The 72,089-nt window shown below is 49.0% G+C and overlaps 1 protein-coding gene across 1 annotated transcript; it reads right to left on the bottom strand.

Moving 5' to 3' along the window:
- Positions 1 to 35,653: 35,653 nt before the first annotated feature.
- GALR1 (galanin receptor 1) lies at positions 35,654 to 49,258 on the bottom strand. Its single transcript, XM_042911245.1, has 3 exons — positions 48,593 to 49,258; positions 43,357 to 43,422; positions 35,654 to 35,971 (listed from the first exon to the last, which is right to left on the bottom strand). The coding sequence occupies exons 1-3, from the start codon at positions 49,256 to 49,258 to the stop codon at positions 35,654 to 35,656; spliced, it is 1,050 nt and encodes a 349-aa protein (XP_042767179.1).
- Between the last annotated feature and the right edge of the window lie 22,831 nt (positions 49,259 to 72,089).

Raw genomic sequence — 72,089 nt, 5'->3', positions numbered from 1 at the left:
TGGATCCAAGTGTTGGAATTGGGGGCCTGGAGTCTTACTCGTCAGGGAGTCCCAAGGACCTAAGGCATTGTGGACGATAGGGGCACAAAGGACAAGCAGGGCAGACACTGTCTCAGCATCAGACAGGGCTGAACCCACCCCCCCCCCCAGGGAGCTCCCTGCACCCAGCCCCCCATGAGGTCTTTCACAACGTCCTGGAAATACGTTGGCAATGATTTTGGGTGGCCAGACCTGAGCAGAGGGGAACAGCTTGAGGGACATTCCCTTAGCACGTGGGCCGCCTCCTGGGCTGGGGGCTCCCCGTGAATTGAATCGCCAGCAAGGGCTGCTCCGAGCACTGAGGGAATTTTGCCACCAGGGACAGCGGTGGCCTGATGCTCCCGAGATGCGAAGATGGTGATGGCGAAATTGTTGAAGAGCCCACGCAAAAGTGAGTGACACCACAGGCAAACAGAGAGCCCAACACGTGCGGCACTGCGGGGTGGGGGGGTGGGGTCTGCCTTGCAGACGCAGGGGCCCAGGCCCAGACCGTTCCCCCAGGTGGACCCAACCAGCCCGTGAAGACCCAAAAGGACAAACAGGGACGTGTGTGCAGCCTGGGAACCGGGAACATCACTCCCATGGGCACCGTGTAGACAGTCGACGAGCCATGTTCCGTGCAGGCTGAGCCTCTGGGTGCTGACGCTGTGCCCCTCGGCCGAGCGGTGGCTGGATGCAGTCACAGGCCTGAGGGAGCCCCTGCCATGCTGTGCTCTGGACAGACTCAAGTCCGTCGTAGTGCACGGTCACACCCAGCTTGCCAGCCACGGCCAAACGGGGTTGTTTAACATTTTAAATGAAGAGTAGGTTGCCCCCGGAACCCGAAAAGGCTGAAAGGCACTGGGCCGTGTTAATGTGAGCGTTGGAGTCTCTAGGTAGTGCGGGCGGGGGGAGCAGCCCTGAGCAGACCAGGTGATAGCTGGCTTCTCTGGCAGTAGAACCCAAAGGGCAGTTAAACCCAAAGGAAATCCCATTTGGAGGGTAAGAGTCTGCGGTGTGCACAGTGAGGCCGGGGGCTCACTTCTTGTTCGTATACTTGGGCCATTGTCCGCACACACGAAAAACCGTGCAGGTAAGGACAAAAATCCTTTTCATTTATGTATAAATCATGGGAAGAAAAGCAACATAAAGTCAGATCCAAGATGCTGGTCAATCTTTCCAGATCCTCTGGGGAGAAGTCATGTTTGCTTTTATTATCCAGATGATTTATAGGTGCACGATACGTTCACCTGAGAGGTTTTCTCCTTCACTGTCCTCAAGCAACAAAGGATTTGGTGATGGTCTTTTGCTTCTCTATTGTGTGTGTGTGTGTGTGTGTGTGTGTGTGTGTGTGTGTGTTTTCCACAAAAACATATATAGCACGTTGTTGGAAAACCTATTCAATAGGGTTTGAAAAATTCATTTCTGCTTTTAAAAAATCATGTGAATGATTTTCAGATTCTCATTAAAATACACAAAGTCTTAATAATAAAATCCTTCACTGAAAATGTAACACATGATGACCTAAATATTGTGAAGGAGGCATTTTCCCCCAAAATGGTACAGTCTACAAAACTGGAGTTTTTTGTTTTGTTTTCGCCCGTGAATAACCAACATCTACTAAGATTTTATTGCAGAATGAACAGTAGACTTAGTGCTTTGAAGAGACATGAAAACGTATAAGCACTAAAATATTTAAGAGAGATGGATGGAGTCAAAGAAGAACACAACCTTCGGTGACTAGATTGTTCTTCCATTTCCTGGCAACAAAAGCAAATGGCGATTCGACACTGGTAACCAGGTAAGCGTCCTTTCGCAAATACAGTCTGGATAGCACGCTTTTTCGTGAATTTTGACTTTCACCTATTTGACATCCAACATATCGCTCGCCTGTCTATTGAAGACTGAAGTTTTAAACAAGGAATGAATGAAAACCATATCTCAGAGAAGACTTTTGTCTCCAGCCTTTTTATTTTGGATTCAGTCTTGAGCATTAAAGACACAGATGTTTGCCATCATAAAACAAAATTACCCGATTCCGTGAGTTGATTCTGTAGAACTTTTTGATCCCTAATTACAGAAGGAGACATTCTTTCTGTTCCATCAGGAATTTAAAATCCCACCTGGAGGGAATCAGATTCTGCTATTTCCTTGAGACTCTAAGTGTGAATCTGAATATGAGATTCTGAAATATTTACTTTCTGGCTGTCAGCTTTCATTAAAAGTATGAAAAGGCACCAATTTTGTTTTGCTTTCAACAGTAATATAAGTCTGTCAGATAAAATGCCAAAGCTTATTTCTTTTGTAGAAGCAACAGTTTTAAGGTTTTCACATCATGATAATTATTTTCTGGAGACACAGCGACCGCAGAAGAGATGCAGGGTTTGCCGCATGCGGGGGAATCTGTGGGCCTACTGTGTCCACACGGCGTGCTATGTCGCAGGTGCGTGTACCCAGCCCGCCTCACTGGATGTCACTGTCAGTCACCTGTGCAGGGTGGCAGACTCTATTCCATCTGGGGGCCGGTATGTCCACCGTGAGGTTGAATACCCCACCGTCCATTGTCCCAGGTTGTAGGGACTCATTGCATTACTTTATTCTTCCTCGAAGAGGAAATAGGAGGTAATGTAGCTTGAAATGAGAGTTTCCGCAAGCATTTGATGAATCGACATGCTAATTTTCACATCTCATAGCCTCAAAATCTCTGACTCATCAGACAATCGGTAACAAAGTTGAACCTGCTTTAGAAAAGTGATCCCAGTCTCCGCACCAAGCTTTAATCTCCAGAAATCTGACATGAGGAGTCACATGGAAAGAACACATCTGCAATATTCCCTGAGGCATTTACGTAAGACAGCAGCTGCCGTTGGAGCGCAAGATATCCACCCCTCGCCTCTTTCTGCCACTTGAACTTCATGGGACGCATCCTATGAGGGGCTGCTTGAGATCCTGTACGGACCAGAGTGCTGTCTTCTCGGCCCCGAGAGTCCCAGTATTCGATGGCAGGTGTCGGGCAGACTTTCCACTGCTGTGCTTCATCAATAATTCTGTGAGCTGTGTCAGCCGACACACCGCTTGCCTTCAAAAACCTGGAGTTACCAACAGCTGTGAATTTTAAAGTCCGTTCGCATCCAGGTTCCACTGAGACTCACAACCACCTTTAAAGATGAGGTTCACCTTGTTCACTTCCTCACGAACGAATGAGAAACGGAGCCTCTGAAGGCTCAGCGGTCCCAGGGTCAGAGCCAAATAACAACCCACATCTGACTCCAAATTCAAAATTCCTTCCACCGTTACCTCATCGAGAAGCTGGCATGCGAGTGTGTAATACAATTTAAGCAAATTGAATTGGTACCGGCCTATGGAAATGACCCAGGCAAAATATGAATCATGGGTAGATGCGAGCTCAGACACAGAATAATCACTGTTTAGAACGCAGGAGTGCCATGATTTAGCAATTGTTGCAACGTCTGTGTTTAGAAATGCGTGATATCCTCAAACTAATGTTTCCCTAGAATTTCTCAGAGCTTGCAATGGTCAGCTGAAAGCCTACTTTCTAAAGGTCAGCACTCTAGCGCCACATTTCACAAGAAAATTTCCCGAGGACATAATTCTCCAAAAGAGAGAGAGAAAGAAAGAAAGAAAGAAAGAAAGAAAGGGAGAAAGAAAGAAAGAAAGAAAGAAAGAAATATAACAAAAGAAGTTCCTGCAAATATGGTTGAAAAATGCCGAGTTACTCGACTTGCAATGAGGTTCTTAATGACAAGATGGTTCAGGGTTATTGATATTCTGATTGGTTAAGTAGGAAATATAACCAGCACTCTTTTCAAAATGTGTTGAACACAGGGCACTTCCTGGTGACACGTGCTAGGGTTTAGGGCCCACAGAACACACCTGAGGAGCAAGCATCCAGATGATGGATGACATTGATGTCCCGGGGACAAGGAGGGGCCCAGATGGAAGGATCCTTCCTGTAGACCGGAGCGGAATTTCCAGGGCGACGTCTAAGCTCCAAATCACAATGCGGACTGTTTGTTTTGTGGGCGTCTGAGGTGGGAATGTGCTTGTATGTGCTCTGCTGGGCTGTCCTGGGAACACACCCGGAAAGGATGGGCAGGGCAGGACTGGGCAGTCACAGACAGGGGCTCGGTGGATCCTGTGGCAGAGCCCCGTGAGTCCAGAGAGGGGTCATCGTGCGTGGGACACAGTTCCTCAGCTGTGAGCCGTGAGCAGCCCCACTTCTGACCCAGCCCTAAACAAAGAATTTTTGTGCACTCCTCTGTAGCTTCGCTTACAAAAGGAAAGAAATCTAGATAGGAGACAACGGGCTGCATTAATTATGGTAAATCCGCATAAAGGATCACTGCAGCATACATCCATTAATGACACAGAAATATGATCGAATGTTACCATTAACTGGAACAGCAGACGGTAAGACGATGATAACGTAATTAGGGATAGTTTTTAATTTTCCCGTGTAAGTGTTGCTACCTATATGTGTCTCACTTCCATGATTATGTGAAATCCATCCATACATTTTATTAAGTCAGCAGAAATAATCACAGGAGACGGTAGTATGATTTAATCCTCAGCACACAAAATAGAATGAACTCCATTTGAATAGCATATTTTCAACAGCTGAAATCTTTGAAAGTGACTCATTGACACCGAATGCTGTTTTGATGTAAGACGACGTACATTTCCAAATATAGTCTCAATGCTAAAAATATTCCCGGCAACAAAGAAAGCAATGTGGCATCTAATATGAATGTGACGATTTTCTTTAGACCTTGTCTCTCCAGAGGAATAAACGGAGCTCAGTGCAAAGCTTCAGACGCCAGTGGCCTTGCTGGGACCCACTTCCCAAAATGGCAGGACCAGTTTGTGTGGGGGCGGGAGGGGGTTCTGTGGTCACGTTGGTGGGAGAGGCTGTCACAGTGTCTCTGAGTCTCAACAGAGCGAGAACACACACGGTGGCCTCCAGGGGAGGCCGTACACGTCAGGTGCATGGAAAGTCTTCAGGCTTTGCTTGATTTTTAGTTTTGCTTTTGCTTCTAAACTTGAATGGTTTTTATGACGTAACTCTCACCATTGGTGCCCTGGCAGACGTGCTTTATCAAACTCAGCCCGAAACAAACAATTTAGTCTTCTAGAAGCGCAAAAGGATTTCTGGCAGCTCGACACCAATAAATGCCTTTCTGGGTGGGATGGGCCCGGAGGCCCCAGCCTCTGATAGTTCCATGGATGGGCCTGACGGGAAAGACAGAAAAGCACGGCCGGCAAACAGAGCTGTGGAAGCCTCCGTCCCGTGGCCCAGAGCCCGCGGAGCTTTGTGAGGAAGCCAGGCTGTCCCCTCCACTTGCCCCGGAGACGTCACGTTGACTCAGACAAACCCAGTGGTCCCCCGGTTGCTGCCCTACTGGTGGAGGCCGGGGCACGGACCGCTCCCTCACATCTGCACCGAGACCTTCCTCAGCGATGACCTGGCACTTTTTACGGAGAACAGTGGATGCCAGAGTCAGCAAACTTTTTCTGTAAAGAGCCAAACAGTACACAGTTTAGGTTTTGCGGGTCTTTGGGCTCCGTCACGCAACTCGGCTCGGCCTTGTGGCACCCAGGCACCGACAGACAATGCGCGTGGCCGTGTGCCACGAACACCTCGTGGCCCTGAGACTTGAATTTCACGTGATTTTCTCGCATCACAAAACACCCTTCTTCTGACTTTTCTCAACCGTTTGAAAATGCAAAAATCGTCCCCAGCCCGTGGGTTATACAAGCCAGGCAGAGGGCTCTTGGGCCACGGGCTGGGGTCTGCCAACCTCTGCTGTGTGCTTCTGATGCTGCTTGGAGGCGTCATCTGGTCTCTGATGATAACTTTCCTGCTATTAACTGTGTGTTATTAAGAATCCAAACTGGGGGCGCCTGGGTGGCTCAGTCGGTTAAGCGGCCGACTTCGGCTCAGGTCATGATCTCACAGTCCGTGAGTTTGAGCCCCGCGTCGGGCTCTGTGCTGACAGCTCAGAGCCTGGAGCCTGTTTCAGATTCTGTGTCTCCCTCTCTCTCTCTGACCCTCCCCCATTCATGCTTTGTCTCTCTCTGTCTCAAACATAAATAAACGTTAAAAAAAAAAAAAAAGAATCCAACCTGGAGCTCTACTGGTCACTTCTGAGATACTCTTCATGGCACCTTCCTTGTGTCTTTAATGGATCAGTCTGGACCACAAAGAACTGTTTTCACGAAAATCGTTCCACGTCACATCCCCCGCCTATCTCGAGCTCAGTGTCCATGAAGGAAAAGGGTCATTTTCCTCAATCTCGTGGTGCTCTGCAAGCCGCATCGTGGCAACTCTGGCGGGACATCCGTACGTAAAGTGATAGGAAAATTACAAGGCACAGCAACGTAAAATAAGAAAATATAAAATGCAGTCTTTTCTGGCAGTAGTGCTCCTTTGTGCTATTTTGCCAGCTTTACCGGCTAAGTGTTTTCGGCAGGAGATGGGAAGAGAGATCGTGTTCTCCCAGGTGCTGGGGTCCCAGCCAGGTTCCCTCTGAGATCGCGAGATTCCCACCCGCTGACCTCACGTGCACGCGGGACCTGAGATCATCGCCTGCCGTGAGCGGCAGGAATTCAGCTAAGGGCTGAATTCCATCGAGTCAGGCTGGTGCACACACTCATCCCATACTGATAAGAATCTGTGCAGTGCACGGGGGACAGGGGGACAGGGCAGTCCCAGGCTCGAGGTCCTTGTGGGAGAAAGAGAAAGCAGGGAGGTAATAAATACGAATCCTAATTCTTTGTTGAGCTTCTTCCTGTTTAGAGGACCACAGATTTGCACGCTGGTCCTGCTTCTGCTGGGAAAGCTGCAAGCTGAGCGCATCTGAGCATGTCCCACAGACACTGACTGCATGGGGGGAAGGGATTGTCAGTCGTGACACACGCAGCTAAAAACACCCAGGGAAAATTAAAACGCTCTAAAAAGCAACTGGAGACAAATTGATAGTTTACTCACAAATACCTTTGTATTTGTATCACCTGGGTTATTGCATTTTTGTCCACAAAATAAAGCTAATATGTGACAATGTGCAGAATTCTGAGAAATAGTAGACACAGAAAAGTAATGCCTACCCAAAGCAACAACGAAAACTTAATATGTAAAAAAAAAAAGTGGCAAAATATATTAGAATTTCACAATTATGCAAACTAACATATCCAAGGGGATCTGGCTGGGGTTTATTTGCATTTTAATTTTGTTTTTATTCATAAAGTAATCAGGTAAGTATATGCCTTATGGGTGCAAGGACAAAGTTCTTAAATGAATAAGGATATAATAAAAAAATACAGACACTCAACAGGGGCTGCTATCAAACTTTTAAACATCTAATAGTGCTGAGTGCTATGGGGAGGCAATTTAGAAGCCCAGTCATGGTTTGTTCTCTTGGTAGAAACCAGGTCCTTCAGGTAATGATTACATGTTAACAGAGAAACTTCCTAGGTTAAAATGCAATGTCAGAAAACGAATGACATAATAAAGCAAGATTTAGGGAACTTTTCTTCTGGGAATTTTAGTTTTATTCCACTAAAAGAGAAGCCACAGAGCCTTCCAATGGTAAGCTGGAGAGAATTTCGGGAACAGCCTCCTGGTTGGCCGAGTGAATCAAAGCCTGAGAGATGCTGTGGGCCCGTGTCACACAAGGAGCTGGCTGCGGGGACAGACAGGCCTGCCTTTTCCTCTAGCTCCCGGGGAAGAGTCCCCCGAGGAAGGGTGACTTCCTGAGATCCTCCCCGACCAGAGCGGGATCTCTGGACTCAGCTTGGCCACGTGCCCCCCCCCAGAACCCCATCACGTGGCAGTTTCGCTACTGCTCCTGCTGAGGCTGCAAACTCGACAACTTCTCACGGAGCCGTCCGTGCGTCCACGTTGGAGCAGGACGCTTTGATGAACGGATAGGACCCCGTGCGATGCAACTTAGAAAAGGAGCTGCCAGCCCAAGCTGCTCTGTGAAAGTAGTGGGGTTAAAACTAGATTTTAAAGGACGGCCCTACCGTAATTCTAGGCTTGTCACGCTCCACGACCCCACTGCCCACCAGGCAGGCTAACCGTGGAATCCACGTGACACACGCCCCGGCTGCCCGAAGCGAGCCGGGGACTGACAAGTAGGAACCTGCTCGCAGCCCGAGTCCCACCACACCGTGCATTCTACCTCTGATCATTCCAAGAATTCGACTCAAACTCAGAAAAGTCTCAGGGCGCCTGGTGGCTCAGGCGGTTGAGCGTCCGACTTCGGCCCGGGTCACGATCTCATGGTTCATGAGTTCGAGCCCCGCGTCGGGCTCTGTGCTGACGGCTCGGAGCCTGGAGCCTGCTTCCGATTCGGTGTCTGCCTCTCTCTCTGCCCTTCCTACACTCATGCTCTGTCTGTCTCTGTCTCTCAATAATAAATTAAATGTTAAAAATAAATAAATACATAAATACATAAATAAATAAACCCATCTGTATAGTCCCAGCGCCATCGCCTGGAGCCATACTACCCCAGAAAAATTGGACAAAACAAGTGACTGGTTGCTGAGACACACACGTGAGGGACGAGGCACAGAGAGAAGAGGGTCGAACGCCTCCTCCTCCCTCCTGTCCGCAGCCAGACTAACAGCCTCAGAAAGATGGACCGCTGGCTTAAATCGTGTTACTGCCCAAGAACACAGTGCTCTGTCAGAGACCAAACCCCAATATTGGTTCGAAAGCCCTGATGGCTAAAGTTGGAGGACAGTGATTTATCCCTCCAACCAATGTTTCCGTTTTTCTTGTTGTGGAGGCTCCACATGGCCCCTTGATGACAACGCCTTTATTTAGGGTGGAATATTTCAATGGCTCCTTTGGCAATATAGGATAAACAAAGAGCATGTTTCGAAATAAAGAGGGCTACAGTCATGAGGGACAACAACAGCGAGATGCCCCCAGACACCTACGAGAAGAGCCAAAATCAGGACCGTGGACAGCACCCGGAGGCGGGGGGCGGGGACGGGGGAGGGTGTGGGAGGAAGTCACAGCCAGGGGACACGCACAGTGGTGCAGGCGTTGAGGAGGACAGTTGGGTGGCTTCTCACAAAATTAAACAGTCTCTTCCTGTACGATCCAGCAATCCCGCTTTCTTGGTGTTTACCCAAATGAACTGAAAACTTATGTCCACACAAAAACCTGCACACAAATGTTTATAGCAGCTTTATTCATAATGGCCCAACTTGGAGGCAAGAGAGACTTCCCTCAGTAGGTGATGGATAGTAAACTGTGGTCCATTCAGAAAACGCAATATGATTCAACACTAAGAGGAAGTGAACTACTAAGCCAAGGAAAGATGTAGAAGAATTTTAATTGAATATTACAAAATGAAAGAAACAATTCTGGAAGTACTACATATTACGATTCCAACTATATGACAGTCTGGAAAAAGCAAAAACAGAGACAGTAAAAGGATCAATGGTTGTCAGGGTTTAGGGAGAGGGAGGGATGAACAGGGGAGCACGGAGGATTTTTAGGGCAGGGAAACTATGATGCTGTAATGGTGGATACATGACTATACATTTGTCCAAACCCAAGGGTGAACCCTAATGTCAAGTATGGACTGTGGGTAATAATGATGTGTCAATGGAGGCCCAGCATAGTAACAGGTGCACAACCCTGGTGGGGATATTGATGATGGGGGGGGGGATGTGCACATGTGGGTTCAGGGGACATGTTGGAAATCTATGTATCTTCCATTCGATTTTGCTGTGAACCTAAAACCACTCTAAAAAATGAAGTTGATTTTTAAAAAGGTATGAGGCGCTAAACTGTGTAGACAATTCAATAGACGGCCATCTTCACTGTAGGGGACGTTGTATCACTATGGATTACCTTCCACTTCAGAGGTTTTACTTGGTTTCCTGTTAGTGTGCCTCAACTCCGAATACTGGGGGCCATGAGCCAATTTCTCAGCGGGGCTGGAGCCTCAGGTGAAGGAAAGGGATCCCACGGTTCCCAGATCTACATATTCGCTAGATTATGCTCTTATGTTCCGCTCGGCACTCTTACCGTATCCCTGGTCTTCAGTCAAATCCCACTAGGCGGTACAGGCTGGGAGTGCTGTGCTCTGACATTATGAGCACAGGAGTCTCTGTGCACATTCTCTGGGTGAGATCCTGGGCCGGAGGGCAGGAGAGAGGGAATTGTTTGGGTTGGCACAGTCTGGTTGAAGACAGAAGTCATCCCATATCATCTGCCTGACACACTATAACAAAAGCAGGTTTGTGGGGCATTTAAGACTCTCTTGAGAAAATTCCCAGAATTACTTGGTGAAAGAAATCTAGCTAGAATGACAAAAAGAGAGAGAGAGAGAAAGAGAGAGAGAGAAGAAGGGAGGGAGGGAGGGATCTGAGCATCCTAGGATCCAGCAGGATAAGGTTCAACGGATTATTATTTGCTTATTAAATGAACATGTGGTATCTTTATGCTGAAGAAGCTTGGAGCATCTGGGCTACATATCAATGTACATCAATATGTATTCCTTTTCCATTTCTCAAAATTTAAGATGTAGGCAAAGTATTTGCTGACAAATAAATAAAAATTGTGAAGTAACATTATGCAACAACATGAAATTCTTCCAAATTAGCTGGTCTTATCTATCTATCTACCATCTATCTATCTATCTATCTGTCTATCTGTCTTTAGGGAGAGAAAGAGCATGTAAGCAAGGGAAAGGGGCAGAGGGGGAGAGAGAGAGAGAGAGAGAGAGAGAGTCTTAAGCAAGCTCCACACTCAGTGCAGAACCCGATGCGGAGTTCGATCTCAATCTCACAGCTGTGAGATCATGACCGGAGTCGAAATTAAGAGTCAGATGCTTAAGCCGACTGAGGCATCCAGGTGCCCCCACTTCCTGGTTTTAAAGAGGAGCAAATATGATTCTTTTGTCTTAGAAAATATTATTAAACTTAACTAATTTGGAAAGTATATTAAAGCACAAAGAAAAGCACAAAAATGATCCGTAATCCTCCACCAGCTGGTCTGTTAAAGATATGTGTATAGAACGTGTGCACAATACAGGTGTTCGTAGCATGTGCACACACACAGAAGACATGTACTTTTGTAACTTTCTATTTTGTGCAAATAGCTGTTATTGTCTGTGCAGCCGCTGCAAGGTGGGGTTCACGAAAGCTGTGTGCCCTGTCAGCCTCCTTCAGAGGCCTGTCCACAGCACCTACAGACCACACAAAGTGTTAACGCCGTTGCTGGCAATCTGCTGTTATTACACATTCTTTTGCGACTGCATACTTGAAAAGCATCTCATTTTATATGGTCTCATAACTAGTGTTCCTATTCTATGATGGTCAGCATTTAGGTAGACTCTCAGTTTTGCTGTGCATAGATGTACAACAGCAGGAATGTTTGTCCATACCTGCAATTATATCTTTAGAATAACGGGTGAGTCAACAGGGAACCGAAAAAGGAGACTTCTGATACATACAATATATTGCTTTCTAGAAAGGTTACTTCCCATAACACAGCTCTCTCTCAGGTAACATACATTTCACTCAACCAATTAAACAACCCCATAGGTAGCATTTTAAATGTGATAGATGAAAAGTCTTACGTTGATTCTATTGGAAATTCTGCCATTCTGAGATTAAACATTTTTCTATTTTTATTGATCACTTTCATCCCCTCTTTTGTGTACTCACCTTGCTCCAAAATCTGTGTCTTTCCTCTTGTTGACTGACACGAGCGAACCACACGTAAGGACTTGGAAACATTGTCAAATGTGGCGCAGCTAATTTTTCAAGGTCACCGCCTGAATTTTTATGTGTGGCTTGATGGGGCTGGATGTCTTTAACTTTCAACTTTTCCTGTGATCGAATCCGTTATTCTTTTTCCGATTCCTTAAGATCAAATCTTGTCTATGTGCTCATTCCACCACTTATTTTAAACTCATCCACCCAAAACAAATTTCATTTTATGATGTGAACTAGAGATCTACCTTTTTCTGATGTCTCAGCTGTCAGGCCAGTTTTATCAGTAACAGTCATTGAGAAATTGATCATTTTTCTAACTAGTTTGACATTCTCCTGCAGCTAATACTAAATTATTAGCAAAATCACATCGGTTTTTTGTAGTATTCTCATTTTACCATTTTCTTAATTGGCTGTTCCTCATGGAGCACACAGTTTATTTATAACCAAGATATATAGATAGATAGATAGATAGATAGATATAGATACAGATACAGATACAGATACAGATATAGATATAGATATATAGATATAGATTTTTTATAAATTTTTGAAAATTACATCTTTGATTTAAAACAAAAACAATTTTAAAATAAGCAAAGGACTGAAATAGATCTTTCTCCAAAGAAGATATACAAGTGGTTAGTAAGCACATGAAAGGAGGCTGAACATCAGTAGTCATTTGTGAAATGCAAATCAAAACCACAGTGAGATACCCCTTCACATCCAACAGGTGGCTAAAATGAATATAGGTAAGATTAGATAGATAGATAGATAGATAGATAGATAGACAGACAGACAGAAAACCTCAAGTGTTGGTGAGGATGTGGAGAACCTTCATGCATTGTGGGTGGGAATATAAAACAGTTCAGCTGCTATGAATAAGTTTGGTGTTTCCTCACAAAGTTAAGGGTAGAATTATCATATGACCCAGCGATTCCCAAGTATATGCCCAAAAGGACTGAAACAGGTATTTACACACAGATATTCATTGAGGTATATTGATAGCAGCCAAGAGGTGGAAACCACCCCAGTGCCCACCAGCTGATGAACGGATACACATGTCATGGAATACTATTCAGGCATCAAAAGGGACGGAGTGCTGGTCCCTGGAATCACATAGCTGAACTTTAAAAATATACGCTAGATGAAAGAAGCTGGTCACAAGGGTCACGTATTATGAGCCCACCTCTATGAAATATCAGAAAAGGTCAACGTATGGCGACAGAAGGCAGATGGTGGGGTGTGGGGGGAGGGAGGAATAGGAGTGGCCGTGTAACAGGTTAACGGGTATAAGGTTTGCTTTCCAAGAGGTGAGAATAACTTGGAGCCGGGTAGAGGGCACAGCTGTCACTTACTAAATGCCACTTAATTGTCCATTTCTGAATGATAAGTGGTCCTTTTATGTCAGGTGAATTTTACTGCACTCAGAATATAATAATCTCCCATCTGTGCTCCTCACGGCAATTACTTACTTGCCAAGGCAGAGGCTCACTACCAGTCTATTTCCGTCACGATTTCATCACTCTTGACTTTCATCTCTTCGTGTTTGGCTGGAACAAATGCCCAGCAGCGCTCTTGAGGAAGAGTATACGTGTGCGGGGTTTGCTGGCTCACACACATTTCAAAAATGCCTTTCTGGAGGCTCCACGCACCCACAAACACAACGTGGGAAGACGCCCTTGCAGTGGCCGCTAGCCTTTCCTACTTGAGGGCGGTCGGGGTGGACGGCTCTGGTCCGGGCCACATCCGTGCCGTGGGAGGAGTGGGCTGAGGCCGGATGATCTGTGTTCCTCAGCGAGTAACCTGCCTTCCGGCCTGGAGGTTTATACAAAATGTCCTTCTTTATTTTCTAATTCAAAACATTTGCAGAGTTTGTCTAGATGTCAGTTTCTTTTTTTACCAATATTTCCTAGAGTGTGCAAAACGCATTCCATTCTCAGGTTTCCTTCGGATCCGAAAATTTTTCTTCTGTCATTTCTCTGATAACTGTCTCTGTTCCATGTCTTCCGGCTCCTGTTGGGGGAGCTGGAGATTTCGACGCTCTGGTCTCCACTTCTGTCAGCTTGCTTTCATGGTTTTTCTCTATTGTTTCGTGAGAGCTTCTCAAACTTCTTTCCCGCATCCGATTTTCAGCACATTACATGCACCCAATAATGTTTTAATTCTTACAACAATATTTTAATTTTCTTCCAGTCTTTGCCACATTCACGTTCCTCTGTACTGTGTAGTAGGGTCTTTTTAACTCTGTCACCACTTCTAATGTTTTCCTACTTTGATGAAGTCTCCTACCATTGTATTAGAGATAACAGTCTTCCAAAATATTCAAGACAAGGACTTGAGGTTTCTTCCTTTTGTCCTGTCTGATTGTTTTACTGGATTTACCATCTCTGAAAGGGTATAGATGGCTGCATAATTTAGGCTGGGGAGAGAAGGACTTCACCCCAGTTGATGAGCCCTGGGTCTCCACAGAGACCATGGCAGAGGACAAAGCCCATGTGCATTTCTTACCAACCTAGCTGTTTTTAGATAGTAAATTTCCTCCCCGGCCTCGGGGATGTCTAGGGACACTAGGATGTCTATTGTTCTCAGCAGCATTTCAAATTTCCAGCTTTTTCTGTGAAGCAATAGTAATTTCACAGAGAAAATGAAAGATATCACAATCAGAATTGACTCTCAAACCAGTAATCCTACTTTCTAAATTGTCCAATTTGTCTGAGTTGGTGCAACATATTATACTGCCGATAATTTAAAATATTTAAATAATTCATCTAAAAATTAAGAATACTCTGTCGAAGAAGGATTTACTGACACTAATTTTATCAATGCTTTGGGTTACATTCATAGAGGGTGAATACGCTATCCATGAGTAAAGTCATTTTTCCTTCCATTAGTAGACTTTGGTAAGTTGATTTCCCCCCCAAAAAAATCCTATGGAGGACCAGCATGGGACAGAAACTGGTCGAGCCCAGCCCTGCCAACAAGCTGCGGGCCTGGATGGTCCTAGGCAAATTTCCCGACTTGTGAGCCCCATTTTCGTCATCTTAACACACACAAACCTTTAACTGTAGGATCTCCAAAGTCTTACTTGGCTAACCTCCCCTGATTCTTCCCCACGTTTGTCTCATTTTATTTCTGCGAACAAGTCAAGTATCTGTAATGATAAACATCGGCTGTAAAAATAGAGAGTCTCATTTCTATTCTGTTTTCATTCAAAGCCACACAAGAGAATATTTCTGTTTTTCAGGCAAACAGCCCTGGATTGCAGCCTTGTGATGGTAGCTTGTAGGTCCTCAGAAGCAGTGCCGTTTGGATGTGGCTGGGGCAGTTTCAAAGGCCACCTGTTCGGTAACAGCTGTCCCTCCACGCTCCTTCTCCTGGTCAGTGACCCGAAGAGCTCCTCCTCAGGGTCCCGGGAGGTGTTGGGGCTCCAGTTTGCCACAGAGCCCCACAGAGCCTGGACCGGGAATGCTGACCACACAAGACAGATGACTAAGGTAGAGTGGTAGCAATTTTTCCCTTATTTTTTGGAAATAAATGTAATACTCAACCTTCCCCACATGGCATAATTATATTAGCAAAATTAGTTATATTAGTAGCACGTGGTGGCATTGAGTGCTACGACACTTCACAGTTTTCAAAAACTATTTTTTCCCGGGAGCTCTAAGGGAGTGAAATCCACATGAGAAACAGCGAAAACTTGCCGATGTAATAATAAAAAATCTTTTCAAACACTCCACTTGGAATTATAAAATTTAATTCAGACCTCATGAAAAACCGCCCCTGCGAACCAAAGTGGATTATACAAGAAGCAAATGACCTCATTTCAATCAATTCTTAATAATGTACAGGGAACATTGTAAGACTGTACTAATGCCTCAGGTCCTGGAGCTCCAATTATCTGTTTCTCAGATGGTGCTGTGTGTGCTTGTTTACATGTCCGTCTCCAACGTGCAGGCACAAACCCTGGGGTCCTATACATCCTCGTGTCTTCCGTGAGCATGGCGGCTTCCGCAGGTACAAAGCCTTCCCACACATTGTTGCATAGATAGAGGAATGCAAAGTAGGGAAAAGTCTACGTAGGGAACACCGTGGAGCTTGCACCGAGACTGTTTCTCGTGTTCACAAAACAACAGGGTTCTTGAGTACACGACAGCCAGAGTCATTAGCCAATTTAAGAGGCGTGCGCCAGGCCGGAATATTCCAATTATGTCCAAGTTACAGCATGTTGATGAAGTTCAGGCGATCGCAGTCGTGTTCCTACTCCATCCTGTGTGTTCTTGATTTTTCCTTCTCTAAAACTCCATAACTACTGGGAGGTCAGCCAGAGGAAGGGATTCGAATGGTGACATTGCTTGGAGAATATGGTGAAGTAAGACAAGGGCACGTGGAAAGTTGGCTGGAAATTCAAACCGATCTATCAGTGCCAGTGTGGGACCCGGATGTTGGATGAGGTTCCAACAAAGGAGCTGGGGGAGGGGAGCTGGGAACTGTAGGAAGTGGTGTAGAGGAGGGGGATGGAGTGACTGCATGTGACACTCTCCTCTTGGCTTAAAGCTCTCATCCAGGGGCGCCTGGGTGGCTCAGTTGGGTAAGCCTCTGACTTCAGCTCAGGTCATGGTCTCTCGGTTCATGAGTTCGAGCCCCGTGTCGGTTTCTGTGCTGGCAGCTTGGAGCCTGGAACCTGCTTTGGATTCTCTCTCTCTATCTCTCTGTCTCTCTTTCTTTTTTTTTTTTTAATTTTTTTTAATGTTTTATTTAGTTTTGACTGAGAGAGAGAGAGAGAGACAGAGCATGAGTGGGGGAGGGGCAGAGAGAGAGGGAGACACAGAATCCGAAGCAGGCTCCAGGCTCTGAGCTGTCAGCACAGAGCCCAATGCGGGGCTCGAACTCACAGACCACGAGATCGTGACCTGAGCTGAAGTCGGACGCTCAACCGACTGAGCCACCCAGGCGCCCCTCTGTCTCTCTTTCAAAAATAAATAAACATGAAAAAAAATTAAAGCTCTCATCCAAACTTCCATTCTCCAAAGAGTTTGATCTGATTACCTGTGGCCCACGGTGGCCATCTGCGTGAGCACCTTCAATTGCAGAGAACCAAGAAATGTTTAGGAAATGAATGCTTCATTACAAATCACTGGTGGTAGATTGTTCAGTAAATAACGTTAGGACAATAACTTTAAAAACTACTAAGTTACATGACTACATCTCATTATTAAAATAAATTCCAGGGGTGCCTGGCTGGCTCAGTCGGTAGAGCACGTGACTCTTGATCCCAGAGTCATGAGTTCGAGTCCCAGCGTGGGGAGGCATGCTGGTGACAGAGCAGCACAGAAGCCAGCATCATGGCGACTCAGAGCACAACCTCATTCTGTTCCATGACCCTCCTCCTGGATGCGGGGCGTCCTCGGTCCATTCCCGGCTTCAGACATCCGAGCTCCAATGTCGTTGTAGATCCCGAACAGTCACCTTATTTCCAGTCCTGGCTCCTGCCTCTCAGGCAGGGTGGCAACCTTAAACCTCTGTAGGCTTCTTACTCATTTTGTTCAGTCGGTTCTATGCGCCGGGATACCCTACCTATCATGCGCGGGGCTGCGGACAGGACAGACTTTATGGCCTCAGAGCCGTCCCTTGGCAGGCGGGACGCACACGGCCGGGGCTGCCCGGCTCCTGTAGGAGGCTTCACCTGACCTCCCTGCTCCCACCCTGTGCCCCGAGCCAATTCCATGTGATTGACAGGGTTTTCTGTGTATGGCATCCTGTGTCTCCTGCGTCTCATCTTTGCCCTGAGATAATTTAACAAGGTGGCACATTTTGTTGGGCATCCGTCCCTCCAAATATATCCTGGCAAATCTGTACTGTTTGGGAACCAGAAGCCATTGCTTCCTCCCGACAATAAAGGCCTAGTATCACGGCAGTCTGCTTGCGACTGACAATGCACTCCGACGCGTGTGACGTGCTCACACCAGCCCAGCACAAACGGGTCGGTGTCCCAGGACCGGGTCAGTGTCCTCCACGGCACATGCTGTCTCCAAGCTGTCCCAGGCCTCAGGTCACCGGTGCTTTGGGTCCTGGGACACCCCTGTCCTTCCAGCGCCCCAGACGGCCTCCCTGCCTGCTGGGCTCTAACCTGTGGGGCGGATTTCCCAAGGGTTCATTCATGTCTCTACCTGCAGCAACCAGCATTTGGGTGACAACTTCCCAAACAGCTGAAAACAAATTGGCTGATAGCTTTGGAAAAGATTTTTGACCCTCTGTGTTTCAATATTCAAATTCCAAGATATGAAGGAACGTGACCAGACAATGCTGACGTCCAGCCCTAAGATTTTACGGTTGGTTATTAGCTTTCTTCAGGTGGAGTTAACACTGAGACGAAGTCTCATCTGCCTTACGTGGTCTACTTGTGGAAGTGGGTACCCGCATAAACTAGTTCTCAAGGATGATTTTTAGCCTCTTTCTTTGGTTTCACAAAGCTGCAGGATGTCTGCTAATGACCCACCAGATTCAGGCTCCAAATCTACTTTATTGACTGTAAGAATACACCTTAGTGGGGTGTTGAAAACGATGTGCTATTACTGCTTTTAAGCCCATTTATTCAGTAGGAAGAGAAAAACCCCACAGCCGGAAGTCATAGTGTCCCCAGTTCCCTTCTGACAGTCATGTGCAGTTCTCCACGGCTGGTGCCCCTCCCCACGTGCAGTTTCCAACGGGAAGACCCATCGCGGTGTCCCTGGGCTGCAGGGACCAAGGGGGGCCCAAACACGTGCCCCAAACTGAGCCACCGTGTGTGCCCTCTCCCGACGTATCTGCCCGGCTGCTGGTCAAATGTGCGAAGTACACATCTATGATCAAGGCAACCGTCACGCTTGTCACAGAGACAGGACCCCCAAGGAGGAAGCAAAGCAGAGAAGCAGCATAAAGAGAAAATTGGGGCGCTTGGGTGGTCTAGTTGGTTGAGCTTCCAACCCTTGATTTCAGCTCAGGTCGCGATCGCACGGTTCGTGGGATCGAGTCCGGAGTTGGGCTCCTCATGAGTGTGGAGCCTGCTTGGGATTCTCTCTCTCCCTCTGCCCCTCCCCTGCTTGGGGGTGTGCACTCTCTCTCTCTCTCTCTCTCTCTCTAAAAAAAAGAAAAAGGAATGGGAAGGAAAAGGAAAGGAAGGGAAGGGAGGGGAGGGGAGGGGAGGGGAGGGGAAGGGAAGGGAAGGGAAGGGAAGGGAAGGGAAGGGAAGAAGAAAAGAGGGAAGACAGATCAAGCAACATCAGCCATAACCCTCTGCATGCAGCATCTTCTTGCCTGGAGCTGCCCTGATAACCTGGTGGCAAAATGCCTATATTTCAGTATCTTACTTTACTACCGTCATCATCACCACCCTCCGCTTAAGGAGTCTGAGCCGGTTTCTATCTCTTGAAACTAAAAGAATCCTCTAAATAATGGGGGTTTAGCTGCACGCAACTTCCTCTTTGATTTCTACCATTTGCTTCCAGTTCCTCCAGCCGTGTGTCTGCTTCCCTGTGCCGATGCGCGCATAGACTTCAGGACCGCTTATCAACAACTGTCCTAGCACAATAGCCAGGAGACCTGGAACACAGCTCTGGGCCTGCCGCTGTCTTCATGTGTCCTTGACGGAATCATTTACATCGTTCTCTGAAATAGGGGAGGCCAGACCGTGCGGCCCAGACATAGGACACTGCATGTGATCTCAGACAGACTCGCTCAAGCCTAACATTGACTGAATAGCTTTGCTTGGGCCTCATGCGTTTGCCCTGCACTCCCTACAACAGCCATGGAATGTAGCTACCCGTATCCCCACGTCACACACAAGGAAAGCTAAGCTCACACAGGTCACCGGGGACTGGATGAAAAGCCAAGGGTCCGAGTCTACAGTGCGTGTCCTCTCTGTGGCACACCAGAGCCGTAGTTCTCACTTGTGGACCAACCACACACCAACTCCCCAGAGCGCTTGTGAGTGGGATATCACTTGGAAAACTGCAAACTCCATGGATGAGTCACACACCTGCCATGCCAAATAAGACACAGCTCTGATGAAGTGAGCTGTATGCCAGTCTCAGGGCACGACCCACGAGAGTGTCCTAACCTTGAAGCATGACCCTTGAGAGCGTCTTAAACTCCAAGTACAACCCACGAAGTGTCCTGACCTCCAAGCATGACCCACGAAGTCCTAGCCTTGAAACATGACCCACAAGAGTGTCCTAATCTCCAAGAACAACCCACGAAGTACCCTAACCTCCAAGTACGACCCACAAAGTGTCCTAACCTTGAAGCACAACCCACAAAGTGTCCTAACCTTAAAGCACAACCCACAAGAGCGTTCCAACCTCCAAGTATGACCCACGAGTGTCCTAATCTTGAAGCATGACCCACGAGAGTGTCCTAACCTCCAAGCATGACCCACGAAGAGTCCTAACATTGAAGCACGACCCATAAAAGTGTCTTAACATCCAAGCATGACCCACAAAGTGTCCTAACCTTGAAGCACGACTCACGAAGTGTCCTAACCTCCAAACACAACCCACAAGAGTGTCCTAACCTCCAAGCATGACCCATGAGTGTTCTAACCTCCAAGTAGAACCCACAAGAGTGTCCTAACCTTGAAGCATGACCCATGCGAGTGTCCTAACCTCCAAACACAACCCAAGAGAATGTCCTACCCTCCAGACCCGACCCACAAGAGTATCCTAACTTCGCACAGCAACTGTCTGCCAGGGTTGTGAAGAGAAGCTTTGGAAAGGCGAGGGTCAATGGTCCTTCAAACCCCACAACAAGTGAATCAAGTCTGTGGCCAGAACAAACTGTGTGGAACACAAGTTAGTAAGAGAACCATTGATTTTTTTTTTTTTTTAATTTTTTTTTTTTTTCTTCAACGTTTTTTTTTTTTTTTTTTTTATTTTTGGGACAGAGAGAGACAGAGCATGAACGGGGGAGGGGCAGAGAGAGAGGGAGACACAGAATCGGAAACAGGCTCCAGGCTCCGAGCCATCAGCCCAGAGCCTGACGCGGGGCTCGAACTCACGGACCGCGAGATCGTGACCTGGCTGAAGTCGGACGCTTAACCGACTGCGCCACCCAGGCGCCCCGAGAACCATTGATTTTTAAGCTCCTGGAGCCTAGAGGAGCATTCAGTTGTAATCGCTGTCAGTTGATGAAAATGCATATGGATTTTTCCATTTACAAAATAACAAAAACGTGGCATTGAAAATGTCATCAAAATAAAAGTCCCAAAACCTTTGAAGAACTCAGTGAGTTGACTGCAGTTTTGGAACAAAAGTCTGACTCAACACAACATATGAGAGAATTACAGTTCCCTAAATAATAGGACATTAATCGCGGCAGCCTTCGATAAAAATAATGTATGCCTGATGACTTCCCAGATAAATATTTGTCTTGTGTCCTTCACTGTTTTAAATTTAAAATCTGTGAGTTTTGGGGCTCCTGGGTGGCTCAGCCGGTTGAACGTCTAACTTAGGCTCAGGTCGTGATCTCACAGCTTGTGAGTTCGAGCTCCGCATCAGGCTCTGTGCTGACAGCTCGGAGCCTGGAGCCTGCTTTGGATTCTGTGTCTCCCTCTCTCTCTGCCCCTAACCCACTCGCATTCTGTCTCTGTCTCTCTCAAAAATAAATAAAAACATTAAAAAAAATTAAAAAATAAAAATCAATGAGTTTTTTTGGAAGAAGTCATAGAAGAACTATTTATGATAACCAGTAAAAATGAGTCCAGTGAATTAACAAGCATATACAGTATACGTACATATAACCTGTACTTACAGCCTCTAACTATGATTAAAATAAGAGGCTATACAAGCTAAGTGCATAAGATAGAAGCGGCTCACAACTGCCACCACAGCCACACTGTCAGTCCGCGTTCTTCAGGCTTTGCTAACGGCCATCACAGCTGAAAGGCGGAGGGTTACCTGCCGCCACTGTTACTGCCCCCACTTTAAAGACGGGAAAACTGAGCCAAGCAGAGGCGAGGAAGCCATCTAAGGACCCACAGCATCAAGCCCCGTGCTGCTGGAACACTGCACTGCTCTACCTGCCTTTCCTGAACTTTCGAATGTACTCCTACGGGGGAGGGGGGGGGGGGTTAACGAGGTTCCGCAAATGTGCAGCAGGTGTTTATGGGGTGGCCCCATACTGTGTCGGGGGCCGTGCAGAGTGGCCGGCAGGACTCACAGAACAGGAGACGCGGCCCAGCGCAGCCGGGAGGAGGGCGGCGGCCAGCAAGGTCGTGCCCTGGGAAGGAGCGAGCCGGCTGTGCTGTGCGGGGTGAGGGCTGCGGGGCACGGCCTTGAACTCGCCGGAGTCAGGCTTCCTCAGCGCAGGGCGGACACCTGCACGAGGAAGGCAAAGCCCTACCTGGAGGCCTCAGAGGGCAGATTTCGGGAGAAGGGGGTCGCGTCTAGCACAGGGCGCAGGCACATGATGCAGTAACCCACCCTCAGGGGGCGCCTCTAACCCGCCTTGGTTCCCGTGGTCCTCACAGCGCCCCCCAGAGACAGGTGTCTGGACGCTCAGAGGGTGACACAGCAGAAACCGGCCGCGTCCCCACTCAGAGCACACGGCGGGCTTCTAAACCACCCGGGGGAAGGGAGCCCCTGGCTGGGAGCCTGCGCTCTGTGGGTTTGGTGCACCTCGTGTTAGTGTCAGATTCGTGATAGCGTCTGAGTGGAGCCGGACGCTGGACCTCGTGTGATGAGCTGAATGTCCAGGCTTCCGGCTTATTCTGAAATATTGTCTGCAGGGGCACCTGGGACGCTTAGTTGGTTAAGCCTCGGACTCTTGGTTTCAGCTGAGGTCATGATCTCAAACTTTGTGGGTGCAAACTAACAGAGGACATCCGCTGCGGAGGCCTTGACCACGTGCAAAGTGCCCCCCTTCCTAAACCACCCTCAGCACCTTGGTGCCAAAATGAGGACGGTGGGGACAAGGATTCCCACTGGGCAGTGTGGGCGGCGACCTAATAAACCAGGCAGGGTGTGCGAGAGCCCTGCCTTTCCTCCCGCGGTCTGTCCCTCTGTCGCATCCTGTTCTCCTCTGCCTTCTCACCTCAGGGTCTCCACAGACGAGCCTTCTGACTCAAGCCTCACGTCCCTGCGACTCTCCAGGCACAGCAGCCCTACCACCTTTTCTCCCCTGAAGAGGTGCGTCCGGCCTCCTGTTCCCACGTTCAGAGGCCCTTGATGGCTTCATTGACTGCGTCATCAGGCACCCAGCCCTGCTCCAGGCACTGCCAGCTCATGGAGATGCAACACAGACTGGTCCATGACGGGTCAGTACCCGTGAGGAGGAGCTACCCACCGACCCCAGGCATCCTGGGAAATCACGGCATCACACAGATTCAGACCCAATCCAGCTACACATTTCCGCTCTGTGAATGAGCACGTCACCTGATCTCTGTGAACATCCCTTTCCCTAGCTATAACATGCGAGCATGGAACTTATTTCATAGATTTATTATGCTGTGAAACAGTCAATGCAAAGGATCTTGAACAATACTCATCTTGGGCGTTTGTGATGGTTAATTTTACATATTGACCTGAGGGGCCCTGGGATGCCCAGATGTTTGGTTAAACAGGCCCCGGGCATGACAGGATAAGATTAAGGCTGGAATTGTAGACTGAGTCAAGCACATGGCTCTTCTGTGTGGTTGCACCTCATCCAATCCACTGAGAGCCTGGAGGGAACAAGAGGGACAAGTAAGAGAATGCTCTCTCTTCCTGCCTGTCTTCGAGCTGGGACAAAGGTCCCAGCCTGGATCCCACACCATCGTCTCTCCTGGCTCTCAGGCCTCTGGACTCAGACTACAACCATCACTGGCTCTCCTGAGTCTGGACTTGTCAGCCTCCATGACCATGTGAGCCAGCTCCTGATAATAAGTCTCTTCGTGCACACAAACGGTTCTGTTTCTCATGGGAACCCTGGCAATTCTGTGTTATGAGCAATACAGTACTCAATAAATGTTGACTCCTTGGGCCACAAAGGAATGACCTATGGAGAGGGGAGGAGATACTTTGGGTAAAGGAACTTGAAAATGCGAACGTTCGAATCAGACCACAGAGCATTACCACCTGGAACCACTCTGTCTTTCCCTGAAAACTTTCCTGAACCCTCCTGAAACTTCTCAGGCTCTCAGAGCTCACCCACAATGGACGCCCACTGTGCGTAGTGACCAGCTTTGAGTCACCGTTTAGTGTCTCCCACTTCAGCCCAAGGGACTCCCTTTACTATTTCTTGTAGGACAGTTGACAACAAACTATCTCAATTTTTGTTTATCAGGGAATGTCTTAATTTCGTCTTCATTTTTAAAGTATAGTTTAGCCAGATATAGAACTCTTGGTTGACAGGGTTTCTTAAATGTCAACATTCTGAACAGGGCATCCCACTGCCTCCCGACTTTGATGGTTTTGACCAGAAATCAGCTACTAACCATGTTGAGGATCACTTCCATCTCTCTTGCTGCTTTAAAGAGTATCTCTGTTTTGACTTTCAATAGTTTGATTCCGAAAAACTTGATTCTGACTGTTTTTGCCAGGTTTTTCATTGCTTTTAAGGAGGCGTGGATTTGGGGGGTTCCCAACTCTGCCATTTTCAGAGATGTCACACATGATGTCTGGATGACAGATGGTGATACACACCCTCTAATTATTAGGCTGCAGAGGACAGAGAGGCATGTGCATGTCAACACAACTTTATTTCAAGCGTCAACAAGAATTTTCTCTTCTCACAATTCTCAAACATACTCATATCATATTTACATAACACTGTAAGAGAAAATGAGAAGTTTAAGCATAATGAGAACTTTAAAACTCAGTAACATGCTCCTCAGGAGAGATGTAACCGTAGAAAAAGACAACCTCCTGCAAAAGATTAACTGTGAACATATCTCTGGCCTGGACTTTGAAAAGCAGAATTATAATCTTAGAGCTGGAAGTTAATTTAGCGTGCATGGGCTATAGCATCTCTGCAAGGAACAATGTCCTAGACTCACGGGCTCCCGGACTGGAGAACTCACCTCCCCTTCGCTGCCCCGGGGAAACCCTGGTGTCATGGTTACCAAAGGGGTAGGAGCGAAGAAAAGAGTGTTAGCCACTGGCATCCACCCAAAATCTACCAATTGCAGAAAAGAGGTCATAGGTGTCAAGGGTGGGAGGTATGGGCAGAGATTCCCTTCTCTCTTGTCTTATCGTTGCATCCGAGAGGGTCTTGGATGAGCATAGGGATGGTTCTGAGTTCACCCAGATGCTGTGCTGGATCACAAGCTTGGGGATGCAGGACAGAAGAGCAGGCAAATTACATCTGGACAACAGCAAGGTGGGGGCAGGGAGTGCAGAGCCATGGCAGGTCAGGCCCTGGTCATCGAGGAGGATGTCATAGACTGAATGTGTGCACCTGTCTGCAAACTGATTTGTTGAACCCTAATTCCCAGTGTGCTGGTGTCTTGACAATGGAAAAGTGCCTAAGAACCAAGATCTTTCTCCTGTATTTTAGGGAAAATCATATCAAATTTGTGTATGTAACCCAAAAGAAAATATGGAGTGTCTTCTTGCTAAATAAAATAATTAACATTTCTCAAGGAGAAAGGAAAATGAAGGCTCTATGCAACCCTCCCAGATTTGGCCATAAGGATTTACTACAGAAAAAACAATATTGAAAAGCATTATTGGCCTCAGGATAGATCTCACTTCAGTGTCCCACAAAATTATACTTATGACAAGACAGTGCAAAGGAAACATGACGGAATGGGGAGACTAAACTGGATGAATCTGAGGGCCATGCTTGGACATTTAAAAGCTCTTGACCATGGCCAAGGCTCTCATTTTAGGGATACAAACAAGTTCCATAATTTGATGTAGGGAGCTCTGAAGTTTCTCCAATGATCAAGTTAAGTCTGAAAGGTCCTTGTCAGTAGAATTGTATCTCACTCTGTGGATTGCATGTAAATGCATGTAAATTGTACTGGGATTAATAAAATATAAACCATTGAAATGTACAACTGATTCTCTGTAGCATTTTTTCATTTTGTCTTTTGTGTGTTTATCTTGTATCCCGTGACCTTGCTGACATCACTCATTAGTTCAAATAGTTTCTGGTAGATTCTTTGGGATTTTTCTAGGTAGACAATCATATCAGCTGCAAATACAGTTTGATCCTTTCTGATGTTATGCCTTTTTTTGCTTTTATTGCAGTGGCTAGAATTGCTATGCTATGTTGAATAAGAACAGATATCCTTGTGTTTCTCCTGATTTGATGGGGAAAGCATTCAGTCTTTCACTATTAAGTATGAGGGAAGCTGTAAGGTTTAATGTAAATATTATTTACCATGTTGAGGAAGTTACCCTCTGTTCTTAGTTTGCTGAGAATTTTTTATTATAAATGGGTGTTAGATTTTGTCAAATGCTTTTTCTATGTCAGTTATGATCCTACGATTTTTTTCTTTACTTAGCCTGCTAATATGATAGATTATGGTGACTGATTTTTGAGTGCTGATCCAGCCTTGCATTTCTGGAATAAACCTTACTTGGTCATGGTGTATAATTCCTTTTAAACATTGCTGGATATTTGCCTATATTTTGTTGAGGATTGTGTGTCTATGTTCATGAGAGATATTAGTCTGTAGCTTTTTCTCTCCCTTTTTTTTTTCATTTTGCCTTTTCTCTATCAATATATATTAAAAGCATAATTGGTCTTACAGTAGTTGAGTCTGGTAGTTGTTTGTTTCAAAAATCCTTACACTCCAAAATGTTGGAAGTCACTGGATAGGAAAGTATGAATATCCTTCTCAGTTCTGTGGAATCTTAATTCAATTTGTGAAGAATACTCAGGCATCAGAGAGTGATGAAAACACCCATCCATGTGAAAATACCAGGCATCAATAATTTTAAAAGGCAAGTGGGCATCCAAAGGGGAAAAAAAGCTAGTTATCTAAAATGCGGAAAATCACTTTACTTTCCAACTTGTTCACAGTATGATCAAAATTCTGAGCTGCATCTAAAGATACACGTGAAAATTAAGTCCAATGAAATAATTTCATATTTGATTTTTTTCCTGGGTATTAAAGTCGACAAATGAATCTTTTACAACACATAATAACTCAGGAATACAGCACCTTTGAGATCTGTTGAGGAACAAACTATTACTTGACAAGATGAATCCGCACCAAGAGCTCATAAGAGAGCTTACAAAAACCCTACTGATAAACAATATATCAACTGAAATACAGAATTAACGTTTTTAAAAAAGCATTTTCTATGAGAAAGAAACTCAGATACTATCTAAAGTCAAGTGTACTTATAAAGTTAGCTCCAATTCCCGTTAACGTGACATAATCTTTGTTTTTAACTTACGGCGATCAGCCGTTTAAAACTTCTTCCTATTCCACTTTATTTTACACGTTGCCAATTAAATTAATGTTAAAGTCAATAAATGTATTCATAAATAGTATGCATATTATGATCTAACTTTTCTGAGATTCCTTCTCCCTCCCTCCACCCCTTCTTTTCATCCTTTGTTCTTATGTATACTCATTGTATACACTTAGAAGAGGTTAATGATGGTTCTTTAGTCTTTATAATTTCTTGTCGTAATCTTGTCTCATTTCTACGAAAACAATAGACATGTATTCTTTTTGAAAACAGAGAAAGGGGGTTGGCGCCTGGGTGGTTCAGTCAACTCTTGATTTCGGCTCAGGTCATGATTTCACAGTACATGAGTTCAAGCCTCACATCAGGCTCCAGGCTGGCAGCATGGATCCTTCTTGGGATTCTCTCTCTCTCTTCCTCTCTCTCCCTCTCTCTCTCTTTCTCTCTCTCTGACCCTCCCCCCTCCAAATGAAAAAAAATAATAAACTTAAAAAAAGAGAGAGAAAGGGAAAGAGAAGAAGAGGAAAGAAAGACCAAAGGATGAGGGAAAGAGGGAAGAAAACATTTACCCACATATTTGTCAGTTTTCCAACGTGATTCCCCTGTATTCTCCACGGCAGGTCTCCATAAGAATGAAACTAATATAATTCGACAACGTTGTATTATGTTCCTGTACTTATAGAAATGCCTTATAAAACAGTGCAATTACTCTGTGTGAAAATAGCATACTCGTAAGTAAGGATACTTTAAGGAACATAATTTTATTTTCAGTTCAAGAAATTGGTTCAAATCACACATCCACCAGACTTCATGCAGAACACAGAGTGATTTAGGATGTCTACATTTGGCACTACATCAATTAATACAACTCTTAATTTTTGGCATTCGGCTTTGTGAGTTTACCGGTATTCATGCTAAATTTATAGATGGTAAGACAAATTTTAGAGAAACAAACTCCAGAGAGTAGTTGTAACAGCATCTGGTGTAGGAAGATCCACATTCATTATTATTTCTACAGCAGTGTTTAAGCCATCACGTTGGTAAAATTAAAAAAAATCAATATTCACGTATCTTCTTCGTTATACATACTACTATGTTATCGGGAGATAATTAACTGAAAACCTTACACAGAGAAGTTACATTTATCTCTTAGAGATAATTATGCTGTTAAAAATCAGCAGCTGCACAGAAAGGCATGCATATATTTCATTTCAACATTGAGTGAAAAAATTCACACATAACAACTGGAATGCAGTATTCACTTCTCTATATTGGGCGAGACAACAAAATTAATGTACAAGTGCTCTTTTCCACCAAGCTATTTTTTTTGATGGGAAAAAATATGATAATCTCTGAAATCCTTACATGCAAGTTATCCAACTCTCTCACGCTTTGAAAATATGTAAATTTCTGCAGATAGGTTAATATAGTAGTTGAACAGATATTTTATGAATCAGATCAATGTAAACAATGAAATCTGATCGATTTAGATCTCACATAAGCAATTACTTTTTCATAGAACCACTCAAGTTTTGGCTTACAGAGGACCATCCACTCAGCTTGAATGGTTCTTAACTCTGGCGATGTGCCTGAGGCCTTGAAAAATGCTTGGGCTCCACCTCCAACCCAATCAAATCGGGAAGGAGGTCTGAAAATGCGGTCCCTGGACCCGCAGCATCAATATCACCAAAGAGCCTGTTAGAAATACAAATCTTGGGGCTTTACCCCAAATGTACTGAATTGGAAATTCTGGAGGTGAGGTCCGGTAATCTGTGTTAACAAACTCTTCAGGTAATTCAGATACTTGGTAAAGGCTGAGAACCATGGTCCTAAGGTGAGCCCAGAGCCTCACGGCCATAAGGTGAGCCCAGAGTATCATTCGTACCTTCTGCAGAATTCCCCGCTCATTCAAATGTGTTTCCCTTTAGAGACTTGTTCATCCCGTTCAGCTTTTCTTTCGTATGTGAGAATACCAAAGACAGCATTTCCATCAGCAACCTCAGCCACAGGATCAAACCAAACCTAATGTCCCTTACCTTTTCTGCAATGCACAGCTCTCCTGTGCAGCTATAACTTGAGAAATTACAAGATTCACCAACAAGGTTCAAGAAAACTTGGCATTTCTATCCCTCAGTGTCACATCTTCAGTCTTTACGAAATACATGGCCACGAAGCATGACTCTCAGAAAATCAATATATGGTAAATAATATTTATGTATCCATTTCTGGTTTGTAAATATTCCCAAATTATAATCTGATTTAATAACAAGAGGATTATTAAATTTAATTCTTTATCCAGGCTAGCTGGCCCTATGCTGAAAATATCACAAACTAGGCGTCTGCTCACTCACTCAGTAAGTATATTCCATGTAAAGTTCCTCATGGGACCTCAGGGCTCTGAGGATAAATAGGACTCATGCGCCTACCGACACTCCCCACCTCCCTGTGTGCTGCCTGATCCTGAGCTGCATTATTGCAACACACTTCTTACCTATGTCTACACCCCAGCAACCGTCTCTTTAATGGGAAATTGACGTGGTTTCTATTGTTATCAACAGTTTCTCTGAGAACTAGACTGAAATGTGCCACAATTGCATGTTTACATTGAGTTTTTCTTCCTAAGGAGATGGGAAGGTTTCCACCTCCCCACGTGCTTCTGCTTTCTTGGACTTCTGTGGTTTTCAAATGGAGACTGTTTAACTAGCGGTACCTATGATAGCAGGTTAAATGGCAAGACACCCATTATGACCCTTTCATTTTGGCTGCTCTGGGCCCCAAGGTGCTCACCTATATTTTGCCTTCACTCCTGACACGTCAGAAAGAGCTCTTTCTGGCCCAGGGATCATAGGCCATTTGCCTGGTCCAATCTCTTGGCAAAGTGGATGCAGGGAGGGGCAGGGTAGGTCAGGACGACTCATCCTGCAGAAGCAGAGGGAGCACGCCCGGAGACCTGCTGCAGCCACAGCCAGGTGCCCACCTCCTGACTCCCATCTGCTGTGACGGTCACTCACAGGACACGAGCTCTTGTGGGTGTGACATCACCAGAGCCAGCACCCCAAAGAGGGCGCTCAGGACAGATGTGCCCATGGGCCTTTTCTACTGCTTTTCGATTCTCTGAAGACACTGGTCATCTGTGATCCTTACAAAAGGAACTTTTCTCTTAAAGCTTGTGTTTCCGACACTTCACTGTTAAAGGGAGGGATATGGATAGGGTAACCAGGAAAATGTCATGAGCCCAGCCGAACAATGAAGATATGAAAAGTGTTGGACTTGGGTCATTCAGGGATCCCTCAACGATGACAAAATCTGGAGGATCTCAAGCACAGAAATACGACTGACCTTAAGAAAGGAGCAGGGAAGAACAGATAAGGTCACAAGCATAAGTAATACAAACAGTGAGTGGAGGCGTGACCAGAAAAATCCAGTACAAACAATGGGTAACGTGTGCCTTGGATTAATTGTTTCTAACTTTCAGCGAAACCTGACATGGAAATCCAAGGGCAGAGGAAGCAGATGCCCTCTGGTTGAACAGCAGAGGACGCAGCTAGTGCCTGTCCCCCGAGTTCCCACTCTCCTGCCTCCGTGCACGGTCGAAAATCTACACCATCCGGAGTCCCCAAGGAGCAGGGTCTACAACCAACGCCCAGGTGATGCTCTGCCATGTTGTGAACATTCAAGACACAGCCGTTACATCCCAAAGGCTCCCATTCCATCACTGGTACCTCGCTCCACAAGTGGGCATGTCCCGTCACGGCCAAACTTCCTACTTCATCTGCCACATCAACAATGCTGGCAACATGGGCACCTTGCCACACACACACACAAATCGCTCCGGACAAGATTGGCCCCCACCATCTTTCCGGTGCCTGGAGGCGTGGCCTCACCGCCTTTCCGGTGCCTGGAGGCGTGCTTACACTCGCACTGATGCTCACCACAGTGTAAAATGCTGCCAGTCACTTCCTTTCTTCACCGTCCCCTCCCGGGACCACCCCGTTTTACCCACTGGATGGCATGTTACCTTGACTGCCCGGAACAAGCCCACCACAGGAGAAAAAGGAGCTTAACAGATCCACAGTGGTCTTGAGAACAAGCACACAACAGTAGGTTCCGTTTTAACAGTCACTATTCAATCTTTTGAAGTAAGGCTCCAGATATAGTGCGTGGTGACCCATAGAAAACCCAGAGTGGACCACAAGGTTCATCCCAGTTTATAGGTGACCTTAATGACCATCACTGCCTGAGAGTAAAGACTCTGAACGGTGGATCCCGGTTCCAGTCGATGCCAGCAGCTGGTGATCTTTGTTCTGACTTCCCTAATGCTGAAAATCTGGACTGGCACAACGTACCTAGAGATATCCAGAGATCTGTTCCCCAGCAGAAAGGATGAGGCTTTCCACCCCCAAAGTGACATCAAAACCCTTCTCTATGAAGTCAGTTCTCCATGCAGTTGTTTAGAGAAAACTCAGCCAAGGTCAGAACAGACAGAGCGAGTCCAGCTGAGGTCGTCTCCACAGTGTATTCAGAGCTGAGACCTTCCTCCTCACCCCCTAGAAAGGCCCCTCCCGCTGCAGCTGCGCCCAGGACACAACCTGAGCTCTGGCAGAGGGGTGTGCTGAGCGCGAGCTCGGGAGCCGGCGGTGAGCGGTGCTGAGCCCAGCAGAGGTGCAAATGCACCGGCCTGCTAATATTCCTAAAGATCATGCCCATTCAAGCAGATGTGCCTGTCCCAGAGGCCCAGCAGGGCAGCCAGAGTGACAAAGGTGACTGTGAGTGAATCTGCCACGCCTAAGACACTAAACACACATCCGACACCCTCCCCAGACATGCTGGCCTTCCGCAGACACAGCCCACACCAAAGACGTGGTCGGTGCGTTCAGTTGTTTCTCAGCCCCAACTTTTCCTTTTCTAAAAGAGAAAAATCAAAGTACATTATAAATTGAAATACAACTGCCATCCTGTCATTTTTTCTTCCTAAGACAATAGGTGGCCATCAGCATTTGGGGACACCTACTCCTCGTATAGATGGCTTTTTTATAATACACAAGTCAGTAACATCCACTTGACAAACAGCCTAATAGGGAGCACTTTCTAACGGCCAAGAACAGGATCGCCTTAGGAAGAAAGCTGGTTACAAATTTCAAACGTGGGAGATACCTGCACTTAGTGTCGATCACAATTTACAAATTTCAGAAGAGAAGGGTCCGGTGGAAGCAGCCCCGTTGGTATATTTACCCCAATTACAGGACTATGTGGTTTACATACACGCATTTAAAATATCCTTTTAGGCAAGAACAGGGGGAAGCTGTACATGGTTTTATTTAACGCAGTGCTGCTTCAACGTGGGCATTTGGGGACCCGCAAGCATCTGCAGCATCTGTGGAGAGGAAATGAATGTCTCGCTAAGTTATCCTCTCCTGCTCAGAAGAAGCCTGGCCCCAGGTTTCCGCTAACACTCGGGGACTACGACTGCACCGTCTCCACGCATCTGAGGCGCTGAGCAAATGCAATCAATCTCGAGGCCGCAAGTTAAAGTTGACTCACGAGTGACTCACGCGGTTCAGCAGGCGCCTTCTCTGTTCACTGTAACTCATCACATCTGAGTCGAAGGCCGGATTTCACCAGGGTAGATACGAGAGTGAGAAACTCGGGATAGAAGCACATTTCGAGAAAAGCACAAGAAGGTGGGGGAGGAGGAAGAGAAGGAAATGACTGTTTCACTCCTAAGGTGTGCATTGAACGATTTCATTAAAGGCGAAAATATTTACCTAAAATATTCAGAAAATGGCCTCTGTCCCCACATTGCTGAGGACACACGTGGTCAGAACGCAGACAGCGTCTACTTAAGGTATCTCCTGGGGTCGCGGGGTGAGAAAGTCGTTCCAACCACATCACTATATTCATCAGTAGGAGACTGAAATCCGTCCTCATCTGTGTGAAGCAGCCAGCATTTCGGCCACTTAAATATTCCAGAGCTAGTGTCCAAATGTGAAAAACTAAAAGCCCAGAAAAAATCACAACCGCCTTCTGGTACTGAGGCAGCCAAATCTAAGGAGACGACATCAATTCTCTTTGAAGTTCACTGAAAAACATGGTTTGCAAGCCGCCCAACTTCAAAGGCAAATGCAGCATTTGTCCGTTAGTCTGGCTGCTGCAAGAAAAAGCGTGTCCTAGGGAGGCCTTCTTTATTTAAAGGAGGAAGCAAAGGTGCTTCTGAATTAGTTGCGTTAATTATACGTTAGAAAAACCACCACCTAGGAAGCACGCGCTTGGTCAATGCAAGACACTCCGATGCCTCTCTGGGCAACTGAAGTCTGTTCCAGTCCTTCTGGAACTCCTCATGCAGACAGCTTCACAGAGGTTTAGATCTTCGCAGGACCCGAGTCATCATCAGTCTCAAAGTTTCTTATACCAGTGGGCCACCTAGGCTCTGAATAAGAGGAATTGACTTAAATGCCAATGGACAGGAAAAATACCCTATCTAACGGGTCCGCATTTGCACTCAGCAAATGGGAGGTTTTGCAGGTGCCGGCTATGACTCTGGCGCTATGCTTCTGGCTTCCGTCACACCAGCCACAAATGGGATGGACCAAGGGGACACGGGTGGGTACGTAAATACATCTTCCACGTGCTTCTTAGAAAACAGAAATATTGGGTCCCGCATTTCTTCTAATACTTCCGTGTGTGGAGGAATCACAAGAGAAAAACAAAGGAACAGCCAGGGTGCAGGAAGCCTTTGTCAACCATGCAAGCCCAAAGGCAACCAGGAGGCACCTCTTTGTACAGCTGTGGGGGTTCACACACACACACACGACCTGTTCTGGCATCTGCAATGGCGACTTCAAGTTCCACAAAGCACATGAGGTATCACTGTCAGGGTACAATGTTTCTGCTGCTGTATTTGAATAGAGTGCAAAGAATTTTCCATGCAAAGGACTTAGGCTGTCCTCTAAAACACTGGCATCACACATACATGCAACTTCTTTCCCTAGCCACCAAACATGAGAGTTCATGATTTCCCATCCTTTCGAAGAATTTTCTCCTATTCTGGCTAGAGTGTGATTAGTGACAATGAATTCATCAGCTGGAAAATTTGACATGCAAAGACTTATATCGAGTTTTTTCATCTAAAATTTGATATTTCCTATGGAATCCTGATTTGACACAGGTGTGCATTACACTAAATCCTTTTTCAAAAAGTCTTCCTGATGTTGGATTCTCACAAAATATAGCAAAGTCCTGGAGTCTGAAAACTACTGTTCTAAGGTAGAATAATTTAATCTCTTCATCCCGTGTTTTTCATTCTACACATGAATAAACACGAAATTGTCATGAAAAGTACATTTGAAATTCAGCCTATGATCATTTCCGAGGAAGTAATATTGGGGGTAAATGTGCATTTAACATTACTACGAATTTAATGAAACAAAGCATGTGTTTGTACAACATAATCCTTGGGTATACCTACTCAGAAGATTCCTTTTCTTCTAATGTTATCTGAATCGCGTGTTGCGTACGCTTTCCACATGTGGCACGACCACTACCATGTGTCTTAATGGATTCTGACTTCTCCCCAGCCCCATAGAAACTATTACCCACATATCATCCTCACTGGCATTTTTTTTTTACTCCCTTTTGGCTCAGTTCCACTCAAGGCACACAAAATACCCTGGGCGATATCTTTGTAAAACTTTAATGACCACGTTCCCTCTTGGATCTCACTGGAAGCTTCCACTATTAGAATAGTTGCCCTTGGCATTTTCCCTGATTTTTTTTTTTTTTTTTTTTTAGGTAACTCTACAAAGCCTACATCGCAGAATAGTTTTAAGTGACCGGGCCAATGTCTGTCACCCTGAGTCACCGCTGTGCCACTGTGCTCGTCTCCAGAGATGAAGTTAATGGGCCCTCATGACCACAGACAGGTGAAGCTCATCTCCAGAAACCGTGTTCACTATTGACAGTTGGGGGCAAATGAGGCCGGTGCAAATCGACTTGGCAAAGTCTCACTGCCATTTAACAGATGCGCCTCTATATAAATGGCCACAAAAAAAATGAAATCCAGGTAAAACTTTGATCGTGTATCCATGATCATATTTTGAAACACATACCTCGCAATATTACCTCGTTTCTTAAAATTGAAGAATTAACACATACATGTGTTTTTTTCTAAATAAACTGGCTCCAAAATGTAGATCGCCAGTATTCCTGACCATCTTTATAGGCTGTCCGATGAAGAACTGAACATGTCGATGGAATTCTATTAACCTTTCATTTCTGTAAGGGTATAAAAAACTATGTAGCGTTTCCTTTTGTTTTTGAAATAAAATTTAGAAACAATCTTTACTAGACCTCGAGATTTCCTAAATGGATCAAAGTACTGTTTTCAAAAACAGGTAGAACTAAAATGATGCGACTTGTCATGAGCATAAGAAGTTGCAGGCTTGCTAACCCCTCGTCGTACCGTGTTCTGTCTGAGACTCCACACGAGCGCTCTAACGCTCTCACACGTGAGTGCAATTGGTGGACGGCGGGGTATCTATTCGACTTTTATTTTCTTTCGTATCATTAAGAGGTGACTCATTGCGCATGTGGCACTTGAACACTTGCTTATAGGCCTTCCTAAAATTTTCCGAGAGAAAAGCGTATATGATAGGATTCACCGAGGAATTACTGTAGGCCAGGCAGTGAGCGGCGATTCTGAAGAGGAAGGAGACGGGGGTCAGCGGGAAAACCCCAAACTCGGCCCAGAGATTGATGACATGATGTGGCAGCCAGGAGATCCCAAAAACCACAACCACCACCAGAACCGTCTGTGCGGTCTAGAAGAAGAAGAAGAAAATACAGGAAGTGTGTCAATTACAATAGGCAAAGAATGTTCCAGAGTTTCAAAACATGCTCTAAGAAAATGTTATGTGTATCACCACGCAATCAAATGGATGCTAACTCTGCTGAACTGTCACTTCATATAACGGTTCTGTTCAAAACTTGTCCAGAACCTGCCATGGGGTAACTTTACCACATACGTGAGATGCGTGTGGATTACGGGCTGTGTCTTTGGGACCGTGGAACTATAAACGTGCAGAGATTAAACACTGTCACCTTAAAGCCTGCAGACCTCTGAAGCCAGCAGCACACGCAGAGACAGGTTCACCAGCGGGCAGCTCGGATGGGCGCTCGAACCCTCTCTGAGCGGCTGCCTCAACAGACGGTGTATTTCTTTATTTCTCCTCTTTCACCTTTGGCCAGTGAAAGACCCCAATGCACTGATGCATTCCGGAAAGCCATCTCTGTTTCTGTCTGTGGGCTGATGAGCCCCATTTTTAGCTTGCACCTACCGTAACCCTTCCCTTGCTCTCCCTAAATCTGAAAACACCTGGAGGCCGGGGCAGGGCACCCACGTGTTTCCTTGGAGATTTGTGCCAAGCAGGTGATGGAAGAAAGCCGCACCTGATCGAAGACCTCAGCACAAGAGGAGCCCTCCCTCCTGCTTCCCGTCTGCACCCCGCTTCGTGTGGGAGCCCATCACCTTCCCCGTGGGCGCACACCTAAGGGGCTGGGGTCGAGCCCGAGAACCACTTCTCCTGCGTTTCAGGGCAGCTGGTTTGGTACATGTCAGAAAGGCAACAACTAGTTAATTCACCTTGTGATTAGCTGGAAACTCTATGTCTACGGCTCCAAACAGAAGATGCTGGTCTCAATGTTTTGGAAACGAAAATCTGACGCAATCAGCTGGCTCCTTCCTTGAAAGGTCTCCCCTCCTGGGAGACCTCCCCTCTTCCCCCGCCAGGAACCGAGCAGGGCCCTGACTGCCAGATGGGCACAGCGGCCCCCGGGCAGTGGAGTGTGGCTGATTGTCACTGCCTGACCGCTGGCGGTGGGCACGAAGCGGGGCCTGCCGGGATCACGGCTCCTAGATGAGGACGCTGAGGTGCGGAACGGTCGAGACAGGTGCCTGGCGTTCCAGAGCCGGAGGCCAAGTCAGAGCCCGAAGCCGGGTCAGGTGACCCCAAGCGCATGCTCCGAACGCTCAGACACGGGGAAAGAAAAGCTTACGAAGTCTGCCTGGTCACCACCAGCCCCGTCTCCGGGGGCTGCCTGTGCAGCACTTGGGCGGGCGATCAGGGACCCACAGGACAACGGTCGCTCAGCCCTCCAGACAAACCAGGTGAGGACACGTGCCCAGCCCCCACACGCAGCACTGCCAGCTCCTGGGTCACCTCACCAGTAGGTCCACCGCTCGCAGGGGATGTGAGAGATAAGGACTTGGAGCCCCTCGACTGGGGATTAGGAATCTTCTTCCTCAGACTCTGAGTCCGGGCCGCCTGAATTTGTGGAGGGGACACGTGGACACGTGGAAGTCTGCAGCACCCGCCGCCCCACCTCACCCCACCCCGATGGGAAAAGGCAACGACGCACCTTCCCCCACCTCCCTGCCGGGGCACCGAGGTGGAGCCCAAGATTCCCTGACGGCGCCCCTCTGCCTTCCCTTCTGCACGGAACCAGTCCCGACCGAACGGACGGATAAGGGGAAGGAGGGTTGGGAGGACAGAGGCAGAAGGAAGATGACAGAACCCAGGGGTGCTCATTGTCACGTCCTCGCACAGGACAAGGGCTGGACATGAGGGAGGTGGTTCCGAGACGAGGACATCACTGTCACAGCACAACTGAACCTGCCGCCTCGCGCCCGGTGCCCCCACCCCCCTGGCACTGCCCTGAGGGCTGTGTCCCCACCAGGATGTGCCCTCCACCCACGCCGTGAATTAGCGGCCAGACCAGCCAGGACGGCAGCAGGGAGCCGCCCACTCCGAGGGCAGCAAGTGCACACGCAGACACGAGCGTCAGAGACACGGGTCAGAAGCCGGGCGTTCTGCGACCAGGTGGAGGCAGGGATGCGGCAGGAGGGTGGGATTGCAGGGCAAGGCCAGGGCAAATGCAGCGTCAGGAGGGGCAGGAGACGACAGCTAAGCTCACCATCACCGGGCTCCGTGGATTGTGCAGAAGCCCGGGACGGACAGTGGCCACGACCAGGCTGTGCAGCCTCGTGAAAACTGACGTAGCCTCCCGGGGCCTCAACTCCGTGCCCCAGTGACGTGGCTCTGGCTGTACCTGGTCCATTCAGACACTTAAAAGAACTCAGGTAAAACCTGACAACAGGTTTTTATAGGGCGGCAGGATTGCATATTAAAGCTGCTTCCTGCAGGGCGCACAGAGCAAACAAGAGATTTGCCCACACGTATTAACAGATTGTCTGCCATCGATGCTCTTATCCATTAGCGCATGAGAGGTTCCATCCCCAGATGATTTAATCAAAAACAATCTAGGCGTAATTATACCTACAAATAGAACAGAACACATCGTCTTTTCTTTCTAAGACAATAAGAACATCTCTCTGCTTCCCCAAACAAATACCCTCTGGATATCCCCTTTCAGTGCCTCTTTCAGGAAGTTTCTACTAAGTGCCACGCTTAGGACAGAAATCGACCCCCAGCAGCTTACTGACAGGATCCATAATGTATCAAAGTCCATAGGGCAAGGGCAATACGCATGAATATGGTATATTTTCTGTTTGCAGTTCATTCAAAATGTACTTTTTTGTTTTTAGTAATTCCACTGGCCTCCTTAGAACCACGGACAAGGCTCTCTGGTAGCTTTGAATACGAGGGGATTGCAACTTAGTAGTTCCTGGGGGAAAAATACTTAGTGGGCACTTACATAAACTCGATCATCCATCTAAGGCTCTTCCCAAAGAATTAAATGGCACGGCCGTCAGCACTGACTGCTGCCAGCTGCACATCTTCGGGGATTTGCTATTTTCTCCCAGCCTCATCAGGCATCTCAGTCCCTCGGACTGATGTTCTCTTAGCTGATGGCGACTCCGCGCCCTGCACGCGGGTTGACTCCAAATCAGCCTCGGCGACGCTTGGGCGAACGCGTCCAGGTTAGTGTAGCTGGGGACAGGAAATGTCCGTCTTCTTTTGTCTCCCTGCGGGTCCCGACCCAGCCGAGGAGACGGCGGCCACAGGACAGGAGTCCACGCGGGCAGAATCGCGACCGACTGCAACCTAAAGAGCTGGTCAGAGTAACACATGGGACAAGTCCCAAACCTGAGACGGAAGTGCCTCCCTGTGCTGATCACTCCCCAGGACACTGCTTGTTAAAATCCAAACATCTAGGCCTCATGCCCCACATCGCAGTGCAGGGGTGGGGGCTGTTGGGGACTTACCCAGGAACCTGCCTTTCTTTCTAAAAAGCTCAGTGGCCTTTGAAAAACCCCTGGTGAATTCCAGAAAAGCCACAGCAAAAGCAAATTATCGTCCCCGTCTCCAATTAAAGGCAAAGCCGCTTCCTCAACACTGACAGCCGCCAAGGCTGAACCATGACTTTTCCCCAGGAAGCCTGGAAAAGGCTCCTTGCTCTCCTTCTAGGTGAGACGTCAGGATGCAACGAGAGCGTTCCCGTCTGTGGAGAATGAGGCTGATTGCTCTTGATTTCTTACATGACTTTTTTGCATTTCTTCTGACACCACTTGCCTTAGTCCGAGATGGAGTTGAACCCCGTGCCTCTACGGCTTGCCTCATCTGTCCGTGTCATGTCTAGACTCCCGACACTATCTTCTGACACAGAAAAAGTCCTCCTTTAGAGTTATGTACAAAATCTCCAGATGCTTTACTGTCCTTGAGACTGGGCCCTTGATTAGTGTGCTTTTTTGCTCCTTCTACTGAAAGTATCTGAAAAACATGAATCTCTCTTCCTCCTGTAAGATGTTCTTTTGCAACGTCTTCTGAGACATCTGTTCTTTCTTCAAAGGACCGTACTCGCAACATGTCTAATGGAGCTTGGCTGAGAAGAAAAAGGTGACCGAAAGAAGAAAATGATGAAAACATTCCCTAGATCGCATCAATGGCAGCCAAAGAGCTTGCCGGGTTACTTCAGGTGCCGAGGGAGCCCAGGTTGTCAGGGGGGTCAACGCAGCCTCTAGTCCAGTGTCCCCTGCGAGGGACCCGCCCACTATGACGTCTGTCCCATTCTGAAGTCTTCCAGAGATGATCTGGGAGCCTCGTTTCAGTATCCCATCTGCCTTGCACCAGGAAACCTGTCTTCACGTGTGGCGGGGCTCGGGCAGAGCGTGGAACCGACCGCAGAGCTCTCCTATTCTTTCTAGTATTTTCTGCCGTGGAGATGTCGCCCTATGTATGTTCCTCCAAACGTGAAGGGTAAGTGCTGAGCATGTTCATCATGGAAGGCCTCTCTGCCCCACGCCCCTCACGCACCTGAAGCGGAGCCCCTGTGTGGGTGGACACGGCGTGGAGGAAGGGAGCCTACCCACCATGGGGGGAGGGGCCGCGACACGAGCGACGCTGAGCTGAGCGAACTACGAAAACCAGTACCGAGCGGATCCCTGTCCGCCAGCCCCGAGCGTGCACCTGCCCAGCGCCTCCCTGTGCTGAGCCCTGCGGGAGGGAGTGTCCGCCAGGAGTCGACCCGTCTCTGCCTCCGGGAAGGAGCGGCCCACCCCGGCTTCTCTACCAGAACCCTCTCCCCTCGTCCTCCTCCACCTCTCCGCCCTTTGCCCTCTTCTCACCCCGCCCCCAACCCCACCCCGCCTCTTGCTCAGACGCAGGCGCGCGCACCACCCCCAGCACTGCACCTTATTTGTTCTATGCAAACAAGGAGGCGATTAAATGTATCAGAAGAGAACTGACATCTGTTCAGGGCTGGTGAGGGTCAGAGGCTCTGAAAATGGAAGAGAAGATCTGCCCACCTCTCAATGCTACACCTTCTCCTATGGTAGGAATTACATTTACACGTGCATATATGATAGGCAGCGTTTAAATATGTACCCAGTGCACATATACACAGGTATAGTATATGCTGTGCACATGTACAAGATATACACGTGTATATGTACCCACTCACATACATATGTACACATTTATGTTATGTATGCATACATAATATATGCACACACATGCATACACACACATACACACTCACATACATAATCTATAAGACATGTAATATATGTGTGCACATGTAATACATGCATGTAACATGTATATTTTATGCACACACACAATACACACATGCACACATACATACACATGCACATGTGTAATCTATAACACAGTATATGCATATATGTGTGCCTATACACGTATACATACATGCACACACACACACACATAAAACTAAACACAACTTTTAAACTAATTGCTAATCAGTATTCTTGGCTATAAAGCAGAAACTTTTCTAATTACTTCTTACAGGATCTATTTTCATTCTTTCCACTGTGAGACTGCGGCGATTTCTCTGCAACACTTTGCAAACACAGACACGGACAGTAGCCAAGCCCGCAAACACGCGCGGCCAATGTCAAGGAAGCGTTTGACTTCCGTCCTTTGCGAAGCGTGAACCTCTTACCCCAGGAAGGAGCGTGCACACGGCGCAGGGGCTTCTCCTCGGTGGAGGTGCCCCAGTCCGGTTCCTCCCAAAGACACTCCCCCGCCTACCCGGCCTCACTCCGCACAGCTAAAAGTATGTCTCTCTCCCTGCAGAGTTGTGACCACAGGGAACCAGGGCCCCTTCCAGCCCCAGGGGCTGGCTCTGGCCCTGGAGGGCGAGGACTCCATGAGGAACTATCCCAGAGGAAATTACAGTCCTTAATTGTTTGCGGTGGATAATCTTCTTGGAGGTGAGTGGCTCAGAGGACAGACTGAGAGGCGGACTACAAAAATGGAAATAGTCCAGCACAACATCACGGAGAACAGAGAAAGGAACGACCAGCTTTAGGGTTCACTCCATTCACACAACTGAACGGCGGTGGCCGTTTAAAGGGATCCAGAAGCAAAATAAAGCCTACGGACGCATCAGTGGCCGGAAGAGGCAAGACAGCCTCGTTACATATGCTCCATCGTTTACTCTTAGGGGGATATTCGGAAGGCCACACGATCGAACTTGGAATCCAGGCCGAACTTCATGCTTTCTAAGCAGCTCCTACCCCTTCTCGTCATCGAGTCCGAGAGCAGATGTGTTTTGAGCCATATTATAAACAGGGAAAGTCAAGAAGAGCTGTGCTTTATGTAAGCAGAATTTTTAAAAATAAATATAATTATACTGTAAATCCTGTGAGTTCTGTATTATTGGCCATAAAAAAGTAGTTGTGAGGACAAGCAAGGTGCTTTCAGATGTTATGACTGATATTTGCAGGTAAAAAATGCCTGGCTATAATCCCCTCCCAAACATCTCGTCCAATACTCTTATACCACTTTCTAAAGTCAAAGATGTGGAAGAGTTAGATTAATCCTGACGTGTACCTTAGTTTTTTCTCAAAATGTGAACCGTAACAAATACCAGGATGTTAAATGCTTTAATATTACTCAGGAGAAGCTTATTTAAATCAGGATTCACCGGAGGAGAAAGACAATTAAAAGTGGGAAAAATCCCCCTTGGGGACCCTTTCATATTTAATTCTCCCCCCACCCCAGCATCAGTCAGGACGAGTCAGGGAGGAAGAGAGGACAATACATCTGATCTTGGGGCTTGGGGGACATATTACAACAATATTCTCTGTGGGGCGCCTGGGGGGCTCAGTCGGTTAAGCGTCCAACTTCAGTTCAGGTCATGATCCCACAGTTCATGAGTTCCAGCCCCGCATCGGGCTCTGTGCTGACAGTTCGGAGCCTGGAGCCTGCTTTGGATTCTGTGTCTCCCTCTCTCTCTCTGCCCCTCCCCGGCTTGTGTTGGCTCTCTCTCTCTCAAAAATAAATAAACATTTTTAAAACTTCTTAAATAATAATAATGTTCCCTGAAAAGACAGTTAAGCCAAAACCTTCTGATAATCACATCAGCTATGGTAGATGCACAATAAAATGGTTTTGTGCAAATTAAGGATGTCAGCAACTCTACCTTCTTCTGTCCTAGTCAACTTAGAACACGCCTCCTAAAGAGGCTCAGAATCCAAAAAATATATGTTTCCTCATCTCTCCAAACCTCCGTCTAAGTTTTAATGCAGCCTCTGGTCACTGTGACGCCGGGGGAGCTGACTTCCCATTCCTATCCCCACCTAATGGTAAGAGGTTCATTTCAAGGTCTGCACCAAGGATCCTAAATTTCGTAGGCAATGGGTGGATATTAGGATAATTAGGAATAAAAATGAACTAGACTCTAACATGCGACATATACAATATATATTTGGGAATATTACCTTTTTCTTCGATGCTTCTGACTTCTTTGACATGTTCTTCAACTTTTTATGCAGATGATTGAGGACCTAGAAAACACAGACTGATTAAACCGATTGCCTCCTGCCCACAGTTCACCATCTGATTGGCACTGATAATTCTCGACCTTCTGGCATGGGAATCGCACTGCAAAGTCATTCACATGGAAATTCCCTTAAGGTGGCAAAGTCTCACCGAACGTGAACCGCCAAACACGTCTGTTCCTCTAACATTCAGGAGCATCCAGGGGAAGTTTGTGCTCCTAGCATCTGTTTGCAGAGAGCCCTGCATTGTGTGGCTCTGGGGTTTTGTCCAGAAAAACGCATACATGCATGGATGCATCCTTACTGGTCTGCCTTTCACCTCAGATTTCCCCGAGCTTCCACGTTGTAACAATCGCTAGGCCCCTATTACATGTCAGACGCAATGCTAAATCCTAGATAAGTGGAAACACTAGAAGTCTCCTTCCAGTGAACCGTCCAATGCAGGAAGCCAGCAAGCGAGCAAATCACGATGATGTCAGCAGAGAATTCTTCCGTGCAGGCCGTGTTTGCTGCAACTTATTCCTTCTGTTTTCCTGTTGTGGGCTCCTTAAAGCAAATTACCACCCATCCAATCTCCTTACGTTCTTTATTCTAATTCTACCCACCTCGCCGTGCTTTTAGAATACTCACAGGAATTCAGCTTCTCGGGGGATTTATAGACTATTTAGCAAGGTTTTACAATTAACATCCCTGTCAGAGGATCTCCTGACAGACACTGGCTTCGTTCATTAGAGAAACTATTTTTGTCTCCTCTTGTCGACGTAATAGTCGGGAGAAGTGACGTGAAACATTTGGGTTATATGTAGGAATTTGCAGCGTAAGCTTGCTCTCACACACCTGAGCCAAGCCTGCAGATTCATACTTGAGTTGATTTTTATATCCCATCTGAGTGACATCTAAGGAAAATTAGCCTCTGGATGACTCAGGGCTTGGACTTCTCCATCATTTCCCAGATGAGTCTCTGAGAGAACTAGAAACCACATTCCAGACATTTTCTTGCTTCCCTCTAGCACCTCGGCCTGGAAATAATGCAATCCATTTGGAACACTGAACAAGCCTGCAGCACTCAGCTGGATGTGGCACTTCTGGAATGATCAGTTATACCCTAAATTAAGAAACTACAGGATTTCTTTACCAACTCTGTGGGCTCCACGCAAGTTAGGCAGACATCTTTGGGGTTTGAACTTCTGACTCCAAATTCGCAGCCCTACTGAACTACTTCTCTTCCAACAGTGGGGTGTCATCACCTCCAACGTGACAAGTCTTACAGTGACATGTAGGATCGTTTCCGATACGTTGACAGTGGCTGAGCTAACTGTTCTGCCAACAGAACCTGGGGTCCCAGAAACGGAATGTAAGAGAAAAACAGAAGAAGAACTTTTGTGAGATCTTTCCTGGAAAGGACGGGCCTAGTGAGTTTCCTTGCTGGCAGCCTTCCCAGCAAGAGACCACGGGAGGACACTGGTCATGGAGGACGAGGGACAAGAAGAGCGAACAGAGGACAGGTGGCAAAACAAAATCCTCCTGGAGAGGAGGCCGAACACAAAAGTCAAGGGTTATCTGCTTCCTGATGCTGCCCAAGGGTCTATTGACTCCTTCAGTAAACTCGGTCGGATCACATCTCAGTGACTTCAAGACTCCCGTGGGATGTTGAGTGGTCATGGAGAAAACACTCAAGTATAGTTTTCTTCAGTAGCTGTATTTCCGTCCATGGACCCACACTATGAGCATATATTGGTCTATTATAATGCATATAGTGACATACATTTGATGAGGTCGTCATCAAAGGTATCATGATGGGTCATAATCGCATTTCTTTAAAAGACGATGGCAGCATGGTGGCATCACTCCATTTTTCTATACGCTTAGGAGCGTGTGTAGGAAGGCGCGCGTTCAAACCTGAGCCAAGGTCACCCCGGGCGGCATATGTCTCTGGGGACGTGGCAGAACCTGGCAGGTGGGTATGTGAAGAGTTTGCCCTCATGTCAGATGGTGGAGGGTCCCAGACAAGAACTCCCTCTAAGGCAAGATGGGGAGGGGCCACCCCTGTGCAGGAGGGAGCACGGCAGGCACAGTCCAGCCCGGGCCTTCTACGTGTTTCTCAGGGACTATCGGCATAAACTGTTCTACCAAAGCCATAAGGTTTGGGGAGTAGAAGGCAACACTGGAATGCAACTCCCTTGTTGAGTTAAAGAAGAAGAAGAAGAAGAAGAAGAAGAAGAAGAAGAAGAAGAAGGAGGAGGAGAAGGAGAAAAGAAGAAGGGAAAAAATGTAATTCTTGGCCACTCGTGATTTTTCATGGTGGCCATTGGTCCGGGGCCTTAGAGAAACAGCCAGTCCTGATCCTAACATTCGAGAAGAACCATTAGCTGGACAGTGTTCTCTAACAATGGGGCCAAAGAAAATCAGCTAGAAAGAAACAACCAAGGTCTTGTTTAAACCCTGGAGTGAATCTGCAAATATCAGCTTGAATTCGAGAGAAATTCCCAGTTACGCTTCAAAGCAAACCATTTCCCTATAAAAAAAAAAAAAAGTATCCCAGTGATTATGTATTTGTTGAACTGTTTTAAAACTCTTTTGAAACTTTGCCCTTTTTTGAACTTTGCTCTTTTTGAAACTTTCCTTTCATAAATAAATAAACTTTCATAAATAAATAAACTTTGCTTTCATAAACTCTCATGCGACAGAAATGTAGCCTAATTTTTCCTAAAAATCTGCCTTGTCATTTCCATTAAGAAGACCTGTGGACTTTGGAGAAATGAAGGAAAGGTCTGCTTCAGCCTACTTTAGGTGATTATCAATCTATCACGGAATATTCTAAGGACACTTCTAGTCCCGAGCTTCCTCCTGCCAAGGCCCTCCCTCGGGGACCGGTGGCTCTGCGTTAAAACCCTTCCTGAACCGTTTACCGGCTTCATAATCTGGGTCAGTTGCCTTCCTCCTCCAAAACCCTTTTCTCAGATAGCTCCCACCCCCATGGTTGTGCAGACTGAGTGAGACAGTGCACGCAGTGGATCGCTGCGCTGGTACAACCACCTGCTTTTTTGTTTTGTTTTGTTTTTGTTTTGTTTTTGTTTTGTTTTGGTTGTTTGTTGGGTTTGGGTCTTTTGTGTATTTTTTATGAGGTCTTTTTGTTTGTTTGTTGTTGTGGTTGTTTTGTTTTTGCATTTACAAAAGAGCTAAGCTATACAGCTATCTTCCAAAAGCTCTATCCTGTCCTATCTCCTCAGTATATCTTTATATGTAACCTTTGAGGCAGGCCATTCTTCCAGACAATATCCCAGACTATGACCATTCAAGTAGATATGACTCTACCTACAGAATATGGGGCAGGAGAAAACAAAGGCCAGGGGGCTGTAGTAAACATTTTTGCTGGAATAAAAGAAATTATTGCTCTCTGTCATCTGGTTATTCCTGGCCCTACAGTCACAGCCTTATCAGAAACCGAATCAGAGACACAAGAAGATGAAAATCAAATGGTAAGAATTTCAAATTTTGGCTACAAAGCTGTTTTCCTAGTGGTAATAATACTCCCACAGTACATCAGAGAACTGGAGTTTTTACCCCCACGAATGACTGTCATGTGATGAAGCAGATACTCTTACTCAAACACAAACGAGTTTATCAAAAAAGTTGAAGACTTTTGGTAGGTAAGACCTCTTCAAGTCCCGGTGTGGGTTTGCTGAGCTCCAAGGAGCAGAGGACAGAGGGAGGGGGGAGCTGGGCCACGGAAGGAGGGGGAGCTGGGCCACAGAGGGAGGGGGGAGCTGGGCCACGGAGGGAGGGGGGAGCTGGGCCACGGAGGGAGGGGGGACCTGGGCCACGGAGGGAGGGGGGAGCTGGGCCACAGAGGGAAGGGGGAGCTGGGCCACAGAGGGAGGGGGGAGCTGGGCCACAGAGGGAGGGGGGAGCTGGGCCACGGAGGGAGGGGGGAGCTGGGCCACGGAGGGAGGGGGGAGCTGGGCCACGTTGGGAGGGGGGAGCTGGGCCACGGAGGGAGGGGGGAGCTGGGCCACGGAGGGAGGGGGGAGCTGGGCCACGGAGGGAGGGGGGAGCTGGGCCACGGAGGGAGGGGGGAGCTGGGCCACGGAGGGAGGGGGGAGCTGGGCCACAGAGGGAAGGGGGAGCTGGGCCACGGAGGGAGGGGGGAGCTGGGCCACGGAGGGAGGGGGGAGCTGGGCCACGGAGGGAGGGGGGAGCTGGGCCACGGAGGGAGGGGGGAGCTGGGCCACGTTGGGAGGGGGGAGCTGGGCCACGGAGGGAGGGGGGAGCTGGGCCACGGAGGGAGGGGGGAGCTGGGCCACGTTGGGAGGGGGGAGCTGGGCCACAGAGGGAGGGGGGAGCTGGGCCACAGAGGGAGGGGGGAGCTGGGCCACGGAGGGAGGGGGGAGCTGGGCCACGTTGGGAGGGGGGAGCTGGGCCACAGAGGGAGGGGGGAGCTGGGCCACAGAGGGAGGGAGAGCTGGGCCACATGCGTAGTAATGCATCTCTTGAGGACAGTTAGGGATTCAGGCCTGAATCACCTAATATTGTCTACACAACCCTTCTAATTGGAAACCCACCCAATCCTGACTAGGGTCAAAATTCTGTGAAGAAATATTCTCTTAGCACCTGGCTTATAAAGCTTAAACTTGGGGTAAAATAAAATCCGAAACACCGTCTCCAGGAGCAAGGCTTCACAGAGCAGGAAGGGGACCAGGGCCACCACGCAGGGCGTCCCAGCAGAGCGCTGGGGAGGGAACATGGGGCCGCGCTCCTGCTGGGGGCGCTCAGAACCGATCCGCACTCGGGCCGCGGAGATTTCATCCTGGAGACTGGGTCTGAGTGCCTAAAACTGAGCCCGATTCCTCTTCTGAGAGGTGGGCGTTGACCGCTCAGCTGCCCGCTGCGGCAAAGACAAATTCGGGGTCAAGGGCTGAGGTGGCAGGAGGCCGAGGGGAGGCGGGACCTCTGGGAAATCTCACACTTTGTTCTGCGTCTCCCGGACTCCAAGTAACTTTCTCGCGCACCACCAGACCGGCGAGGGCAAAGTGCATTGGGGACCGTTCTCAACCCGAACCGCCCAAGACAGCGAGGTCCAAGGGGCTCCCAAAGGGGCACGGGGACCCAGGAGCTACTCCCAGGCCGGTAGCTGGCCGCCCGCCCGCGCCCCGCGCCCCGCGCCCCGCGCGCCCACCTTGGCGTAGCAGAAGCAAATGAGCAGAAGCGGCAGCAGGTAGCCGAAGACGAAGGTGCACACCACGTAGGCCTTCTTGTGGCGCTGGTTGGGCCACTGCTCCCAGCAGAAGGTCTGGTTGCTGACCTCCCAGTGGAAGAGGCGCTGGTGGTAGGCCACGGGCGAGGCCATGGCGATGGACAGCGCCCAGATGAAGCCCACGCCCAGCAGCGCGTTGCGGGACACCCGCAGGGAGGAGGAGCGCCGGGAGTGCACGATGGCCACGTAGCGGTCCACGGACATCGCGGCCAGCGTGAAGATGCTGACCAGCATGGAGACGGTGAAGAAGTAGTGGATGAACTTGCAGACGAAGGCGCCCAGCACCCAGGAGGGCAGCGCGTAGACCGTGGCCTGGAAGGGGACGCAGAAGAGCAGGTAGGCTAGGTCGGCGATGCTCAGGTTGAGGATGAACAGGTTGGTGGTGCTGCGCGGCCGGCCAGGCTTGCTGCGCGCCAGCACGGTGATCACCAGGCTGTTGCCCAGCACGCCGAGCGCGAAGATCAGGCCGAACAGCACCAGGGTGACGACGTTCTCGACGCCGATGCCGAAGAGCGGCCTGGGCTCCGGGGCTGGGGGCTCGGGGCCGCTCGCGTTCCCGTCGCTGAGGTTCCCGGCTGCCGGCTCCATGGCCCGCGCGGGGCGCCCGGGCGCGCTGGCGACGGCGCCTGCTGGGGAAGAAGGCTCCGAGGACGGCCGGGGGTCCCGGCCCCCAGCACGCAGGGCGCGCGGGTTCCCGAGCCCGAGGCCCCGGCGGCTGCGCCTACTGGGACCGTCTCTGTGCCGGGAGCCCCGCTCTGCACCCTCCCGGGCGGGGGTCCCTCTGCGCGGCACCCGCCTCCCCCTCCCCGCCCCGAGCCGGGGAGGAGGGACGCGCCAGGGCAGCCGCACCGAGAGACCCCTCGGCGCCTTACCGGGTCCTGGTTCCTGGCCGGCTGCCTCGTTCCGGGAGCGGCTTCGGGCTGCACCTGTTGCTACGAGCCGCTCCCTTCCCGCGTCGCCCCGAGCACGACCGGCGCACCGCGCTGTCGGTGGAGACGGCTGCCCGCGCCCCCACGCCGGCGGCGCCGCGTCTCCGCTCCCGGCTTTTGCAGGGGTTCCAGGCGATCGACAGGGCGAGCGCTTTCCCGAGGGTTCGCAGGGGAAGACGGGGGGGCGGGGGGGGGCGGGGGGTGCTCCGGGGCCTCCGTTGTGCACCCGAGACGTAGGAAACACAGCGCCCTGAGATCCGCGCCCCTGGGGGCCTCTCCGCTCCCCCCGGAGGTCACAGCGCGCGCAGAGACGGGACGGGTCCTACCGGATGGGTCGCCGCCCACCTCGTCGCCCGGACTGGGGCGCGCGCGCTCGCCTGTGCGAGGTGCGGACCTGCGTGCGGCCCGGGAGGGCGGCAACTGCGGGGAGCCGCACCCCCGCGGCGGAGGGGAGCCGAGCGGGCTGCCGCGGGGCGGGGAGGCGGCCGGGGCGCAGCCCGCTCCTCTCTCCCCCTCCCGGGGTGGCTGTCAGCGGGAGCGCTCCCGCCCCGGGAATGGGCGCCGCAACCGAGTTTTGTCACATCCCTACTCCCGCCCCCACCCTTCCCACCGCTAGGGAGGAAACAAGCAGGGGAAAAAGGAAACGCCTCTGAGTTTTCTTTACAAACGTGCCCGGAATTCGCGGTGTCGTGTTCCCACCATCCACCTTTAGGTCACTTTTGCCCTACGTTTCTCATGCGAGTGGCACACACACAGGCAGCGACGAGACGTGTTTAGGAGGTGGAAAGAGCGCGCCTGGTGTTGCATCCCTGTTGTGAACCGTGGCTACACCAGAAGCTGAGCGAGCTAGTGGTGAGTAAGCATTATCCTTGTGTGTAATCTTGCGGGTTCCCAACTGGAGAGCTGAGCCGAACCCATTTGTTTGCAGCGTTGACAGGATGCGTCTGTATTCACTTCCAAGACGGCCCTGTGTTTGCAGCGCTCCCCAAATAATGACTGAGTGTCCCTTACGCGCCAGACGCAGCCAGGTCACACAGAGCTGAGCGGGGTGCACTGTATCCTGCGGATGTGAGACAAAGAATCCACAGGGACCCCGGCAAGGGCCCACAGGTGGGGGAGGCAGGGGAGGGGGGTGCGGGGCTCGCCCCATGGCATTTGCCCTTCTGCCTCCCCTGTTCCCTTCTGCCTCATTTCCAGGAAGATTTTGACGCAGTTCCTTGACTGACCGTGTGCCGGGTACTTCACCTATTTCTCTTAATGTCCACACACATTTCCCTGAGGACGAAATTGAGTTTAAGTAACTTGTTTTGCAGAGTATCTTGCTAAATCAAGAAGGGCCTCACCTTCCCTGGAAGGTGCCTCCGAGCCTTGTCGGTCAGTATTGCTTTTCTTCCCAAAGGGCTCTCTGACCTCCACGTTCATGGATCTTGTGTTGGAAGTCATTTATCATCAGATATGGGAAACAGGGTTTTTTAATTATTATTATGAACCATTTTCAACATGGAACAGATTTGATGAAATTAAGTTAACTACCCATGCGTCCATCATCCAGCTTAGAATAAAAAAAAAATTATCAATAGAGTCGGAGGCCCTTTTATGTACTTTGCAAATCACAACCTCCATTGCCGCCCTCCCACCTGCAGGTAACCTAACGTCTTGTCTTTTCATCATTTACTGACGTATTTATGGCATCTGCATATGTTCTTATACAAGATGCTGTGAGTTTCTGCTTTATTTTAATGTTATATGGTTGGTATGGTGATACTTTTCCCTTAAAGTGTAAATTGTCCTGTATTGTGGTAGATACACCAACAGGCTTTGCTATTTATTGGTCTTCTGTATTTTTTGCAATCTTCCTATGTCCTGTGATTTAGGGGGTATCTCTTAGAAGGAGCACATAACTGGATTGTTTTAAAATCCAATTTGACAATCTCTGTTTTTTTAACTGGTGAGTTTTAGTCTGTTTACATTTATTGTTATCACTCATCTGTGTGAACTTACTTTTATTTATTTTTATTTTTTAATGTTTATTTATTTATTTTGAGAAAGACAGAGATAGAGACAGAGCAAGCAGGGTAGGGGCAGAGAGAGAGAGGGAGACAGAGAATCCCAAGAAGGCTCTACACCGACAGCTGAGAGCCCGATGCGGGGCTCGAACTCACAAACTGTGAGATCATGAGTCGAAACCAAGAGTGAGACACTTAACCAACTGAGCTGCCTGGGCGTCTGGACGTGGACTTGTTTTAACATTTTATTTTATACTTTCCTCTGTTTTCTGTTTCCATGCTGCTGCTACTCTCCTTCGTTTTGACATTGTTTGGATTTTACATTTTAACCCGGTTTTTCCCCACTTCAAAATGGGAAAAGGGAAGGAATATGATCCATTTTTATTCTTTTACCGCTTACCCTTGAGTGCCTGCTACATGCTAGGAACTGTTTTAGGTCCTGGAGATCTAGCAGTGAACAAAGCTGAGCCCCTTCCTCCATGGATTTTGTGTCTTATTTTGGAGACAAGACACTTAAACAGAAACAAAACCATAATATGCCGTATAGTAAATACTATGAAGGAGAAGAAAACAGGATGAAGGAAAGAGAGTGGTTGGAGGGTGGCATCATAGAGAGTAATCGGGAGGTAGGTCTGGGAGAAGCTGACTTGTGAGCGGGAACCAGGAGACAGGGAAGCAGAAAGCCTTTGTCTCAGCCGGTGCAGGACACTGTAAGGAAATGCTGTAGACCAGGTAACCCATAAACAACGGACATTTATTTCCGAGCTGTGAGGGCCACGGTCCATGAGCAAGGCCAGACTTGGAGGGCCTGCTTTTTGTTTCACAGCTGGGACCTTCTCGCTGTGTCCTCGGGGCAGAATGGGATCAGTTACAAGGGCACCGATCCCATTCGTGGGGCTCCCCCTCGTGACCTGATCACCCCCCAAAGGCCCACCTCCCAATGCCATGACGTTGGGGGCTAGGTTTCAGTATGGGACTTTGGGGGGGGACACCAGCAGCTTGTGAATACCAAGCATAGAACATTCTAGCGAGAAAGACCGGCCTTCGGGCAATAAGACGCTCGTCCCGTTTGAGGAACGAGGAGGCCTGCGTTGCTAGGGTGTCGCTCTCTGGGGAGATTTGTGGGCTGTGAGGTCAGAAGAGATTGGGGGTGGGGCAAGTGGGGTTGGTGACACTGGAGCTGGGAGAGCGAGGACAGAACGTCGGTTTTATTCAGAGCCAGATGGAAACCCCCGGGGCGTGTCAAGCTGTAGGAGGATTCCAATGCTCTCCGGAACAGGCTGTAAGAACAATAAAGGAAGGAGAAGGAAGACCAGGAAGAAGGCTTACAGGGATCTAGACGGCAGAGAATACCGGGATGGCATGAGGACAGGAGAGAGGCCGAGAAGGATGATGCCCCCCGGGTTTTAAAAAAAATTTTTTTTTACATTTATTTATTTTTGAGAGACAGAGAGAGACAAAGCATGAGCGGGGGAGGGGCAGAGAGAGAAGGAGACAGAATCCGAAGCAGGCTCCAGGCTCCGAGCCGTCAGCCCAGAGCCCGACGCGGGGCTCGAACCCACGAACCGCGAGATCGTGACCCGAGCCGAAGTCGGACGCTCAACCGACTGAGCCGCCCAGGCGCCCCCGTTCAAATACTCTAAGCCTGCTGAGGTTATCTTCTGCACATCCTAACATCGGAGCTCCTGTTCACGATGTTCACGGAGCCCTTTTCTGGTGGCTTGTGGCCCGCGGTGGTTGCTGTCCTCTGGTCTTGTCCTTTAGATTTCCATGTGGCCGGGACACGCCTGTGGGAATCTCCTGACCCCTGTGCTAAGAGCACGTTCTTACCGAAGGATTTTCCTTTGCTTCTGCCACTCGCCCCCGTGGCTCTGTCAGCTCAGAGCTCTTTAGGTGAATTTCCCAGCCCGACGCATCTCAGGACACGCGAACGCGAATTCAGACCGCAAAGTTTATTTGAGGCAGGCGAGGTGGCATAAATTCTCCGAGAGGCCTTTTTCTCCGCCCAGTTCTGGAGCAGGCACGGCGGTTCCTAGAAGCTCACCCCCAGTCCCCTGCTGCCCTCTCTGCTGGACGAGGACCCTGCCCTGCCGTGACTACGTGGCCGTCTGTGCTCACTCCCGCCGCTGAGACGAGTGCACCCGGGGACGCGGTGGCGTTGCACGGCATTAGCACAGGCGGCCCACCCGGGACAGGGTCTCCTTCTTGAGGCTGTCTCCTGGGCAGGAGGGTTCGGACAGCTGCCTCTCTGGCTGCAGGGCTCCTGGTGGGGTTTTGCAAGGGTTCCGGTTCCCGTTCCTCGTCTTGTGTGGCTCCGAGACCCCGTCTAACCTAATGGAAATTAAATAATAACCACACACATGCAGGTTTTCGGCAAAGGCTCAGCTCCCGTGTCCAGGCTCACGTAAGACAGCATTCCTCAGCCCCACAGGGCACAGCCACATGCTGTGTTAAGTCCAGTTACATATGAGAGGAGGAGACGTGTGAGTCGCCGGGCCGCACAGGGGGACGCCTGTACGCGGCGAAGGGGTCCTCTCCCCCGCTGGGGTGACGGTGGCGGGCAGCTGCTGCGGGGCCAGCCACAGACGGGAGCCGGCCAGATGCCGAGTCACGGATGGGGACAGCCCCCGGGTGCGGCTACACCGTTCATAGAGCTGAGGTGCCTCCCTTTCGTGGGCCAAATCCCCGTGGGGTTAGGGACCGGTTTCTTTCATTACTGGGATCCCACTGACGTGTGACATGATCTTAGTTGCAGGTGTACAACGTGACGACTGGACACGCGTGACGGGATCGCTTGTCGGCCGCAGCAAAGCACAGCCTGTCCCTAGCGGTTGCCCAAAATCCTGGTTACTGAATTGGGCCGTGTCCTCCTGGCTGTCCATCCACCACTGCGATTTTCTCCTCCTGCTTTATTTTTGGACCCTAGGCATTTCCCTGCTTCTTGAAAGCTTCTTTATGGGCTCAAGTTGCTTAAAAAAAACAAAAAACAAAACAAAACCCAGTAAGGCTTTTCAGTATGGAGTCCATAATAGCGATGGAAAATTATGTCCGAAGTGAGATTTTAAAAAGCAGACTTTAATGCCGTAGGTGTAATAAATATATCGGCGGAGAGAAAATTATAAAAATGTCCCTGAAGAAAGAACGTGAAAAGTTCCATGGGAATATGAAGAAACAAATATCCCATATCCCATATCCAGGTTCCCATATCCAGGTACCTACTCTTACATCTTCCTCTATTTGGGGGCAGGCGGTGAGGTCTAGAAATCAAGGTGAGGGGCACCCAGGGGGCTCGGTCGGTTAAGCATCTGACTCTTGATTTCGGCTCAGGTCATGATCTCACGGTTCATGAGTTCAAGCCCTGAGTCAGGCTCTGTGCTGACAATGCGGAGCCTGCCTGGGATTCTCTCTCTCTCTCTGTCTCTCTCTCTCTCCCTCCCTGCTCATGCTTTCTCTCTCTCAAAATAAATAAATAAACATCTTTTCAAAAGATGCGTTTTCACAGCTTTTTCACTGTTTTGTCCTGTGTCATCGAAGGCCAGTCTGAAAATACATGGGGTTTGGATTTAGCAGCAGTAGACAGAATTATCGCCAGGGTCTGTGAAGCAGGACATGAAGGCAGGTATGTGAAGGTGGCTCTCGGCTCTGCAGAGGCTGTGGGACCACCGTCCTGCACCCCCGCTGGTTTCCCACTGGTTTCCTACCAGCTGGCCGCCCGGCCCCACACAGGCAGTCAATCCACCGCTCGGCCCGTGCGCCCAGCACGCCGGCCCTGCGGCTGGCGGGCAGCTCCCGCCGAGGTGCCGACCCTCCCGCGACACACGGTGTTTCTTCGTCATCATGTGCCTTTGTCCATCTCTCTGAACATCGTTCCCTTTCTGTCACACTGGGGAAATTCTCGCTTGTTGTTCACGCCCTGGCGACCACGCTCCTCCTCTCTGGGCCCTTGTTGGCCTTCCCTGTTCGGGCGGGTCACCCCTCCTGCCAGAATCACAGAAACCCTGCCTGTTGGCTCTCTCCAATCACTCAACACAATGCGTGGTAACTTTGTGAGTCGAAGGCAAGCATTTCCCGGGCTAAAAACCCCCGAGTCTCCTCTGGGTAAATATTCAGGTCAGTTCCAGACTATTCCCTCTCTCCTCCCGGCGTTACTCTCAGCTTCTGGAAGGTTCCACGCCCTGCATGCTGAGAGGCAGCTGCTGTCCCCCTCTGGCCACTGCGGAAGGCTGTCACCGCCCTCCTGTGCCCTGGGCACCGTTTCTGCTCACCCCGTGAACCTCCCCAGGATGGCTTCCATCTGTTCATGTCAGCGTCCCCGTGCGGAGGCTGCGAGCCGGCCTGGGAAACCTTCCCTGTCCTCCCTCCCCAGACCCAGGAGGGCGTGCCTTGCTCTCCTTGATCTCCCCCTGCAAGAGTCAGCAAGACTTTCCTCTGGGGTTCTGAGAGAACAGAGGCTGGTCCCAGGCCTATCTGCTCCTGAGCCCCAGCCCAAACCCCTGCGGGCTCTCAGTGGGACCAGTTCCCACGGTGGTTTCCTTAATCTTTGTACTGCTGGCCATATTTGGGATCTGTCTGAGCCAGTGTGGGCATATGGGGGTAACATTCCCTAGCGTGAATGTACTGGGACCCCATCATGTAGGGCCTTCCTGGCATGAGTACATGTTTGTCTGCCCAGCATCCCTGGCACCTGCTGGAGACACTGTCTTAACCTTCTGCAGTAATCCTCATTGACCCCCCGATGTCCTCACCCTGCTCGAGAATGAGCATCTGTCCATGGACCTATATAAGGTGACAACTGCCTTTCTTGCCATGTGAAGTGAACCCCTCGAGACCACAGGTAATGTGGAGGAACACCAAGCCCAGGGATGGAGAGGAGCTCGGACCACATCTCTACAGCTGCTGGATCCAGCCATGCCTGAAGACTTATCAGTCGTATGAGATAATACACTCCTTTTTTTAAAGTAAATGAGTTCAGTTTCTGCAACTGGAAAAGGCTGAATATAGTGCTGCTTCGAAAGATGTATATAATACCCCTTAGCTGTTTAGATATTTAGGCTCCGTTTGAAAACTGAGATATATACAGACATGAAGAAAATATGAAAGATGGCGTAAATTTAGTGGATAGATACTTGAAACTAGTTATTTTGGTCTGTTCTCCAGATTAAAGTTTTCCATTACTTAACTTTTTTATCTCCTTATTTCTCTTTATTCACTTTTAAGGGAATCGTTATATTTACCCTCAACATCCCTAAGAAAATACGGTTCAAAGACTAGTGAGGGCCACACCACGTTTCATTTAAGAAATCATCTACTTGCAAAGAATTTTTCTCCCCGTAATACACTTGTTCGTCCCCTCCATTCATTCCTTCGCTGCAGGAAATCAGGTAGGTCATCACAGTCCTGCACAGGATTACTGTCTGTGCAGTATTTTCCTAAAGAAACATTCCTCGCTGAATTGGAATAAATATACAAAACCCTGTGCCGATCATTCGTTTACAGGCTGACGAAGTTTCAAAGGTCGCTTCGCGCTCAGTAGAAGCTGCACCTGTCTGCCTCCCGTGAAATGAAAGCCAGAGAGCTGGACGCGGCATGGATGTCACGGATGAGAGGGGCCTGGGCCCTGGGCCGGCTGCACGTGTGTGTGTCCCCTGACGCAGAGAATACATCACGCAGGAATCAGGACGTCCTCCGACTCCCCCTCAAAACTGAGCAAGACGGCGTCACCATGATTGACCCCCTGGGAGCACGTGCGCAGCCGGCTCCCAACTTCCGAGTGCGTCCGGGTCACTGCGGCCACACCCCTGGTCACCTGCTATGACGCCCGTTCTCTGGCCAGTCACGCTGAGCGAATGGCCCGTCTTCCTACTTGTGTGACTCTGTAGGTATCTTTGTGACACCTGCCCTTGTTCTGTCTGCACAACACGTTTGCCTTCTTTATTTTCCTCTGAGTTCCGGCACCTAAGGGGTGTCAGTCATGTCGTCTGTGTGATTTCATTCACAATTTCCTCCCTTACTCCCTCAATTCCATCCTAAGCTTTGCATTAAAACAACTGGGGAAATGCCATCCTTCATGTCAGGAAACGCAGGCCAGTCAAGCACGAGCAGAAGCCTCCTTCTCCCGCCTGGATTCCCCCACATTTCTCAGCTGGAGAGCTGAACTCTTAACCCTTCCAGGGTCCGGGCTGCAGGCGGCTCCTGTCTGCCCACCACTGCTGACTGGCCCACTGAGGCCCGTATTGGGGGTCCTGTTGGGCCACAGTGTCTGAGGAGACCCGAGACAGGGGGTAGATGGGGCAGGACGCGAGGACACCTCTGAACCCGGCACGGGCACACCCACACCAGCAGGTGCGCAAGCCTGGAGAGATCACGTCGCCGTGAGCCTTGACCTCCTCACCCAAGGAGGAAACCACCATTTCAGGGTTGAGTTTCCTTGAAATCGTCTGTCTGTCGCTATGTCACCCAACCCACCTGAATGTTTAATGCGTGTATAAAACTATGTAAATAGTGAAATGTACAAACTACATACAGAGTTCCCTATCTTCCCATTTGTTTTCCGTGAGGAGAGAGCAAATGCTACTTACGGAAAGTGATGTGCAATGTAGGATTTAGCACAATGACATAAGTAGCAAAACTCTTTCTGCATTTTTAGAAACTTACAGAATGACAGAGCTGGGGAAACTTAATAAGCTCCCCCTTCCGTTCTCCCTGTCCGGCTTTAGTCTCTCTAACACGCACACCCACACATGCACACTCACGGGCAGGCGAGGGACCAGCCAGAAAGGTGTGATCTCCACGTGTCTACGCCTACAAGCTTATCATAGAATATCAGCCTCAGAGTACAGACACTCTCTTGTATCCCTATTCTCTTATTTTCACCTGCAACTTGACAAAAGAACCACTGTCCAAGTGATCGAGCTTGCTCTGAGCGATGGCAGAGAGCCAGGACGCCTTTCTGTCTCACAATCAGCACATGAGGAGTCACCTCCAGACTGAAGGTCTCAAAAACCCTTTCAGGAAAGTCTAAGCCCTAAAGAAAATCAACCCAGCTCCATAACAACAGCAAAATCACTGAGAAGTGTGTGTAATGACATAAAGGTTAAGTTGTCCTCAATGTAAAGTCATAGACTTTGGGGCTTTTCCCTCCTTGGTGACTAATCAAATGAGGCAACAGGGCAGTTCTGAGCGGAAAGGAGCCGGGGTCAGGGACCATCCACGCCTCTGGACACGGCCATGCTGGAGAACAGCGGCGACACCCTGGTTGGGACAGACCCCCTGTCCTGTGGGATGGTTCAGGGTAACGATTCCTGGAGACACCCAAGTGTCAGTACTTGGCCAAACGCACAGAGCATGTCACACGGACAGTCCTGCTGAGGGGCAACAAAGGCTTAGCATCGTTCTGATCACATACACGGACACTCTCGCATGCACAGGGCCTTGCTGACCCTGTGCTCTCGTGATCGTTTGCTGGGTGGCTGAAGAAAAGCTTTCAAACAGCCCAAGTTGGGTTCATGTGCCTTGACCTTGTTTTCTTAAAGGACAGAGTGGATGTCAAGGATTATGGGGGACAGAAGCTACCAGGAAATGGTTTTCTGGCAAGAAGTTTGGGTTGGGAAGTTTATGGACAGCCATCTGTTTAGTTAGGGAAACTTGTTCCCATCTGTTGTTCCTCTGTATAAATGTTTACTTAGGACAGTTGAGTGTTGTGAATAAGTCCAACTCTGGTCTCACAGAAAGACTCCGCGACCCTTCTCAGAAGTTAAGGCTGGGGGCTTCAGAGAAATGGGGTCTGGGGTGGAAGGGGAGCCAGGAAGGGTCTGCGGTCTCCTCTTCCATCTCGCCCCACGGAACCAGAGATCTCCTCCACTTCCTGCGTTCCTGGCCCTGCCCTGGCCACAGCACCCGTGTCCACGGCTGCCTCGCCCCAGGCCTGGGCAGTGGGAAGGGGTGATGGGTGAACATCCCTGCATCGTGGCTCATCTAAGCCCCAGATGAGCTGACTCACTTGCTCTGGGGCCCCACTCGCTGCCTCCTTCCTCAGTAGAACAGCAGTCACAGAAGCGACAGTAGCCGTCACACGTGGTGTTGTTGTGAAAAGCCAATGAACCGTAGGCGGGTCCAAGGTAGACCAAGAACAGTGCTTGCTTATCGTAAGTGCGGAATGAACGCTCAGGTCTCAGGTTGCCTATCAATTCATGCTCTGGATGCTGCATTTTGAGATACCCATCATCAGAGTAGTTATCACCTCTCACCCTATTTACGATATAATCAGCTCTCGGTGTAACCGGCCGAGAGTAGCGACGACACCAAATCACAGATGATTCAAAGATTTCTTACACGGCTTTCTCTAGAACACGCCAAGCTTTACTATCGCTGCAAATTCATGCACCTAGATTTATGTTAAAGGGGATTTCCATCCCCTAGACTGGTACCCCCTCAACGGGAGGAACTGCCTGGGAACACGCGCGGCCGCCAGGAGAAGGTGGGGCCTGCCGAGCCATGTTCAGAGGCACCCGGAGTGGCGGGGGCCGGCTGGCCTGGACGAAGACGGCGATGGAGTGGCCGTGCCTCCATCTTCTCAGTTTCGCGGCGTGGAGCTCCGGGTCTTTCTAGGAGCAAAGGGGACAGCTGGAGAAGCAGCTGAGGGAGAGACAGGGGCCTGGGAACGAGCCCGGGGCACTGGCTATGCAGCTTCACAAATGCACCTAGATGCCACCGAGCTTCAAAACGGTTCACGTTGTCTCATGTGAATTTCAGCTCGAATTTTTTTTTATCTTTTTCTACGTTTATTTACTTAGTTTGAGAGATATGGGGAGAGAAAGCACAAGCAGGGAAGGGGCAGAGAGAGAGAGTGAGAGACAGAGAGTCCCAAGCAGGCTTCTCACTGTCAGCGCAGAGCCTGACGTGGGGCTCGAACTCGGGAACCGTGAGATCACGACCCGAGCCAAAACCAAGAGCTGGACACACACATGAATTCTTTGTGTGTGTGTGACATGTGTTCATGAAAAAATACAACGTACCCACACCAAAAGTATATAAACAAATGCAGGATCCCGCGTCTCCGTCTTTATTACGGGTTATGATGGTGCGCCTCGGTTTCCTGTCGCAGAAAGGAAAGCGGCCTGACCTTGCAGAATATGGCCCAAATCTGTGCCCACCAACTGTCGTCCGCTCTGGGAGGATGTGACTTCTCATGTCCCCCTGTCTTTAGAATGTGTTTTGTCCGTCATTCTCACTGGGAAAGGGGTAGTTTCGTGGCAAAAACTTAACAGTGTGTCAGCAGCAAGTAGCTGTCCGTGGCCACACTTCACCCTCGCTACTGACCCGCAGGATCCCCAAGGGGGGACGCTGTGGGGGGAGGGGGGAACAAGAGCTGCCCGGACCCTCCAGGCCGCCTCGGAGCCCAGGTGCCTCCTCCCCCTTCCGTGCCACCACCAGCTGTCACTCAGGGCACGTCGAACGTGTCTCATCCCACCCGCCCAATTCCAATACTCACACGGTTTATCAGCTCACGCCCCTTTGTGCCTCTCCAGCTTCAAAGGCATCCTCTGAGGACGGGCACCTGCTTGGGGAAGCGGCCCTCCGTCACTGCCCTCTCTGTGCCTGGCAACAGCTCGCGGCTCCGAGGGGCGGGTCACAGCACCCAGAGGGACCGCACCTGTCGGGGACCCCCATCTCTAGGCCGCTTTTAAGTATGAGGAAAACGAAGGGCCACCTTGCCCACGCCAGCGTCCGTGCACGGAATCGTCAGCACGCACGGTTCCCTCTTTGAACACATTGTGGACATTCCTTCTTTACAACCAATGTTTGTGTCTTCCTTCCTGATTCTGCTGGTATTGCCTCTGCGTTTGTGGTTTATTTAAGTTCCAAACTCAATAAAAAAAATCAAGAGGCAGTTAGGCCGAAGCGTTTACATCTTAACAAGGCTACGATTTGAGTGAAATGCGTTGAATAGCAAATCCTGGGGAGTGAAACACAGGCAAAGGGCCTATGACAGCGCTGAATATTTATGTCACTGAAAACATGTTTTCTTGGATCTAAATAAACCACACTTAAGAATGTATGAAAAATCTCCAATTAAATACTTAGATTTTACAAACCACTACAGTTTAGTAAAAAAAAAGATTATGAATCATGAAACCAGAAGAATCCAGGTTAGACTTTATTTGGTCACATCGTGACCCTATAACTTTGAGCTAGTCAATTCGTAGAAACATGAATGATCATTTTACCCTTTATATAGCTTATCTGCGTTATCCTAAATGATCATTTTAGGTACCATAAATGATCATTTTAACCCTTTATATATCTTATCTGTTTTATCCTATGAATCTTCAAAACCGTTTTATGAAGCCTTCTCCTCTTCAGGTAGCAAAAATCTCCCTAACTCCTGTTTCTCTGTCTATAAAATGGCGGTAGTAACAATGGAAACCACCAGCCTGTAAGTAAGAGACTTACCCCAGAGCTGGTCAGAACGCCTGTGTGATAATGCCTATAAAAATTAGCAATCAATCTTTCTGATAATTGTGGATAGATCGCATGTCCATGTGGGAATGTGGTCGGCAAGAACAAAGTCACTGCGTGTAACACTACGCCCATACGCCTGTTTGCACGAACACCTGTAGGAGAGTTGAACGCAAACCCCAGCAATAGTGACTGATTCGTTATCGACCCATATTAAGGATGTCGGCTTCAGACCTACAAGCTTTAAGTTCGTTGATGCTCTTTCCAAAACTCCGTCTTTCCCTAAGCCCCACCCAGTATTTCACAGTGGCGGAAGGTGCGTTCTTCCCTGGTGTGGGGCTATCATTCTTTCTTGGGGTGTGCGCACCCTGTTTAAGGGTGGGAGAGACAGGAGAGAAAGATCACAGCCACGGGCGTGCCGCCCTCTTGGAACACCACGGAACCTGAACTCGCACGCGCACCCCGCCACGCGCGTGCTTGGACCCGTGAGCGTTACCATCGCGTGCACACCCGGCAGGAGCCTCCAGGAGCGATGGTGGGAAACGTCACCGCACGTCAGCGTGATGACGGCACGCAGCACAGCAGGAAAGGGCACGAACTTTGCATTAAGCGGAACTGGAACGCATCCCGGTTTGCTTTCCGTGTGGCCCAGGGCAACCGACTGGGTTTTTCTAGGCTTCGGTTAGTTAACCTGTAAAAAGGTCTCTTTTCATGATTACAGGAGACAACGCGTGTAGAACCCTTTGTGCCTGGCACGCGGTAACACTCAGAAGTTAGCAGCAGGCTAGATTCTCAGGAGCAGGTGCCGCGAAGCTCCAGCCGGAAGCGGCTGCCCCCAGACGGTGCTCGCCAGCCAGTCAAGTGTGTGGATGCTGGCGCCATGAGGGGGCGCCACGCAGGGGGGGAGGGGATGGGGGTGGGAGAGGGGGCACCATTATGCGATCACTGCCTCAGCTGGAGGAAGACAGAACCACCACGCACGGGTCTCCCCACGGAGGACACACACCTGCAAACAAGTTCAACGTCATGACCGAAATAGAAGATTCTTGCTTCCAAAGAGAGGGACTGAAACCAGAACTTGCATGCATGTAAAAAGTCGTAAGTTTACCTAAGATTGTAGGACAGCCAGACATACACCCCTAATTGAGGTCAGACAGGTTCTGGCCAGATGTCACCTGATGACGTCAATGACCCAGAAAACAAGTGTATGTGGAGTCCTCGGCAAGCCCTTGAACTGTGCGCACAGGGTCCGTAGAAACTGAACTTCACCAAGGTAACCCTCAGATCAGACTTTCGCCAAGGTCATCGCCGAACGCGACCACGTCAGGTATTTCCTGTTTTATCGGTCCCAGCTGCTCACGCAAGATAAATTCTGGCATTAATCAGAAAGAGTCTGCACCATCGCTAACACTTGCGGGAAGCAGCGGCTGGAAAGCCAGACCCCAGCACAACACGGCCTGCGCCACGCACGAGAAAGGACGGCTGCTGCCACGGCTCAAATTTCCTGTCAAGCCAGAGAGGTTTCCTGGTTCTGAGAACGTGCGTGCCGTTCAGTATCGCCCAGCAATTTTACTCTTTTCGTGTGAGGCCTTGATCGGTGTTAAAATGCAGCTTTTCTGGGACAGAGGGAGGGAGGGAGAGGGAGGGAGAGGGAAAAGAGGGAGGAGAGGGAGGGGGAGGAGGGGGAACATAATTTCTTGAGAATACACAGGGATGAGAAAACAGCCGTATGAGAAAAAGGAGGAAGGAGGAAAGAGGAGGTAAAGAAAAAACATCATTAAAAACCCAAGAGAAGCGTAAGGGGGGGGGGCGCGATTTTGGGGCAAATGACAGAGCCAGGAACTCCACACCACATTCACCCACAAAGGTAACCAATAACCTGACAAAAAACTGTCAGAGTCAACTCTTTTGGAACTCTGGAGTCTAATCGAGGGTCTAAAGCAACCAGAGTTGGCTCCAGATGGAAAGCCGCCGGGTTTCGGCGAGGGAGCCCTGTGGTATTTTACGGCCCCCGCTGCCAACCGGGCAGCCAGGAAGCCAGCTGGGGAGCCAGCGGGGTCTGGCCCTGAGGACCACGGTGGCTGCCGCAAGTGGCCGGTGGCACAGGAAGCGGTCCACGCCTTACTCTGGAGGACAGCGGTTTTGCATTTGCAATGTCTCTGGCTCCCTCGGCATCAGCCCCAGGGCTGTCATGGCCTCCCCTGCCTTGGCGGTCCCCACGGCAGAGGGGGGTTCCCGGGTAGTGTGTATGGAGAGCATTGAAAGGCAAATGTGTTATGTTAGCCATTGCCACGTGGGGCGAAGGATAACACTGGACGCAAGCAAGAGGCAGACTGAACGCCCTGAGACGGAAGATGCTGGAAAACAGATCCACGGGAGGAGCGAGGACTTTGAAGGTGTCCATGCATATCAGGGCACACGCATGCCCAGGGCTGGGGGGGTGGCGCTCAGAAAAGAACTGAGGGGACCCTGAGCTCTAGCGAAGCACGGCTGACACGGAGCGGTGGCCAGCCCGGCTGCTCGGGGGAGGGCCGTCCAGCACAGACCCCATCTGTGAGGACTGGGACAGCCATGTGGTTGCGGAAGTCGCGGCCCGAATACCCGCTGTCTGCCCGTTAACGAAGCACAGACGGCAGTGGCCAGATGCAGCCGAGAAGACGGGGTTTACCAAACTGCTGCAGAGGCCACTCGACAAACCAACGACGTCAGAAGATGCACAGCCAACGGCGACAACAAATCCTGGAGAGGGGAGAATCTTATTTCCCCAGTCGCCTCATTAAAGAAGGCAAACTGTCCAGTTTCCAGCAGATAATGACAAGACATGCAAAGAAACAAAAAGTATGGTCTATTCGCAGGAAAAAAGTAATTAATGGAAACCTCGACAGCCAAGACATTGGACTCACTAGAAAAAGACTTGACATCAGCTTCTTAATTATACCCAAGACTGAGAGGAAACAAAGAGGGCAAGGTCTCCCCAAGTAGAGATATCGATAACGCCAAGGAAGGCATAAAAATGAGCCACGGAGACAGGATGGACCTGAAAAGTACCACGACTCGAATGAAAAATTCTCTAGTGATGTACAAAGATATAAAGATTGAAAAGCAAAAATAAAGCTGACTTTATTCACAGATGACATGATTGTCTGTATAGAAAACCCACACGCACCCAAGGAATTCACAGAAAATCTCCAGAGACAATGTTTGGCCAGATCATAGAATTCAAGGCAAATGTACAAATGTCCATCATTGTCCTTTATATCAGAAGGGAACGATTGAGACTTTAAACTAAAAAAAATAAAACAAAATAGCGTTTACATCGGCACTTGAACACTAACGAATGCAGGGCACCGGCGTGGCTCCGAGGGTTGAGTGTCGGACTTCGGCTCAGGTCATGATCTCTTGGCTTGTGAGTTCGAACCCTACGTCGGGCTCTGTGACTTGGGCTCTGTTTGCAAATAGCGGGGCTTACAGAGAGCTGTCCCTGGGACAAAGAGCAGAGTGGGCAAAATGGATACAGAAAATGATTTAGCGCTCGGGCAAAGTTCAGGTCCTAACAACAAGCTTTCTGGAAACGTGCCACAGCAAACCTACCGGCTGGGGCAGATGGCTCCTGTGCCACACTCTGCCAGCCGATTTTTATTTCGTGTCCTCTGTGGGAAAGAGGTATGGAACGCACCCATCCCCCGGCCCCCGCCAGAGCTAGCCTGGTGCCTTGGATCCTGGAGACCCTTCATTCTAGAAGCAGATACATCGCAGTTGTGCTAAGTGGTCTCAGAGCTTCCCACCTCTACTTGGCTGTTTCCTCAGCCCCCAGATATGCTAAGACCAAGTCACCCTAAAAGAAACTCTACCTTAAATCTGCCTCCCTTCGAGCTGCCGTCCAACTTCTCCTCCCCGCTGCGTGACTTCTCAGACTTTAACGTGAGCTGCACATCTGTTTTCTTCAGCCATCAACCCATCAGAACCGTGCCCTGTTTCTCCATGGAAATAGGTGCCTGGATCCCCGATGACCTCCAGGAGCACAGACTCAGAATGTTGCACGAACAATAAACAAATCTGCATTTGATAGTGCCATTGAAATATCAGTCCTCACACCCTCTGAGAGAGGTTAGACCATGCTGTGCGTGTAGGGTGACAAGAAATGATGATTAATGACAAAACTTTGAGGAATATTTAGATGTAAGGGAGAAGAATATGAGAAACCAAGAAAGTGACTTGATTCATAGGTGTAGAAGGAGAATGGGCAGGGGCACAGAGAGAGAGAAAGAGAAAGAGAGAGGTGCAACATCACTGGGAATTATTCAGAGATGAGTATCTTCCTGTACTTTGAGCGAAATGTACGTGGATGTGTTCTCTGACCCGGGGATGTTCCGTTACCTTGATCTGCACGAGGTCGTGTAAAAGAACATTGGTGGGGGTGACTTAAAACAGAAAAGTATACAGATTCCTGCAAAATGAAAACTAGATGAGCTTTTGTTTTGATGTTTTATAAAATGGTGTGTTTTTACTTCCAATTCTGAGTTTCACTCTAGATTTCTAGGTGACTCTAATAATATTTCACTTAATTTTTTCTCAATAGTGGAACGAACTATTATTTATAACCTATAAAACCACACCGCTAAAGAAAAAAAAAAAAAAAAACAGGAAAGCACTAGTAGGAAATGAGCGTGGCCCCTTTCCTTTTGCCCTGACAGCCCCTGGGACACTTGGTGGGAAAAGAAAGTAACACACGCCCACATTCCAATGAAGGACCTTCAGTGGGAGGTACTTATGCTGGTGAATCCCTAGAGACAGAAAGCAGATCAGAGACGGTTCAGCCAGTGCCCAACAAACAGGCAGATTGCTTGGGGGGACAGATGCTCAGTCTGGGCACTGAAGCTATTCTGGGAGTGAAAGTGGATATGACCACATACACTGCCTGCGTGCCGTGCGCCAGGAACAGTGTGCTCGAGACGGTTGGAAGGGCAAATGTGATGTGCGCTCCACCAAAATAAAATACACTCAAAATACTGGCAACACAGGGCGCCTGGGGGCTCAGTGGATGAAGTGTCAGACTCTTGGTTTCAGCTCGGGTCACGATCTGACAGTTTGTGAATCTGAGCCCTGCACCGGGCTCCATGCTGACAGCCCGGAGCCTAGAACCCAAAAAAGGGTATAAACGCCTCCTTCCCCTTAGTCCATGCCCGGAAACAATCACTAAAATGGTTTCTCAAGTATTCTCTGAGGAAAATATTATATGCCTATAGTCCCTTACATATAAATATATAGTATAAACATATTTTTTTTTTGCATGGAGAGGAAGCCATCACATACAAGGCTCTGGATTTTGCTTCTCTTTCACTGAACGTTCCTTGAAAATCTTTCTCCGTCAACAGATGGAGACCTACCTTCCTCTTTATTGCCTGTGCTGTTACTTGTTACGTGGCTTAGCATAACTCATTTAACTGGGCCACTCTAGTCTGCTGCTGGTGATATTTAGACTGGTTTCTTGCCCATATATCCACAGGATCCAGGACAAATGATAGATGCTTCAAGAATTTTCGGGGGGCCTGGGTGGCTCAGCCGGTTGAGCGTCCGACTTCGGCTCAGGTCATGATCTCGCGGTCCGTGGGTCCGAGTCCCGCGTCGGGCTCTGTGCCGACAGCTCGGAGCCCGGAGCCTGCTTCGGATGCTGTGTCTCCCTCTGTCTCTGCCCCTCCCCTGCTCACGCTTTGTCTCACTCTGTTTCTCAAAAATAAATAAGTGTAAAAAATAAAATTAAAAAATAAATAGAATTTTTAAAGAATAATGATGCCAGGCTAGAGGCACCATTTCAATCTTCCCAGTGTTGACGCTCTCTTGCTGCTGTTTATGACGGGGAGGATGTTATCTCACTAAGGGGCTGTTTAGTTTCTCACAGCCGTGTACTGAGAGGAAGTTGGATCGGGTTCGAGGCCCCCTCTGGTTTGGTCTCAGTCGACAAAGCAAGAAATATTTATTGGGCGCCTGCTGTATATCTGCCTGTGTCCGAATGATTGGAACAACAGTGTTCAAGGTGACACAGCCGCTGCCCAGAAGGGGTTCATACTCGAAGAAGGGAAGGTGGGCACGTATGTAGACGGAGATCGCGGACGCCACTGAGGGGGTTGAGAGGACCGTGTCTCAGGTAAGAAACCAGGAGAGCCTGTCCGTGGAGGTGACAGGTAAGCTGAGTCTGCACACGGAGAAAACAGCAGCCGTACAAAGGTCTGGAAAGAACATGTCAAGCAGAAGACAGGAAGAGTGACCCTGGCCCGCGGCTGGCAGATGGAGCGTCTGTCCTGGAAGGGAACCGAAGCGACAGCACGTGAGGGGAGGAGAAGCGGAGGAGGTGGGCTCCAGGTGGCTCCCGTGGGGCTCCGAGGCCCTGGTGAGCCTCAGACGCCACTCTGGGAGCCTCGGTCGATGTCTCGGGAGCAGAATAGTAGGACCCGACTCACTTCTAATGGCACAGGCCAGTATTCCCAGACGATGGGCTGTGGGGAGCAGGTGCCCACGTCCCGGTGAGTCACGCAGCGGCTTCGCATCAGACTGTAGCGATGAAGTTGGTGAGGACCCGTCCGATTGGGGGGGGGGGGATGCTTCCAAGTTTTCTGGCCTAAAGAATTTGGAGGCTGGCATCAGTTCCTGAGGGGGAGACACCCGAAGGGACGTCATCAGCTGTGCTCGTCGGGCGTGTTCAGCGTCACGCGCTATGGCCACCAGTGACTTGGGGCAGGTGGTTCTGTGAGTCACGAGACGGGAAGGGAAATGGTGCCAGGAGTCATCCCGGGGGCAGGCGACGGCCTGGGGAAGGCGTGGAAGGAGGTGAGGCGGGAGGAGCCAGCGGAGGAAGGACAGAGGCTTATGGGAAGGGTGGAGAACCAGGCGGGGTGTCATGGAATCCTAGGGAAGAAGGTGGTTCAGGCAGGGGGGACGCCACCGCTCCGCTTCGGTAGGGCCCTTGCGACTCTGTTCTGTGCTCCCCTGATGACGGCCGTCTCTCCTGCTCACGTCAGACCAGCCCCGTCTAATGAGTGAGCTAATAAAACACAAAAGCATTGAGAACACAGCCTGACAGGGGCGCCTGGGTGGCTCACTCAGTTAAGCGTCCGAGACTTTGGCTCAGGTCACGATCTCACAGTTCATGGGTTCGAGCCCTGCATCAGGCTCTGTGCTGACAGCTCAGAGCCTGGAGCCTGTTTCAGATTCTCCCTCCCTCTCTCTCTCTCTCTCTTTGCCCCTGCTCACACTCTCTCAACAAGAAATAAAATGTTAAAAAAAATTTTAAAAAAAGACACCAAACCCAAATTTGCCTCGTGTCTTAGAAAATATTCAGTAAGTTAGACGTCAAAACGAGTTGGTGCACCTGCCCATTTTTTTAAGAACTTAAGGAAAACTTTTTAGTATTGCTGAAATACCCAAAATGCTTAATAAAAATGTGAAGAACTTGGTAGGTTCTTGTGCATATGAAAAGGAAGGAGATTTTCAATCAGGTATCTAGAGAACCACGAACGAAGTATAAATATATATGAATGATATAGAAACCTTTGCTTTTAATCGGATAGATGGTATTCTCTTGTAGCCTATTTTAACTGGAATGTTTTCATTGTGTGCCTCTCACTTTGATTTGGTCACGTACAATCATCTCAGTGAAGTGATGTGCCCAGACTTGTCTCTGTAATACATGAGCAAAAGAGTAAAAATAATCAGGACTGAATCAAGATGGAAACTTATTCAATTCTAACCTCTTCTTCGAACCATTCAACTCGCGGTCCGTGAGTTCGAGCCCCGCGTCAGGCTCTGGGCTGATGGCTCAGAGCCTGGAGCCTGTTTCCGATTCTGTGTCTCCCTCTCTCTCTGCCCCTCCCCCGTTCATGCTCTGTCTCTCTCTGTCCCAAAAATAAATTTCAAAAAAAAAAAAAAAAAACCACGTTGAAAAAAATGCAATTCTCTGCGTTTTTAATCTTGTTAATTTTATTAATGAATGCACTTATACATGCTCTTAACTTTAAATATTGCCTTAGAGTCTAAATAAGAAAAACTTGAAAAAATCTTCTGGATAGATTTCATTAAAGTTTTACCATGCATCACTTAAAATTGTTTAGAATTTTGAAAACACGGGTTCTTTCTTTAATATCTTTCATATTGATGTCTTTAAAAGGAATTAATATAATATTACGGTTAGTATCTTTAATTCCATAGTGGAAAGTATAAACGTGCTACAGGAATGAAAACCTCATAATCAAGACCTCCGACGCTCAATCCATTCTCTACGTGTGGCTTTAACAGCAAAAACTTCCAGTATTTACTCAAATGGCTCCTGAAATTCAGTCGCAGGCATTCAGAAAGACAAGCTGTGAGTCTGGCACAACGATCAAGAATAATAACACTTTTCCTAAATGATACCCCAAATTTCCAGCATCTGAAAAAAAGAACAGCTTTTACGTGTATGAGAGATAAGTTTACTTCAATTACCATGTTGCGAATATATCACTATCAAAAACCTTCTTGAATATTTTAACGTGCTTCGTGTAAGAAAACGCTGCCGTTGTCCAGTTTTGCCACGATCGCATTTCCTAAGGAAGGGACACAGGCAGATTGCATCAGTGGCATCCTGGTCTCCTTCCCAGGATTTCGTTTGGACGGAGAAGTGCCATGTTGAAGGCACCGTGGGAATGTGGCGCTGGTAGGCATTTGCAAGGTGGGTCGAAAGCCAGTCTCAAAGCCGGCACGATTCTGTTGCCCCGCGCGCCCAGGTCTCAGTTCACAAAGCGGAGCAGGCAGCAGGTGCAGGCAGGTGGCTGCGGGGGAGCCCGGCCTGCCATCCTGCCCCTGAATGCCGCGCGTTCTCAGGTCTTAGGCGAGCCGTTCAAATTCCCAAACGTCCTCACCTCTAAAACCCCCCCGACTTTCTGTGTCGAGAGCCTTGCGATTTTCAACTAGATTTTGTTTCGGTAAGAATGAAGTACCAGAAATGTTTAGGTCTCAAAACATTTTAACAGCTTTGCTAAGGCCTGGCCGACCTAAGATTGCACATATTTTCAACGACGATCGTTTGGCAAGTTTTGACGTTGAATTTGAGGTACCAAAGTTTGGGACTTTTAGAAACCCTATAGGCTCAGAATAAGTATGCCTGCCATTGCTATAAACCACGGCTCCAATGATTTTACAAACGGTTAGGCTCCAAAAAGTGGGTGACGTACTTCAGTTGTCGTATGGATGAGAGACGCTATTTGGTGCATACGGTGTGGATCTGGGGTGCCGTGGAGGGACTGGGCTTGGATCCCAGCTCCGCCCAGGAAACCAGAAAAGAAACTTAACTGGAATAATGGCCACATTACAGGACTCACTATTTCTAATTTGCAGCCAATAACGTAGGGGGAAAAAACCCACAAGGGAGCATCCTATACAGCAATGTCTGCAGTGGGAACTAGGCCAGCACTCATAATTATCCGTAGCCGTGCCCACACGCCTGCATACACATGCCAAGCCTCAGACTGCCCTCGCTCCCAGCCCCGCCAGCTAAGACCCCGTCCTCTCTCACCCGGACCCTCCGACAGCCCCCAGTCTGGCCTCCCTGCTCCAGGCTTTTTCCTGGAGGCCGTTCTCCTTCTGGCAGCCAGAGTGCCCGCTATCACATATAAACCAGAGGCTGCCCTGGGCTCCCGGCGCACCGGGAACAGGGCCATGCCTCCCTTTGCGCAGTCCTCAGACCCCAGCCACAAGCCCGGCCCTGCCGACCACTCGGCCTTTGGCCCCTGCCCCATCCCCCCTTGCCCTGGATCTCTCTGCTGGACCTTGTCCACCGGCAGGTGCCCAGTGGGTTTAGGGCCTGAGACACGGCGAGGCTCCCAGACCTCAGCAAGCACAGACGCAAGAGGAGATCGGGAGCCTTATTCACAAGACGGAAGCAGCCCCAGATGGAGCGTTTCCTGACCGCACATCCCTGGAGCGTGCCTCCAGCGCTCACGTCACTGCGGGCGCATCGTGAGTGCTAACGATCCAGAAGGTAACAGACGAGCACCT

Source organism: Panthera leo, chromosome D3 (genome assembly GCF_018350215.1).
Source record: "Panthera leo isolate Ple1 chromosome D3, P.leo_Ple1_pat1.1, whole genome shotgun sequence".
NCBI classification, from domain to species: Eukaryota; Metazoa; Chordata; class Mammalia; order Carnivora; family Felidae; genus Panthera; species Panthera leo.
This window is presented reverse-complemented; position numbering and strand designations above follow the sequence as displayed.

Bases quoted from the DNA above. Each gene is read 5' to 3' on its own strand.
- GALR1 (XM_042911245.1), bottom strand. From the start codon at position 49,258: ATGGAGCCGGCAGCCGGGAACCTCAGCGACGGGAACGCGAGCGGCCCC. The intron at 43,423-48,592 runs GTGGGCGCGCGG...TGTGTTTTCTAG, and splicing joins TTTGCTTCTGCTACGCCAAG to GTCCTCAATCATCTGCATAA. The intron at 35,972-43,356 runs GTAATATTCCCA...TTCTTCTTCTAG, and splicing joins CAGAAGCATCGAAGAAAAAG to ACCGCACAGACGGTTCTGGT.